General features: G+C 42.4%; 1 protein-coding gene across 2 annotated transcripts; it reads left to right on the forward strand.

Annotated features, from left to right (window-relative positions):
* The first annotated feature begins 310 nt into the window (after window positions 1-310).
* HSPH1 (heat shock protein family H (Hsp110) member 1) lies at window positions 311-24064 on the forward strand. Of its 2 annotated transcripts, XM_061457561.1 has the most exons (18): window positions 311-456; window positions 1184-1241; window positions 6391-6531; window positions 8292-8414; window positions 9340-9439; window positions 11281-11414; window positions 11906-12150; window positions 13068-13296; window positions 14198-14304; window positions 15629-15762; window positions 17856-18061; window positions 18988-19119; window positions 19854-19991; window positions 20417-20542; window positions 21084-21191; window positions 21297-21416; window positions 22572-22733; window positions 23200-24064. In XM_061457561.1, exons 1-18 carry the CDS (start codon window positions 350-352, stop codon window positions 23398-23400), a joined length of 2571 nt encoding a protein of 856 aa, XP_061313545.1. In that variant the 5' UTR covers window positions 311-349; the 3' UTR covers window positions 23401-24064. The 2 variants fall into 2 exon arrangements, with proteins under 2 accessions (XP_061313545.1, XP_061313546.1); XM_061457562.1 differs by lacking the exon at window positions 18988-19119.
* Window positions 24065-72089: the final 48025 nt, after the last annotated feature.

Consider the following 72089-nt stretch of genomic DNA (forward strand, 5'->3'; position numbering starts at 1 on the left):
CTGGAGCCGGCGCCGCTCCGCCCCGCCTCCTCCCCTAGTGGCGTCGGTGGCGTCCGTGGTCGCCAGGACAACGGCGCGCGTTACGAGGAAGCGGCGGCGCCGATTGGCGGGAATTGTTCGAGAACGCGGCCGAAGGCGGAAGCGGAAGCCGCACGTGGAGCCGGTGAGTGGTTGCCGCAGTTTCTGGAAACTTCGTCTCATTGTCATATTTAAAGCGGCGGCGCCGGCTCCCCTCCCGCCCGCGCGCGGAACTGGCAGTAGATCTCCGGCAGCGAGCTGAGCCGACCAGACCTGAGGCAAGGCGAGACAGGAACCTCTTCCCGCGCCCCTCCCCCCCCGCGGCGGGGCCATGGCCGTGGTGGGCTTTGACCTGGGCTGCCAGAGCTGCTACATCGCTGTGGCGCGGGCCGGCGGCATCGAGACTGTGGCCAACGAGTTCAGCGACCGCTGCACGCCGTGAGTGAGGAGCTCGGGGGGTGGGGAGGTGATCGGATGCGGCGGCGGGGTCCTTTCGCGGGTGGGGGGCAGCCCGTCCGTGGTCGGCGGAGGGCCCACGCTGGAAGGTGCTGGAAGCTTCCGGGGGGGGGGGGAGGGGGCGTTGGGGGGACCGGTCTTTCACGGCGGGAGCCCCGTCCCCCCGAGTCAGGACAGAAATGTGTCATGCGGGTACGGAGATGGATCTGAGAGTGGTCTGCGGCGGGAAGGCTTCTCCGGTAATGGTGCGGCAAAGCCGGCGTTTGCGAGGAGAATCCCCGCCGGGGCAGCCTGGTGTAAATGGGGCACGGGGACAGCACACACGCGGCTCTGTCTCTCCGCGCTCGGGTGGGCTCCAGCTGCCCTGGAGCAGTTCTGCAGTATGAGCTCGGGTAGAGAAAGCTTCTGGCTCAAAGCAGGAGTTGGTTATGAAGTTACGAGCAGCCAAGCACAGATGAGCAGGACGTAGTCGGGGTGCGAGCTCTGAGTTGTTATTTTCATGTTTAACTCTTATCAAAAATCTTCCTGAGGAGTCTTGGATTCGAGCCAAGGCTTGCAGGTGGGTAAGATCCTTATTGTGCCGTTTTGGAGCAAGCTGGAAGAATGGCACTTAAGCGGAAAGACTTAGCAGTTGAGAAAATGTATCCGTAACATCCCTCAGCCACGTTCATTGTCAGCACTGAGTTAATTAGCCTGTTGTTCTTTTCAGATCGGTGGTTTCGTTTGGATCGAAAAACAGAGCTATTGGTGTCTCGGCTAAAAACCAGGTAGGTCGTTTTCTGCTAGTTGTTTGTAGCAGTGAATTGGCCAGTGCAAACAGTTGAAGTGCCAGTGGGTGTAAAGAGAGTTGGCTCGCTAGTTAAAACAAAATACTTAGTTTTCCTTGTCAAGCCTTTTATTTGAGAAATGCTGTATTATGCTGCCATGCTTCCTCCAGAGGGATGCAGGATGATTTTACTAGACCATTACTGCACTCTTTCATTTATGATAGTATTTTCCAGTTGAACGCATTCTTTTTCTGACAGCTTCAGGTCATCAGGTTTCTTTTCCTAGTAGTTGTATGTAGGATTTTCCTTGCACTTGAAGGAAGAAATTTTAAATGCTGTGTATAATTTGTTAAAATTAAATGCAGAGGGAGAGTCTTGGCTCAGATTGTTAAAGCTGCTTGGGTACTTTACAGCCTTCGGTTTCAGTGGAAGGTAAATGTGGAAGGTTTTGAAGGTGTAAGTCCTTAGTTCTGCTTTTTGTGGTGGGTTTAGGTTGTTTTTTTCTCCTCTGATGAAAGTGTTATGAAAGATTGAATCTTTTCTTCATGAAAAGGACGGCTTACTTCTGATAAATCTTGGAATAACTAAGTTTAATGGTTAAATAAACCCGGAGGTATTGTGTGATAGATTGTTACATAACTGCTGCCGGTGGAGGCCGAGTGTGCAGCCCCCGCTGGCCTGTGCGGATCTCTGTAGTAAAAGGACTGCAGTGGGTTTCCATGGAGAGAGTACTAAAAGACTTCCCTCCCCACTGTAATAGCTCCCCTCTTAATTTTAATCAGACAAGGCAATGCGAATAGGTTACGTCTTCACAAGCACACGTATACTTGATCACAGGTTAACATTTGGAGTAATAAAGTCAATGCATGTGTTTATATTTTTTCCTGAAATTTAAGTTTAGCATTGCTTTTGTTTATTAGACTGCTTCCAGTTTCAAGTTGGAAACTAGTATGATTCATCAGTGTGCAGAAATGAGTTGTTACTCAAAACAGCAAGTGATCTGAATCCTGTGTACTCTTGGGTGTGTTCCAGTGATGTTAGATTATTCTAGTAAGTGCCATTGAAAATACAAAGTAAACTGAAAGTGGAGTTTCTCTTGAATTGCATTTAAAAGCATGCAATGATGAACACCTGTGACTCCACTTCTTCAGACTAACCTTTATGTGTTACTATATTGTCTCTTTCATGCTTGGTTGTGTTAGCCATTGAAACCAAATATTTTTACTAGAGGGTATGTGGTACTTAAAATTATAAAAGACATCAGAACATTTATTACTCTTGCTGCACTTGGTCTGGTTTGGCTGATCATTTGAGATGTAAATCCTGTTTCTTTGATTTCTAAAGGTAGAAATTTCTTGACATGGACAACTGTGAGTTGTATTTTCAGTGTCCTAGGGTGTAATAGCTACTAAAATCAAGGAGTAAAATGATCACAGGTTTTATTTGAGCAAATTTCTTGGTTAGTAAAAGGCAAAAGCCCCAACAAACAAAACTAATAATAATGAAAAACCAAACCCCAGCACACCACCTCCCCATAACAAAAGAAAAAAGCAAAAATATTTTGACTGGTGACTTCAACAGTGTGATTGTGTGAGAGCTTATTGATGCTCAGAGGTGCTCTCTTGCTTTATCACTTGAGGAGCTGCTATTGCAGTGAATTTCCAGAGAATTTGTTTCCTTTAGGTAAGTCTGTATCACTGGAGTTAAGAACAGTGTGTTAGTTAACAGAATGTAATTGTCAGCTTTTTTAATTGTGGCTAAGTAGGAAGATCCCAAAGCATGCTACAGACCTAATGACATACAGTTAAGCTAAAAATATCTGAGGATTGTTCCCTTAGAAAAGGCTCTGAGGTTAATTCTAAATTAGGCTATAAAAGGTACTAGAGTGTTTGTGATTCTTTGACCACTGTGTGGTAATAACTTTTGTTTCTATGTTCTTTAGCAATACAGCTGTGAATTACGTAGCATTGAAGTACTCTGAAGTTGTGGATATAAAAATAAATGAAACCATGTTGGGAAATGATCTTGGACACAGGAACCTAAATGCTCTATTGCATTGAAGTACTGGAATGGCTCCTGGCATGATTTTTGGCCTGTACTAACTCATGCTCTTAGTAGTAATTGCTGAATTCCTAGTAGTGAATTTGGGTGGGACATCTTCCTCTCCACACACAGACCTTTCTGAAAGTATGATGAATAGCATGGGTATGGTCTGCTTCTTTGCCAGGGAGCTTTTTTATTGGAGAACTGTCATACTTACATAGTTTTCTAATATCAGATACAGTTTTTCAATTCCGTGATGGAAAATTGTCTGCAATAAGAAACTGATGCTTTCCTTTGAGAGTAGTGAATGCTAGAAATCTTCCTCTGGATGGATGATCATGATTTAAGTTATCATGCATTCTCTTGGTGCCTACCTATTCTGGAGAGATCAATGCACTTTAGTTTCTCTCCAGTAGAATAGGATTCATTCTGCTCTGAGATACTGGCAGTATCTCTTTAGGCCAGGCTAGTTGTCTAATTTCTGTTTGGCATTGTACTCCTGATGAAGAATGCTTCTTTAGGTCAGCTGGTTTTGTAGGTATACTTCAAATATATACTTTAAGCTGACATTGTTGCCAAAAGAGTCTCATGTTTCTTGCTGTTTGTGCGCTGAATCCTTCAGTCTGGTGCAAGAATTTGAGTAGCTGCTAGGTGAACATGAACAGAGGAATGACATGGTTTAAAAGTAGCTCCAGGGGAAAAAAGTACACAGTGGAATGTATGGGGAGATTTAGTTAGGAACTTGATAACTGTGAAAGCAGCTGTTTGCTGTTAATGTAGTGGGGTGAGGTGGCTGGGCTTGGAGTGCCAGTTTACAAGCATTGCAACTACTTGGAAGCTGGTTGTTGTCTTTAACTGTTTGAATTCTGTCTAAATTCTGCTGTGCAGCTGCTGAGTTGAGCAGCTCTGGTGCCAGTACAGTTGGCAGCAGAGGACTCCGGTGAGGTGCATGGGGACTTCCTGAACAAGGGGATCTCTGGGGATCTGGGAGAGACACCAGGAGCCTGTGGCTCACTCAGGCTAGAGCAGCTGATGGGATCAGTCCTAGCGCAAACATGGCCAAGCTCTGCTGTCCCCTGTGTCTGTCCCCCTGCTCCCTCAAGGAAAAAGCTGTTGGGGAGTGCTGGTGACCAGAATGAGTGAAAAGGCTGTGATGCGGCAGTAATAATTACTATTAATAGTGATACCAGTTGTTCCCTGAGTACCCAGCTGCTGAGCTGGAGGACAGGGACAGGGAGCAGAATGAAGCCCACATTTCCAAAGGGAAATGGTCAGTGACCTGCTACACCACTTTGGCACACACAAGTCTGTTAGGGCCAGATGGGATCCACCCATGGGTACTGAGGGAGCTGGCAGAAGTGCTCACTGAGCCACTTCCTATCATTGGTCAGCAGTCCTAGGTAACCAGGGAGGACCCAGTGGACTGGAGGTAGCAAATGTTATGCCCATCCACAAGAAGGGGTGGAAGGGGGATCTGGGGAACGACAGGGCTGTCAGCCTGACCTCAGTGCTGGGGGATGTTATGGAGCAGATCATCTTGAGTGCCATCACATGGCACATAAGGTGATCAGGCCCAGTCAGCATGGATTTATGAAAGGCAGGTTCTGCTTGGTGAAGGTCTTCTTCTATGAGAAGGTGACCCATTTGGTGCATGAGGGAGACTGTGGATGCTGTCTACCTCAACTTAAGGGTAAAGCCTTTCATATAATTTCCCAGAGCATTCTTCTGGAGAAACTGGCTGGGTATAGTCTTTGCTGGGTGAAAAACTGGCTGAATGGACAAGCCTGAAGAGTTGTGGTGAAAGGAGGTAAATCCAGTTGGCAGCCTGTCACAGTGGTGTTCCCCAGGGCTCAATACTGGGGCCAGTTCTGTTTAGTATCTGTCAATGATGTGAACAAGGAGACTAAGTGCACACACAATAAGTTTGCAGACATCGGGTTGGCTGGGAGTGTTGATCTGCTGGAGGGTAGGAAGGCTCTGCTGAGGGATCTGTACAGGTTGGCCAGCTGTGTGAGGTTTAACAAGGCTCAGTCCTGGGTCCTGCACTTGGGTTACACAACCCCATGCAACACTCCAGGCTTGGGGAAGAGTGACTGGGAAGCTGCTCTGTGAAAAAGCACCTGGGGGTGCTGATTGACAGCTTCTGAACATGAACCAGCTTGTGCCCAGGTGGCCAGGAAAGCCAATGGCATCCTGGCCTGTATCAAGCAGTGTATCAAGCAGTGTGTCCAGCAGGGCCAGGGCAGTGATACCCCCTGTACTCGGCATTGGTGAGGCTGCACCTCAAATCCTGTGTTTGGTTCTGGGCCCTCACTACAAGACAGACATTGAGGTGCCTGAGCGAGTTCAGAGATGGGCAATGAAGGTAGTGATGGGTCTAGGGAACAAGTCCTGTGAGCAGCAGCTGAGGGAGCTGAGGTTGTTTCCCTGTAGAAAAGAAGGTTCAGGGAGACCTTCTGGCTCTCTGCCTTACAGGAGGTTGTATGGAGGTGGGTGTCTGTCTCTTCTCCCAACTAATGAGTGATAGGACAAGAGGAAGTTGCCTCAAGTTGCTCCAGGGGAGGTTTAGATTGGATATTAGTAAAAAAATTCTTCACCAGAAGGGTTGTCAAGCATTGGAACAGGCTGCCCAGAGCAGTGGTGGCATTGCCATCCCTGGTGTATTTAAGAGGCATGTAGATGTGGTGCTTAGGGACATGGTTTAGTGGTGGACTTGGGAGTGCTATGTTAACGATTGGACTTTATCATAAAAGTCTTTTCCAGCCTTAACAATTCTATGATTTTAAATTAAGTGACTACAGTACTAGATAAAGATCCTCTTGATTGCTCTCCTGATTGCTTCAAGGTTTTAGAGATACTTCTGTAATCCTTATAATCATTAATATATAATGGTCTGTAAGCATCTGTGTTTCTGACTTGTGTAATCTTCTGTAGTAATAAGCTCATATAAAGAGCCAGATAGTAATTGCAGGTGTTACATAAATATATGACAAGTAAACGAGCAGTTGGCTTAAAACTTGACTGATGCTTGGGGTCCTGCAGACCAGCACTGAACTCTGGAGGCTGATTAACAGTGGATTTCTAAATTTCCTGTTTTTCTTTACAGCAAATTACTCATGCGCATAACACAGTTTCTAACTTCAAGAGATTCCATGGCCGTGCATTTAATGATCCTTTTGTTCAAAAGGAAAAAGAGAAGTTGAGCTATGATTTGGTTCCGATGAAGAATGGTGGAGTTGGAGTAAAGGTAAATTTGCAGTATATATTTTGGGGTTTTGCAGCTAAGTTTAAAAGCTTACACTTCAGCACCTAGTCATGAAAATACAGGTTTCCTTTAATTACCCTAAAGGTTTTCTTTAACCTTTCTGGTAAAGAAGAGCTTTTGTATGAATAGACAGCTTCCTCTTGAAATAGCCTATGTTAACTATCAAATTAAGGTTCATTTGCAAGTAATGGCTGAAATGTGAGCTTCCTTGTTGGCAAATTGCACATCCATCTCAAAACATCCCAGAAAAACCACTGCTAACATAATTATGAGGTCCTATGGTTTTACTTCAGACTATTAACCTTTCTGTCACTCTTGTGTGTACTGCATTGCAACAATCTAATTACATGGTTACAAATTCCTTGTAAAGTAGCAGGAACTCTTCAGAATAATTGCTATAAATGGGTGACATGTCTGTCTTTAGTGTAAGTTACTTGCAACAGATGTTCAAAACCAGTTTGTACCACATTACAGGTACAAATTGCTTGCATTTCAGGGAGTTTGCTGATACAATGTCAGCTTTTCTTGGAATAGGTACAGTTAAATAACAGCATATTCATTTACAGAAGTATACAAAAATATTGATAATGAGGCCTTGCTGGCATAACAGGCAGTGCTGCTTCATTAATGAAGACCCTAACTTAGGGCTGTGAATTCAGTTTGCTGCTTTTTTCCATACCTTGAACTGATGCCCCAAAACTTCAGTATAGATCAGGCCTAGGTAATAAATAGATTACAGAGGAGATGATACAGTTGATGACGTACAGATGATACATTGACTGAAGAGTAGTCAAGCTTTACAAAGGAGGAGATACTTTCTCTTATGCTGTCTGTACTCTTGTGAAATTAACAGGTAAATTCAGACAGAAATGAATGTTTTAATTATGGTGTGTGTAGGAGTCTTACTATATGAGAGTCTAATATTGGGAGGTAGTGCTACTTGTTATTTCTTTGCTCTCTAATTGGAGAACAAATGAGTTTTTTTCTATTTAACTGGTAAAAACTTAAGCCACATCTAGTAATACTGGGATATTTAGAGTGCAATTTTTTCTATTAAAATTAAATGCTTGGGTTTTGGTTGGTTGGTTGTTTTTTTTCCCAAGTTGGACTGTTGAAAATCAAAGGCAAGAGCTATTTTCAAGAATCAGTTGTAACATTCCTTCACTTCATCATTGCCTATTTATTTTGTTACACACTAAAATGGTGATCCAAATAATTTCTTGGTAAGGGAGCAACAAATGACCTTTTTGCTGAGCTTCACCTTAAGCTTTTAGTTGTTTTACATGCATAAGTGAACTGTTGTGTATTTCTTCTTTTCAGAGATTCTTCACAGGTTTGAGCAGAAGCATTAGCATGTCAGGAGAATAGCAAGAAATTCTTGACTTTCCTGCAGCTGGCAACAGTTTGAAAATTGATAGCTGTTTTTACTTCTTTGGAATAATGCTGTGTAACCATGTCTAGCTTTAGTCGCAATTTAGACTTGTGCTACCTTTTACATTACTTCCTAGCAGTTTGCTTTGTCCGTAGATTTGATACAGTTATTAATGCTGTAAGTCTGAACGTGGAATTTCTGCTTCTGAAGACACTCAACTGGGAAATCAGATTGGAAAGTGAAGTTCTATAATGAAATAATTAAGCATGTCATGGTTAACAGTATTAGCAGTGTATCAAACAACATTAAACACATGTAATTTTTTTCCAGTTGAAATAATGTAGTTATTTTACCTATTTCTTCTATCCAGGTCATGTACATGGATGAAGAGCATATCTTTAGCGTGGAACAGATTTCAGCTATGTTATTGACTAAATTAAAGGAGACAGCAGAGAGTAATCTGAAAAAGCCAGTAACAGACTGTGTTATTTCTGTAAGTAATTGTAGTGCACAGGGACATTGTCTTTTAACTTCAGCTATTGAGCACATTTTGTTTCTGTTCATGTAGAGTGAAAAAAGAACACTGCATAAGCACTTAGAAAGGGATTAATCCTAACTAGCCTTAGAGCTTTTGGCTTAAAGAAATCCCAGGGCCACTTCTGTATTCCAGACACTGACCCACTTCATTAACTTACTCTCTTGGAGACTTTTGCACTTTCAGACCCAGAGCATTCCTGGGATCCAGGTATATACCCTTCTGCTGCAGTTTGTTTCCATGACTAAGCATACTAATTACTCATTTTAATGAGTAATTCAAAATATAGACACCTAAATATAGATACCTTTGTTTATTGAAGTTTGCCCTGTAGCAGCTGAAAACCTTTGTTTCTGTCCTGCTTATGTTCATCCTCTCAGTAAGTTAATTTGTTTTTCAATTTATGACTGCACAGAAGATTACCTCAGATACAGAACAGTCATTCCATTGGAAAGGCTGAGTATGAAATAACATCTGTCTCTGGATTCCCAATGGGATTTTGAATAAGACTGTCAGGTGTTACATCTAATAATGTTTAGATCTGTTATTAGAAGAGATTGTTTTCCAGTCAGTACCTGACAAGTGTCCTCTAATGATGTAGATTCTGTCCCTGAGGGCGTCAAAGGTCACTTTCCAATGCTAATAGTAGAGTTCTGTAGCAAATTTTCAACAATGTATTCCTCTTGTTTAATTCCAACTCGGCTTGTTTGAATAGAATATTTAAAGTCTTGATTCAGTACAGTAGTAGTTGCATGTCAGAAGACTTGCAGTGATCAAGTGTCCTCTTGAAGAGGAGAGATAAATGTGATTTTTAAATGCATACTTTCAAATAAACAGTGTGTCTCATTTTCTGGAAATAACTTCCCATTCTTTCTTTCTTCAGGTTCCATCATTTTTCACAGATGCTGAAAGGAGGTCCCTTCTAGATGCAGCTCAGATTGTTGGATTGAATTGTCTTAGATTAATGAATGACATGACAGCAGGTAAGTAGGGTAAAATGGCAGTTTTCTGCAAATGAAAGGTGTGATGGAGGGTGCATTTATCTACTTTAAGAAACAGGACTGACTTGAAAGATTAGACTTGAGATAAACATTCTAAAAGCTTGTTGGTCTTCTGTTAATTTACAGGGGGGGAAAAAAAAAGGTGTTTATGACTTCAGCAGTCACCAAAGAGTACCTTTCCAACCTCTTTCTCTGCTGAACTGGAAGTAACCCTTCACACCCAATTCAGAGATGACCTCTCACAATACAAGCCAATTAAAGGCCTAGGCCTTTCAAAAAAGCATTTTTCACTTCCTTTTTGTCAGAAGGTATCAGGCCATCAGAAAAGCATACAGCTCTTTCCCATCCTTAGCACCAGCAGCCTTTTTTTACTGTGTAGCCTGTAGCATTTCTGATTTTTTCTTTACCATGCAAGGCTAATGGGTGCCATCCAAGTTTCTCTGATATTTTAAATGTAAGAGTCTTTGATTTTATCTCTGGGGAAGGGGTTCTAAAATACAGTAGGACATAAAAGAAAAATATTTAGTTGTTCATTTGTTTTTAATGAAAGGCAAATTCTGCTGAGACTTGCCAAATTCATGAATTTATTTTTTAGCTTGGAAACAAAGGCAGTGTGTTCAGTTTGCTCAGAGATAAAAATGTTATGTGAAACAGACCAATACACAATTTCAGTTAAATCTAGATCTCAAGGATATAACAGATATATTTTGTGAAATAGTTTCTGGTTTTAATTAACCACCATTTAATGACTACTTGTGGTAGGGATTAATGTGTGCTGGTACTGGGGTTTTACAGACCCCAAAGCATCCACACAGAATGAGTGCACCAACTGCAGGGGAACTTTATGTTAGACACCAGAATCCATAAATCCTAAGTGTCTGATAAGTGGGAAACTTGGCTGTCCTTTGTTCCACATGGTCTGGAACTAGTGCATTTGATGTGAGAGGGGGAGTTGGTGTTGCCATCTCCTGAAGTGAGAGAATGTCAATGTTGACTGTAAAATGTTGCTTTTCAGAGCATGTATTCCCAGCCTTCCTTTTGACTGTAAGACTCTGGTTCTCTTGCCTGATAAACTTGGTATCCTGGCTATTATCTTCATCTTGGGATTCTTTTGGTCATACACAAATGTACATTCTTGTACATTCTATCTCATGCCAAAATCTCAGCCTTTCCTACTTAACCATGTAGCCAAGATTCTCTAGGGTTTTATCTGTCTTCAGTTACTGCATCAGCTTGTTGCTTAGCTTTGACACCGCTAACCGTTCGGAATGAATGCTGCTACAAAGCTGTGTTCAGTCTTAGGACTTCTTCATCCCATGTTTTCATGTCCCACTGGCTTCTGTTTTACAATTCTGATGTACTTCATGAACTGTCTGCCCCTGCTAATTCTGTATAGGCTGAGGTTCTTGCCTTTTGTAACCTCTGCTGACCATTTATACCATTCACAGACAAAACTTTCATGCCTGGGAGGTACTCCTTATAAATACAAAACTGAGTTTGGGTTTTGTTGTAAAGATGCTTTGGTTTTGATTACTATGCAAAGCAAAAAAAAAAATCAGTTGTTAATAGATCAAGTTTGTTGCTTATTTTTGTGTGCTTAAACACTTGGAGAGTATGTATGTGACTGAGGAAGGATGTTATGCTTCTCAGATCCTAAAACATATTAATGGAATAAAGGTTCCATGTAGGTAAGACCTTATGTAGGTGTATGTCTGGATATGTCTCATTGCTCTTGATTCTGTAGCTTAATATTCACAGGGTTGTGATGGCATGCAATTGGAGACTCGCTAGAGATTGTATGGATAATGACATTTTTCTTGCAGTGGCTCTGAATTATGGAATTTATAAGCAAGACCTGCCAGCTCCTGAAGAGAAGCCACGGATAGTTGTGTTTGTTGATATGGGGCATTCTGCATTTCAAGTATCAGCCTGTGCATTCAACAAGAGTAAACTAAAGGTAGTAAGATTAAATGAAAATGAAAGGGTTTATCAGACATTATAATAAAATAGCCTGTAAAACTGCCTTGGTTGTAAAATTTGGAAAGTATTTAATGCATGGGGAGTGGTAACAAGTCAAAAGGTGAAGATTTTTATCGGTATCCTTCATTTCATTAAGATGGTTTCAAATAGAGGCTGTAAATTCTTTGCAATACACCAATGTAAGATCTACAATATAACTGCTGTAATTTAGTTTTACCTAAATGAATGTGTGTATGGATTAAAATTGGGTGGTTAGGATTGTCTCCCAGTTACTTAGCCTTACTTCCACTGTAAAAGTGAAGAGCAATTATTGGCTGCTATGGTTGATTGAAGTGCTTAAGCCTGTGCACTGGAAGATAGGCTAACTTGCCCCCAACCTTTTGTGAAGCAAAGACTTGCTGATTTTTGGAAGACTGCATTTGATTTTTACTGAGTATAAGGCTAAATAATTGTGTTCTTTCAAACCAGGTGCTTGGCACAGCATTTGACCCTTTCCTAGGTGGAAGAAACTTTGATGGAAAGCTGGTAGATTATTTCTGTGCAGAAATAAAATCAAAGTACAAACTGGATCCAAAAACAAAAGTTCGAGCTCTTCTTCGTCTGTATCAGGAATGTGAGAAGCTGAAGAAACTAATGAGTTCAAATAGCACAGACATTCCCCTAAATATTGAGTGTTTCATGAATGATACTGATGTATCTGGAAAAATGAACAGGTGAGTTCTGTACAAGATGGGCAGTTGCTTTGGTGGCTTTATTTCTTAAACAAGTGTTTCTTTCCATGTTTGAAAGAAACTTACTGTGCTAAAAAAACAAAGTGCAAGTGCTGAATAGCTGTGGCATTTCTGTAATGCTAGAATAACTAAGGCTGTGAAATGTAGTGTTCAGCTACCTGAGCAATGTTTCAGTGTAATAATGCATGTATAAGAAGCTTGGATTCTTTCTATAGGTTGACACATTCTCAAAACCATGGATAGATGCATACAAACCAGACCCCGGGGGGCTGGCTGCATATTTAGGCCTCCTGCATGTTTTAAGTAACCTAAATCCCATAGTGCTCTTAAGATAGGAAAAATTGAAGCTTTGTTCCTTTTTTCTGATCTTACTGTACTGCAGATACTGTCAGAGAAATGGAGGACAGTGGGGCTGACTTGATTATAGTCTGAGTGTAAATGAAGTCTATGTGTGCATATGTGTCTCTCTCTATTGCATGCACTTACAGGCACAACTTAATTTGTAGTTACTGTTAACCCTTTAACTACTGCCAGGAGAGTAGTGAAGGTTTTTTTTTTTTCTTCTGGGATTTAGGGAACAGTCCTTTTATTGTAAAGGAAGTATCAGTGTTTCCTCATTTCTTAACCTGTAACCTCTGCTGAGAGGCAAATATATAGCACCTTTTAAAAAAATACCTTTGTCTTGCATAACTACATTGATAGCAGTGTAGGAATATTTGTAAGCAGCTGTTCATGTACCGCCTTGTGGATGGTTGTCACTTAAGTCTACTCATAGGGGTTTAGCTTCAAGTCTCTATGCAGTGTAGTTAATAAATCTGGTCAGCATCAGTTTGGCAACATACTAAGAAATCTTAGTGGTGGGACAGGCATTCTTTGGTTAACTCAGATTCTTTCTTAAGGTCACAGTTTGAAGAATTGTGTGCTGACCTGCTACAGAGGATAGAGGTACCTCTGCTTTCATTAATGGAACAAACACAACTGAAAGTGGAAGATGTAACTGCTGTAGAGATTGTGGGAGGAGCGACCCGCATTCCTGCTGTCAAGGAGAGGATTGCTAAATTCTTTGGCAAGGATATCAGCACAACACTGAATGCAGATGAGGCCATAGCTAGGGGCTGTGCTCTGCAGGTATAGTACCAGCAACACTTGTTAATAGTTAGATTTATTGAGAACACTTCTGTGAAGACTTAGCCAAGCAGTTAGGAGAAATGGCAGAAGTGGTCCGTTCTAAAGTACTTAAGGGAACAGACACGTGCTGCGTCTTTTTTGGGACTATGCTGATTAAAAAGTTCAGAGTACTCCTCTGTGGTGCAGTACTTTACTGAAAGTGCTGATCCTGGGTGTATTCTGTAAAGAGTCCACTCTTCAAAATAGGGATCTTTAATGAGAAAAAATTTAAGTTGCTGTTAAGCTGAGGGAAGATACTTTAATCGACAAACTGTATGAGAATTATCTATGGGGAGCCCAAGACACTGCAAGTTTGCATTTTCTGGTATCCAACTTTCCATCTGTGTGAAATGGACTTTTATTCTATCTCCCCCTCATTTTTACAGTTTCCAGCTGGTGAGCTATATTTTACAAGCAAACCACTCATTCTGCCTTCTTCCTTTTCTCCTTTACTTGCTTACTTCCTGCTCTTCTTTGACTTGTTTCTTTACTCTGTCACTGGTTGCTTTCTATCACTATCAGCTAGTTGTCTCTAGGGAAAGAAGCAGGAGTTGTAAGGTAAACACCACTTCTTTAGCACTAATGCAGCACTTCCATTCTTTCTAGTCCTGGTATTCATTTAGACTGCTACCTTTTTTCACACATTAAGAATAAGGCCAAAAGTCCCACTAACCCAAAGAGTATCAACACTCTTGCATGAGATTTCTGTTTTCTTGTCAGACTTCATTGAAATCAAGCAATTTGCTCAGCTCTGTTCTAGTAAAGTCAGCAGAATTCTCGTGTTTAAAGATACCTAGCTATCTTGGGGGTGGGTGGTGTAAATCAGTTAACCAACTTTAATGCATGTCTGTTTTTTGTTTAGTGTGCAATTCTTTCTCCAGCTTTTAAAGTGAGAGAATTCTCAGTGACAGATGCTACGCCATTCCCAATATCTTTGTTGTGGAACACGGAAGCAGAGGACACTGAAGGGTATGTAGCTCAAACTGCAGTTCTGTGAAGCTTTTGGCTTTCATAATTCAAGGATAAAGTTCTTGGTTGCATGTAAATTAGGATCTTGGCATTCTGATGATACAAGTCCATAGACCGTGTACTAGAGATTGCTGACAGTCCAGAGGCATGCGTAAAGGCATGCTCTGAAATTTTAACCATAACTTTTCATATGTTAAAAAATAAAGATTAAAAAACAAGTGATTAAATTCACTGCCAACCAGTATTTTCTCTTGCATTGCTCATACCTGGTTATCAGGTTTTGAAATGTGAAATGAGCTGGATCAGCTACTGGTTCCTGATCCCACTTTACTTTCTAGCTTTTTTACTCAAGGTGTTCCTAACACCTATCTGGATTCTTGTTTCAGTAGGAACATATAGTACACAGTGGAAGTATTGTGAGCTTGCATGAATGCTATTTATCTGGCTGAAAACAGACTCAAGGATGTAACTCTTAAGGTTTCCTAAGAGAAATTTCTTGCAAATGCAGTGTCTTAAGACTCAGGCCTCTCTGCTATTAACTATGCCATGCCTGTAGGAAATGAAGCTACTGTCGAGGTTGTAAGGAGGTCTGAATTCTAGAGGTCATCAGTCCTAGAGGGACCTGTTCATACCTGTCCCATTCTTGTAATAGGCCCTTTTATCTGTCTTCTGTATAGATGTAGAACCTAATTGTTCTGTCACATGCTTCTGAGACTAACCTGAGAGATCACATTCTAGGTGAACCTCTTATTTTGTCACATTTAGATGATTAGACAATATCTTTCCATAGTTAAGAGACAAAACTTACTTGCAAATTAGAATCAGACTGGTATAGTAATGGACAGATCCTAGAGGAAGAACACAAAGTTGGTTGTCTTTCTGTCAAATCAAGGAATGAATAATAAGCTGGTGTCAGGGTTCTTACTTGAGCCACTGAAAGTAAACGAGTATGGAATTAACAGTGCTATAATTAGCCTTTTGAGATGAACTGAGGAAGGGTGCAAATTATGATTTCAATTATGCTATTCCAAGCTCAGAATAGTGTATTTGAAGGAAGCAGGTTTTGGAGATCTCCTGATAGTCTGTCACTGAATGGCCATCTACATCTAAACTTGCTTGCGAGACTCAAAATGAGTGGAATAGGACAATTCTCCAGTACAGTACACAACAGTATTTTTTTCCTTCCAGTACAGCAGTGAAGTATCCTTGGAATTGTTCAGACAGCTAAATATGCCAAATCATGTTTCTCTGAAGAGTTGTGACCCTAGAGCAAAGTTTTTCAGCTCAAATATTCTGCTAAAAGTGGTATTTCTCTTAATTATAGGGTTCATGAGGTCTTCAGCAGAAATCATGCAGCACCTTTCTCCAAGGTTCTTACGTTTTATAGAAAAGGTCCATTTGAGTTAGAGGCTTTTTATTCTGATCCTAATGGAGTGCCATATCCTGAGTCAAAAATTGGTAAGTAATTGTCCTGGAAATAGTGTTGTCTCACATTGTTTGGTCTTAAATCAGTCCTGTAATTGTTGTGTGTTACAGTATGTTTATATGATTTATGTATTTATTGTGTCTTAAGGACTAGATTTTCAACTTTCCCACTCAATAGTTAACTGAATTTGGCCTTCATATGTTGCTTCAGTCCATTGAAGAAATGAGGGGGAGCTACAGCTGAAGGCACAGTGCTAGAATGGAGCTGTCACTATAAAAGATAACTTTTAAACTTTTCTGCTTATCACTAAAGCAAGCTTGGAATGCTTGAAAAATCTCCTGCATGTAAAAATTTGAACATGTCTGGAGTAACTATTGGATGTTGTTCTCTTACACTTTCTGGGTTTGACTTAATGCTGAGTAAGTCTTAATCAAGACAGCCTAAATAGTGGCTGCTGCAAGGCTGCAGTATTGATTTGAATTGTATAGGTAACATTTATAAGCAGTTCTTTCATCTTTTTTTGACAAATTACAATATTGACCATATTACAAAGAGTTTACATTGTGGTTAGTTAGAAAAAGATTGTGATTGTAAAGACAGGCCAATTAAATAACTGCTGTGAAGTTCCAAGCATGCAATTAAATGTTGTATGTTTGCATGTAAAATTAAGATAAAGCTATTATTAATTGTTAAGTAATTATTAGGTTCTGTTAGGAAGCTCAGCAATCGGAACGCTCAAATTTTTCTTCAGAGTTGTAGAAGTAATAACAAATCTGAGGTTAAGTATTTGACAATATGGCTGTCCTGTTGGTTAGCAATGCACTTAAAATACGGCATCAGCAGTGTTGTGATGTTAAGCTTTATAAGTATTCTTAAAATACATGGGAGAAAAAAAAATCTCTCCATCTGATTTACCAGTATTTCAGCAAATGCCTAATGCACTGCAAAGTTAACAAAAGCTATTATCCTAACAGGGGGGAGCAGTTACTTTCTCTGTTTCAAAACAAATGATGTGGTTGTCTTGCTGAGAGTCACAAAGTGCAAAAATCGTGTCTTCAGAAACCACCTGAGTATTTTGTAGGTGTAGAAAAAGGCTTCCTCTCATGTTAACTCTTGCCATGAAGACTGATGGTGGGATATGTGAGTGTTCAATTTATATGGCTTTAACAAACAAAAATGTTCTGCAAACTGGTAAGAGCAGAACTAGAAATCAGACTGGTTTTGGCTTCCTTGCCCATTAACTTTTTGCACAGATCAGAACTGTTAGTAGTCCTAATGAGTGAGTCAGTAGTTCTGATGTGAATGCCAAAAAGGAGGACAGGTCATAACTCCAGTATTGTTGGACTTAAAAAGAAGGGGGAGATGATATTCTTCAGCCTATAAAGTAAGCAGGTAAAAGCTTGTCTACTTGTGGTTTAGACTTATTGAAGGAATGTGTGTGAGCCTGTGTAATTCCAGCCTCTGATGAGATCAGTGGGCGTGGACACAAGCATTGTAATCTCCAGGTCATTGTTCTGGGTTTTGGCATGTAACCATGTAGCAGGCAGGAAAAATGTCTGTTTTTAATGTCAAGAAGATCTGATTCTTCTTTTACTGTTAATTTAGCTGTCAGTCTTAGTCTCATAATACTTTCAAGTGTTACAAGAGTTACGAAACAATTTCATTCTGCCCTAGAGTAAAAAGTAATGGCAAACTTGCATGGATATTAGAAGCTGCAAAGACCACTTTCAGAAATACTGTTGGGCAGTCACTCATAGTAATAAGACTTACCACTTAACCTTGACATTGGACTAAATCTTTGTGTAGTTTTCTTTCATCCTGCTATAGCATCATAGGCAACGCAAGTAAGGGGGAGTGAGTTTTTTTATTTATTCTGTATTGCTAGTGTTGGGAGAAACTGCCCTATAATAAAATAAACCTTCTCCCTTTTGTAAGGTAAAGTTGGATGAAAAGTAGTATAGTTTTAGTTGCCCTTCCCTGCTGCCCTCCTTTTGGGGGCCATGAGATTGACACAGAGACTTCATCAAATATTTAGAAAGTGTCCCCTATGAAAAAGGGATGTATTTTCCTGGCTCTGTAATATTACGTAATTCCACTGTGTGAGTATTAATTCGTTTGTATTTAGGTAAGTACGTTATCCAGAATGTGGCAGCCCAGAAAGATGGAGAAAAGTCTAAAGTCAAAGTGAAAGTCCGTGTCAATACTCATGGCATTTTCAGTGTGTCCACTGCATCCATGGTAGAACCAGTTAAAAGTGAAGACAGTGAAGATGTCAGTGTTGAAACTGAAGTGGAATCTCAGGACCAGAGGCCTATTGAAAGCCTGAGTGATGTAAGTTGACTTGGCTTGTGTGTGAATGTCCTTACTGATGAAAGCGTGTTCTGCTGTTACGTAGTTTGGAAGAAAAATACCTTCTTCTAAGGAGAAGTTAGCCTCTAAGTTGGGTTAACTTTCAGCTGTGCATAGTTTTCAGGAAATAGTGTCTTTATAAGAACAGCAGAAAACTTGTGCTATCTTAAGCGTGGATTTTAAAATCAGCTATTGGGCAAAGTGCTAAAAAGCAGAAGATGGGTTCCTTGAGGGTGGGGTTGCTTATAGCTGCTGTAGTTACCAGGCTGCTCCAAATAGGGGAGATTGGTTTGGATTATTAGTCATCCATGTTCTGTGTTAAAAGGATTTGTGTGCAATCCTTAAGTTTTTTGAAACTTTTTGTGAAAGAGAGAGCTGAATTGCCCTAACATTGGACACTTTCAAGGTTCAGGTGGACAGGGTGCTGGGGCATCTAGTCTGGGTCACGCTTTGCCTAGAAAGGTTGGACCAGACTATTCTTGAGGTCCTTTCTAAGCTGGTATTTTATGATAGTTCTCTACAGCATTAAAGGGGAGGGGAACACTGGGGAATAATGCAGCATTTTTGTGTACTTGATGTTTTTAATAGTTTTCTGAGGGGGGAAACTTAAAAAAGCTATGACTCAATAAACTAGAAGCTACTTCTTGTAAGAAGTGGTAGCATGCGCACACACGCACAGAGGTATTATGCTGCCAAGCCTGGCATTCATAGCATTTTTAATAAGTCCTTTTGAACTTGCACCTAGTCCTTATCTCCATCAGTTAAAGCGTGTGTGTTACTACGTGTGCACAGAATGCTTTGTAGGGCACTTCGTACAGTATGTGCATCAGAAGTGAAGTGCCCTATAATTTTATTAAATACAAGTGCACATGCCTTCTACATCCTTTGTGCCTGGGCTTTCATTTCAGAAAAATATCCAGCAAGAGAACAGTGAGGCTGGAACACAGTCCCAGGTACAAACTGATGGTCAGCAAACGTCACAGTCTCCCCCTTCATCAGAACTTCCCTCTGAAGAAAACAAAATCCCAGATGTCAAGAAAGTGAGTGACCCTTTAACTCTGTTGAAAATGTTATGCTCTATAATGGTGGCTTTTGAAATAGTAACATATTCCAGGAAAAAGTAACCAAGTTGGTGCTTGGAACTTTTTTCATTTCTATACCTTTTCTATTGTGAAAAATAATACATACATATCAATGATTTTTGTACAGAGTTTGCAAAAGAATTCCTGCAAGAAGTCTTTCTCTCCCACTTCCCTGTCTTTATGCAACTAATCTGTTTGGGTTGCAAACATTTCAATTTGTTTAATAGCTGTTAAAGACCAGGGTTATTAGGCCTGCTGAAGGAAGTTGGGATCAGGAATTCATGAGCCTAAGAGGAAATGATATATGTGCAAACCCAAAACCTGCATGATATTGTTAGTAGTTTGCTCTTTTCATCTGAGAAGATGAAAAACGTTTTAGGTTAAAATTTTAACCACTGTTGGCATCACTGGCATAGTGCTAAGCTGTTGAATCACACTTCTGGAAAACCTGCAAGTACACTGTATAGCTGAGAAACATCCTTCCTGTAGCTCAGTATTTACTGCCTATGAAATAGACTGTAAGGAGAGTAGGACAGGAAGTGGAATTCTTTGGAAGTGCCTTGCAAGTGTGTTTTGAAGATTCTGAAGGAACAGAGAAAGTCTCTGCATGTTCTTCCTGTGAATGTTTCTTCCATCAGTGCTGCTACATCAGAAAGTCAGGGAAATTCTTATTTTTCTTCTCTCCAACTCAGACAAATGAGAAGAAAGCTGATCAGCCCCCAGAAGCTAAAAAACCCAAGATAAAAGTGAAGAATGTGGAACTGCCTATTGAAGCTAACTTGGTTTGGCAGTTAGGAAAAGATCTCCTCAATATGTATATTGAAACAGAGGTGAGTTAGAGTGCGGTTTAGACTGCTTTCTTGCTTGCAGCTACTAACCATTCATCTGTTTCTGAAGGCAAGCTCTGATCTTTTACTGTAACCCTGAAGAGTGAACACAAATTTACAGTGAGCTTAGTACACAGTCTAACGCAAAACTGATATGTTAATCAAAAGGTTGAAGTGTGGTTTATAGCAATGGTATCAGGGCACTCACTGATCCATGGCATGACATCACAGATTGGTTCAAACTGTTGTGATCCAGAGAAGTGCAACCTATTTCTTAAGATGAGTCCACGGCGTAGTAATGAGAATTCCAATAGTTCTGTCAGCCAAGGCCTTTGGGAGATTACTGTGTTTACAGGAGCTGTGCACTGAAGAATGCTGTTTGCACATAATGTTTATTTTTAATTAAGTTATTTTCTGTGGTTATACAGGGAAAGATGATTATGCAAGATAAGCTGGAGAAAGAAAGAAATGATGCAAAGAATGCAGTGGAGGAATATGTATATGAGTTCAGGGACAAGTTGTCTGGACTGTATGAAAAGTTTGTTTGTGAAAAGGTACGTTATGATTTCAGGAGCTTCTCTGAAAATACTGATACCAAATATCTGTTTTGTGTTCCTTGGGCCAGCTTTCTTATAACCACCCTGGAAATAGCTGAAAGCCACAACTCATTTGAGTGATGGCTGGGACTGATCCAGAGTTAGTTTCAGGCTTAGCAAGTATTACACAGCCCTGAAAATAAATCTTGTCACAAATAGAGTAAAATTTTTTTCTAAATAAAGTTGGTTACTAGAAGGGGATACATGCTGTGTTGCTGTATCCATAACCAAAAACCATGAATTAGAGCTGTACCCAGAGCACTGGTGTAATAAGCACTAAAGGTGGTAAATGCTACCTGTGTTGTAGATGTGTTTCTCGGTTCAGGAGCTGGTGTGATTGAAGTGACTTAATTATGCAAAAGCTGCAGTCAAAATGTAGGTTTTTGTGTAAGAGGTTAAGAATAAATGTGTACTTACCAATGTCCTGTCACTGCAGGACAAACACAGTCAATTGGTGCATATTTTGATGCTTGACTTGTTAAATTATATTGATGCATAGGATCTGCAGGGATTCTCTGCACTCCTAACAGAGACAGAAGGCTGGCTGTATGAAGAGGGCGAGGATGAAGCTAAGCAGGTGTACGTGGACAAATTAGAAGATTTAAAGGTAGGTTGTTAGTATGTCAAAAATGCAAGATTTCCAAAACATTGCCCAGAACAACATTAGTGGTTGTTAATGAATCATATAACACACAGGAATTGCCTTTTCTAGAAATTAGGTACTCCAATTGAAATGCGCTATCAAGAAGCAGAAGAACGACCGAAGCTGTTAGAAGAATTGGGACACAGGCTCCAGTATTATGCTACAATAGCTGGGGAATTCAGGAAAAAAGTAAGTGGCCTTAAACTATCTTTCTTTTTACCACGTAGTTTCACTGAGGCTAACCAACTGGCAGAAGCTTCAAGTACACATCTCAGATGAGCTGCAATCTACTGTTATATAGGTCACAAATTCAATATGGTAAATGTTTCCCAGTACTAAAAAATCTTGCAGTGTGTCATATCTTCAGTTGCTTTGTACTTCTGGATGTTTTCAGGTTAGAAAGGACATTCTTATAAAGAGCAAGGGTTAGACTGTGATTCTTGACCTATTAAAAGCTAATTGACTTTTTTATAAGTGTGCTTCTCTTCCCACTTCTTTCGGGAGCAAGATTTGTGCCATGTTGAGAAGCATTAGTATAACAGCTACTCAGAATAAACTAAAATATCCAACTTTATTATGTATGGGTTTTGTCTGGTTTTGTTTTGGGGTTGTTTTTTGTTTGGGGGTTTGTTGTGGGGTTTTTTTCCAATTGGTGTTTGAAGATTATTTTCTGGATAGCATTCCTGCCTTTAAAAATTAATCCCATGGGTTTCAATTTAATGAATTCTAACAAGGCAGCTCACAAAACTCAAGGCAATTCAGTTCAAGATTGAGACTTCCATCAGAAACAAGTATGTCTTCACAGCTATAGGTTACAAAATTAAGTGAAGGCATTCAGTATTGAAGTCCTGACATTCACTATTACGTAATCTTTAAATAACTAGCATCGTGGAAAATAGTATATTTAAGACTTGAATCCATATTTAGAATTTTAAACTAAAATCATTGTGTTGCTGGGTAGGTTCTTCTGATACCAGCTAATTATGTAACTGGAATTGTAGGGAATGCTCCTACAGATGAGCAACTGTTTCCCTTCTGTATACAGCAGACTATCCTCGGCCCATGTAGGACTCTAGGAGGGAAGGGATGTTTTTGTATTAGCTCTAAGAATTTTATGTTCAGTTCCCTCTGTCTAGGTTTCTTGTTTGATTATTGGGCAAAGGAAGCTTTATTTTGACATCTGTATTTCTTGTGGGCTGTAACAGATCCAGCTTGTTGACAACTTCTGTTTATTTTGAAAATAAGTAAAGATTATAAGTTGTAAGTAACTGGGATAGTCTTGTTGGTATAACTGAATGACAGAAAATTTGACTTAACTAATACAGAACATTTGTATTTGGGCAGGATGAGAAATACATCCATATTGATGAAACGGAAATGATGAAAGTAGAAAAGTGTGTTAGTGAAGTGGTAGAGTGGATGAATAATGCTGTGAGTGCGCAGGCTAAGAAGAGCTTAGATCAGGATCCAGCTGTGCATTCAAGTGAAATTAAGGCAAAGCTACAGGTAAGTGTACTGTAAGAGACCAATTTCAGAGGCTAGTGCGAAAGCTAGACTAATGAATGTACCTGTCCCCCAATTTCATCTTAACTGCTCCAATGTTCTTAAAAGGTGGTTAGTGAGAAAGCAGAGGAGCTGCACTGCAAAGTACACAAATCTGGAGCTTTATTGATGTGTTGCGTCTTTCAGTCACCTTAAAAACTTGGGTTGTTTTCAGTGTTACTGGTAGGCACAAATAGTCTTGAAAAAACCCCATGTGAAATCCAGAATAGTGGGTTGAAGAACTTTGCCCACAGATCTTCAGAAAGTAGACCAGTTGATTTATTTCAGGGTACAATAAGTACTTGACAGTTTAGACTTGGGAAACATACAGAAGCAAATTTCAAAGTTTTGGGCACAGGACTCTTCACAGTAGTGAAGCTGATGAGTCCTTTAACATACATTCTGACTACATCTTTTCCCTTTCTTTTAGGAGTTAAACAACGTCTGTGAGCCTATTGTGACACAACCAAAACCAAAAGTTGACTCCCCTAAGGAAGAAAACCCCTTAAATGACCGGGGTGATAATAAAACTGAAGACATGGGAGAAGATGACAAAAGTTCTGAAATGCCTCAACAAAATGGTGAATGTCACCCGAGTGATCAAAACACCATTAGCATGGACTTGGACTAAACCACTGCACTTGCAGCAAGTTATTTCATCCCATGACAGAAGATATTTTTGCTGTCGTATGTGATGGGGGGGTGGGAATGCATCATTTTGGGAACTATTTATATTTTTTTTCCTGAAGATTGTCTGGGATATGTTGTGTTAAGGGAGGCATAATAGTAATAGTGTTGGTCATGACTATCCTAAAAGGAAAATTGCCTTGGTAACTTTCAGATTCCTGTGGAATTGTGAGTTCATACTAAGCTTCTGTGCAGTATTTAACCATTTGCATCACTAAAGATGAAAAGAAGCCCTTGCTCTGACATACACTGCTCCTTCAAAAGGTCGTAATCAAAACCTTCGTAGGCATTTGTAGATGCCAAGGTAGTTTTCTTTTGTCTGGACATCTAATTGGGTACGTCAGTAAAAAGCCAGTGTCTGTCCCATTCCTAAGGACTTTACAGAAGAAATCCTGTGTTCTGAGGTTTTTGATCATTGCAGTTCAAAGCACTTATCAGATAATAAGATGGTGAAATGTGTTAGTAGCATGCAGAAACGCTTACGTTTCGTCTCTTGCTAAAAAATACATTTTTCATGTGGGGTGCATAACATGAAGGAAATGCTAATTCTGTTAGTGTTATTGTGAAGCTTTTTAATGAGCTTTAAAATAAAGTTCATTTTACTGGTATCTCCTGACTTGCTGGGGTGATAATTTTCAAACTTTTGGTGGAAGTGTTGCCCTTTTCGCAGCTTTCTATGAGGGGTTTGTTCTATGCGTGAGAGTTACAAAAAGGCTTAAAACTATCCCACTTAGCACAAAACAGTTGTGCAGCAATTTGAAAGTTAAATCAGCTGTTTCAACAAGTTATGCCTCTTTCTTTGCCCCAAGGGTTGTACAAACCTGAAAGAATCTGGAAGCTTCACAGATGTTAAGGCATAGGATGAAATTTGTAACACAACCCTTTATCTTGGAGACAATAACCTGCAGTTCAGAATAAAATGTTAAAACCTGATTGAATACTTAGGCCATGCTCTGCTGCCCTTTGTTATAGGCTGAACTGAAATGGTGAATGTGATTTCAGCCCATTCTTCTGAGCAAGTGGCTCTGGTTAGACCTTAGTGAAAGTTTTAAAAATCAAGAATTCCTTCCAATTAAATCTGTCTGTGAAAGAAGCTTATTTTTAGGTACTTGGAGTAGGGGAGGATGCTAACAGAGATTGCTTGTATCCTGTGCTTTAGATATCAAATTACACTAGGGGATTGGACATGTGAAGTACTAAGGGAGAGGATTTTTCTTGGGAAGCATATTCCAAAGGGTGTACTGATAATGTTGGAGCATAGACCCCATGTATTAATAAGCATGTGACACCAGATGGTGGAAGATCAGTGTCACTAAAGGCAAAGGTATATGGTTGTTTGGTTTGTTTTTAAACTGTTAGTGTGGCACCAGCAGTATTTTGTTTGCAACAACAAAACCATAAGGAGAAAAGAGAAATTAGCCTTACTCAAGCTATCGAAGAGGGGAGTACAGGTGGGAGGGCTGGTGCTTTCCAGGGACAGCTAATCTTACTTGTAACAAGTATTTTTCTTCTAATTGGTGCTTTTAGCAGTATGTTAAGTCTTCTCACACCCAGGGCAGGAGCAGTACTACTACAGTGTGTGCAGCTTCCCATGGTAGCCCACAGTAGTGCCCAATTTTCTATATTGAGTATAAACAGCTGGATTATCAAAATGTAGATCCTGCTACTGCTGCCTGTTCTTTACTGCTGCTGATCTGTCACACAGTTGTGTACAGTCAGCAACACCAAGAATACTTTGATTATTTCCCGTCCTTTTCCTAGAGCTAAAGCGTAGGAAGTCAAACCAGACTTCAAAACTGTGTTTGGAGTGTAGAAGAGTACTTCTGGTTTAGTACTGATAGAGTGGCAGCATCAAAGATTAAGTTTTTTAACAAGCTACTGCTTGCTTAGATTATTGCTGAAATGGGAATTACGGTTCTAGCACCATAAAAGATCTGAACTTGCATTGCAAAATCAGTAGAATGCCATAGCAGGAAGCTTTGCCTGATCAGAGGGAAACTTTGTGCAGACATTTAAAGTAGGACTCTGTCAGAACATCTAGTTCTGGATCTACAAAAGGAAGCTTTGCTGGCCCTGGAGTGATGGATTGTTGTGTTCAGTTACCTCCCTAGAAGGTACTGCTCTAATTTTCCTCTAATGAACCTGTATAAAAGAAATCTGTACTGAGAACAGACAGTTTTTGGTGGTTTTTTTTTTTTGAACATTAACTATTTTCATGGCAGCTAATGGTGTGGTAAATGATTGATCCCTTATGATTAAGTGGCTTACTTAAATTCTTACAGTGCTTGTATCTGGGGGGGGAGGGAATGAAAGCAGAAATCAGGGATTCAGCTTTTCCTCCTCTGTCCTCCCACAGTGTAATGAATTTTTGGCTTTCTAATTTACCTATTACCCCACAGGTAAAAATCACATGTGTTTTCATTTTGATCGCAGCATCAGCACAGGGAGGTGAGTACGTTCAGGGTGGCAAATTCCTTCATCCTGCCCCAGACCAGAAGAACACTCCGTGCAAGGCATAGATTGCTGGCCTGTTTTTAATCTTACTGGCATGGGTGTGTAGCGACCTTACTCTGCTACTGACTGAATGTTGTACAAAGGTTTGAATCTTCACTTTCAAACAACCTTTTGAAATTATTCTGGTGGAGTCTTTTGGGTAGTGTTTTCTAAGTCGTTGCATTTACTTACAATGCATTTCTCTTTAATTCCCAATTTTACTTAAGTCTTTACAACTCAATTTCTATAGTGACATTACTGATTGGGAGACTCTCATCAGTATTCAGTGTATTTTTGGTTTTGAGGTATGGCTTTCTTGAGCTGTGTTTCAAAGTTCTTTGGTTCTTTCAAAGATCCCCCAAAAGTGTCTGATAAATATAAATATTTCTTATGCAGATGCAAGGAGGTCAGATCCCTACTGAAAATGTTTACAATCATGTGAGAAGAAAAGGCTCAAAAGGCACTTACTCAGACTGCCTTGTTGGGTCATTATTAATCATAGTTGCATATATAAGTATTCCTTAACTGCCATTATCTTCCCAACATAAGACTTATGAATTAACTCTGGCTTTAAAATAAAGCTTATAAGCTCACAACACATAGAAGATTGCCTGAAATCCAATTTATTATTTTTTTTCCCTGTAATTCTGAATCTTGGATAATTTTAAGTTACATAGAATATGTAAGACTTGCCAGGACTTTTGTACATAACTTTGCCATTATGGGCTTTTTTTTAAAGGTTCAGTGGAACTAAGCATTGAAGTGATACACTGTCTGAGAAATTACTTTTTAAATCAAATTTTTAAGTATTTTTAAACTGTTGAATGCTTAGAGCTACAAAAGGATAAGGACAAAATAACCTAAAAGGTCGTATCTTAAATTTACTTTTATCTACTGTATAACCTCTCATAAAGACTTGATATAAATCATTTTAATGGCCTATCAGTGCATAAACGGACTACCGTTGAAGTTCAGATTATGCATTTTAACACTTGGGGATCTTGCCTCTCAGTGAAATTTTACTTTAAGTATTTACTGCTTCTCCCATTTAGGTTTTACCTTCATCAATGTATGTGATGAAAATGCTGGAGCCAAAATAAGACAATCACTCTGGAATACCAGATATACTTGCTGTATGTAATATGCTACTCTAGTAGTATATTATATACACTCTAGTAGTCTCACTAGAGTGAGGAGTCCCTGCCCATGGCAGGGGATTGAAACTAGATGATCTTAAGGTCCTTTCCAACCCAAACCGTTCTATGATAATGTATCTCATGCTAAATTTCATCCTTTGCTCCTCAGTCTGTTGTAGGAAAGGCAAAGACTTGCCCGAAGCACACAGTCTTGTTTCCATCACTTGTTTCGGTGGAGAAGGCAAAGCCGGAGGCACAGGAGGCCTTGCACATTGCACAAAGAAAAGCTGCTGTGTGCAGACCTCAAGCATGGGCTTCCTGCAAGCTTTGGGTTGCTTGAGTTTGTGGCCTTCAGGGCAGAAGTCCCTTCTCCTAGCACTAGGTGAATGGGCAGGCTCTGTGGGTCTGTCAGCTCCTAGGGAGCCCAGAAGTGTTTCCAGAAGGCACAAGGGGAAACATTCCAAGGCTCAGCCTGGCCAAAGGTCTTGAGGGAAGGTGACTGTGTGAAGAGGTGCACAAGGGGGATTTGCCTCAAAGCTCAGGGTAAAGCTGGTAGGATGTCTTCAGTTAGCTGCTAGGTTGAGGAGGAGCAGAAAGTGGGATTACAATATACACATAATGGAAAGCTCAAGGTATGAAAAGCATTGCCTTTTTAAACAAGCTGTAGAGGAAAGAGGGACTTCTGAAGCATTGCTGTGAGTGCTCTTTGGCTCCTGGTTCTTCATTCATGTGGATGAAGAGAACCAGTAGCCCTCATTCTGCAGATGAGGATACTAGACTGCCAGTGATCCCTCTATGGATCCTTCTTGAGAGAATGGGAAGGAGAGGGATCCACCAAAGATTTAGAAAAGGAATTGAGGGATCAGACTACAGAGGGGGCAGAGGTACTGGTATTCTCTGAACAAGGAGCTCTGACCGCATGTATGGTACCTGTGCCCACTGCTGATGCTTGTTTTGAGGAACCTGAGGCTGCAGGAAGGATCAAACGCATCCAAGGAATGCTGAAGTAGAAATGGCACCATAGAACAGCACTTCATGTGGTATGAGAAGGGATCACTGCTAGTGACCTCTGGACCACGTGGAGGGCAGAGCTGAGGTTTCCTGTGCTGCCAGGGGATGGTAATTTAGTAGCCTGATCACGTTGTTTTTCGCATAATGAAAAGCAGGTAGTTGTAGGCCTGTGTACGTTGTGGATATTTCCACAGCCCAAACTGAGCAAAGTAAGGTCATACTTAGGCTCCAACTGTGTTTATGTGTTATTTGTACGTGTCTGCAGCAAAATAAAGAATGAGTCTGTAACATCCCATAACATTCACAATAATACACAGATAGAGGTCCATAGGGATGAACATGTCACTGAATCACATTGGAAAGAGGCTATACTTTGTTCAGGGCCAAGCAGACAGCAGAACAAATGAAAACTAAATTCCTCAGGAATGCTGTTTCAATGCAACAAAATGTTAAAATAGTTCTCATGCAGAGCATGAAACAGACCCATGTGGGTAAATGGCTCCTACAAAACTGCAAGGATGTGAGTGTTGCAGGATGCTATACCAAAGTCCTTGCTGAGATTTTGCTCAGCCATTACCTCCTACTGAATTCAAAGTAGGTTTGTTAGTGTTTAGCCAATGGGCCATTAAATTGCTTTACTTGAAATGCTACCCAGGGGCAAACTTAGCGGTGTTGAAAACAAGCTGCTGCAATACCAAGGACAGATTTATGAGAACTTGCAAGAAGAGAAAAGAGCTTAACAGGGGAGGAGAGGGTATTTTGTTTGTTTTGGCTTTTTATTTTAATATAGCTACAACTCACAGGCAGGAGCTTGCTTGTTTAAATCCTTACTTTCTCTTATCGTGTTTGCTCAGACGCATGCATGCATACATACAACCTCTCAAGCAGTTTATCTAGATAGGAACAATCCATATCACACTGGTGGGTCCTGGTCTCTATTCCCTTGGTGCTGTCAGCATGCTCACATCCATCACCATTGGCTTGTTGGGAGTGAGGGCTGGGCTGAGCTGTCATTGTGCTCCAGACTGAAATGGATATCCAGGCTGTGTGACTAACCAGCAATTTACTGTCTGTGGTAACAGTGTGGGCTGTTTTAATGGACACACACTATGTCATGCGGGGGTCTAGCAAACCCAGAGAGGGGATGCAGCAGCTCATCAGGGAGAACATGCTTTATCTCCTTCCTTCTACACACAGTTTGTCTGGAGCTGCACAAATGATGCTGAGCTCGACTCTGCATGATGTGCACATGCTGGTGGGCAAGCTTATAGGTGTGAAGCCAACAGGCTCTAGGAGTAGAAGGAACCTGCAGAAAAATGGTGGTGGCAAAACCATTTTTCAGTAACAGTGGAGTGTGAGTCAGTTGGGAGAAGAACATGCATGGGATGACATTAGGGTTAGAAGCAGCAGTCCCAAGCCTTCCTCCACTGATCATTGCACTTACAAGGTGTTTATTTACTAGGGCTCCATAACATGCTGGCTTTGTCATTTTTGTCATTCAGCTCCAGTATTCTCTGGGTATTTGTTTTCTGAGCAAAGGTTTACTTTCGTTCAAAACTTTAACGCAAAGGGAGGGATCAATAAAATATCCACATTTAATGAAAAAAAGCCAACCCCAAAACAGTTAAAAAGGATTAGAGCAAGTCCTGTTATGAGGGAAACTCAGAGCTTTCCCACAGGACGGATCACTGTCACGTCAGGACCAGAGGTCCTGCAGATTTCACCCCATAGGAGAGGTGTGCTGTACCATCACCAATGTGATGGGTTTGTTTTAAGGTGCTGAAAAATCAGTAATCTGCATCTACATGGCTTTAATCTGACAGAAGGGAGATTTAGATTAGACAATAGGCAGAAGTTCTTCCCTGTGAGGGTGTTGAGGCACTGGCACAGGGTGCCCAGAGAAGCTGCGGCTGCCCCATCCCTGGCAGTGTTTAAGGCCAGGCTGGACAGGGCTTGGAGCAACCTGGTCTGGTGTGAGGTGTCTGCCTGTGGCAGGGGCATTAGAACTGGATGATCTTTAAGGTCCCTTCCAACCCAAACCAGTCTATGATTCTGTGATTCTCTGTGGTGCTGCCTCTCCGTGAGCATTTGTGAATTCATGTGTTTTCCTGTTTCAAAATCCTACATTTTGGCTGCCTTTAAAACAAAACAAAACAAACAAACAAAACCGACAACCAACAACAACAAACCAACCAAACACCAAAACCACAAACAAATAAAAAAAAAAAACCAAAACTAAACCAACAACAAAAAGACAAAGTCTGGACTCTGAAAAGTAGCTCTAAATTTTCACTTAAATTCCCACCGCTCATCCCCACCTTTGTGCCCCAACTTCCTTTTCTGTTTAACAGCATGGAAAAGGCATGTCCTTACCTACCTTTACTGAGGCCTTGGGGATCTCACCAATACTACAGTGGGGACCAGAGGATGTTGGGGTGGGTTTTAGTAGTTAAAGTCCCTTTGAATGAACTTGGATCAGGGTGTCTATAGGCTGCATTTAAGCTGCCTCTGCTGGGTGGACAGACAATTACCTGGTCCAGTCTGCCTCACTCTGTGCTAGTGGGAGTCACAGGAGAGGACAAGCATCACCATCTCATTCCCAGGACCTGCCTGTGCTCAGAGCACATCCCACCCCCGTCAGATGAGGGGTGGTGACAGTAATGTTGACAGCTATGTTATAACCCACTATGCAGTCCCTCCTAGAGAAGCTGCTCCTAGTTGTGAGATGCTCAGATGCTGAAATGCTCAGATGCTTCAGAGGAGGCCTGGAAGCCAAGTGGTCTCAGGGCAAGGGTCTGAGGCCACCCAGCAGGGACACGAGAGCCCAGTGACCAGCATTCCAAACCCCTGTAGCTGTCTGCCTCCCTGGCTGTCCTCCAGGGTTCTAGTGGAAACTGCTGTGGGAATATTCCACTGCAGTGTCTTACTGCCTCTTGAGTCACCCACCCAAGGGAGCACCCACCACAGGCTCTGGTCCCACACAGTGCAATGGAAGCGGGAGCAGCATACATAAGAGAGTCATGTTCCTGAGGGCAGTGCTGAGGAGACGACAGAGATGTGCAGCTACATACCCTGTAAAGAGCAGGGTGTTAAATATGCACAGCCCACATTCCTCATGCTCCCGAGGGAGGGGAGGACTGCGGCCACACTGAGCAAGCCCCAGGGAAGCCAGGAACATGTGGAGTTGCTCTGCATCAGCCACACAGGGGAAAGAGGGAAAGAAAGACTTAAGTGGCTCTGAAAACTGGGGTAAGGAGAATGAAGCTTTTAGTCGTACAAGCAATGTCCTCTTTATTTGCCCCAATTAGGGCACTGGCCATCCTTACTGAACTGTGCTCTCATGGGCCTTGCACCTGCCTGACCACTGGCTTCAGAAAGAAAATCACACTGCAAAACACCCTCTCTCACCCCTTCTCCCCAGCTGCCCTTCTCCTCAATTTTAGGTCAAGAAGAGCAAGTGTATCTACATGAGCTGGGTACATAGAGGTAAGCAGAGAGTTTGCTGTGGTTGTCCTTAGGCAAGTTGAAAACCAGCATCTCTGGTTCTCAGCATCCCTAATCCATGGGGAAAAGAGAAGGAAAGCTCAGTCTGACTAAGAAGTTGAGAAGGAAGTGCTCTGCTTTTTTTGGGGTGTTCCACTAAAGGTATCTGAGGTAGTTACAGAGATAGCTTCAACTCTGGCATTTCCCAGTTCCTGAGTATTTGACTTCAGATTTGTAAATGTTCTAATGCTGGCAGAAGGCATGTGTTTATTTTGCACGGATTATGTATGAGCTCCACATTAGGAAATGAGACAATTTCAGCAACTTTGCAAAGAGATAGTCAGGGTATTTTATCAGCAGCTTCTACAGACCTCAACAGGGACACTGAAAATATTTTAGCATCTTCTTCAAATATGTAAAATTAAAAGATTGGTGCTGTGTGGCTTCTGAGCATGTCTGTTCATTGACTGAAATTTGGATAAGAACAGCTTCATGTTAAGCATTTTCCATGTCTGAGTTTCCTATTATGCCAAGTCAAATGTAATGGGCCCAGATCTGTTAACACAAGTTTCCCCAGGAAGGTTTAGTCAGCAGTAGCAGCCCTTCACTGTGAGCTTTAGCCTGAAGGAAGCAGCTTCTCCTGCTGATTGTGTTCTCTGCACCTTCCTCCATGGCTTCATCTCTGCCTGCTGCCATGTGTCCTGCAGACTCCGGGTCCCGCTCTGAGATCCTGAGCAGTACCCTCTCTGGGTAGGTTTGGGAGCAGGTTTGGAAGCAGGTTTGAAGGAGCATTGTTAGCATACAGTGATGTGGCATGACCCTGTACAGAGCCCAAAGCCCTGCTCATGTGGGGGGTGTCTGGGAAAAACCACTGTGAGACTGAAAGTTTAGGGATGAGGAAGAGCTCCAGCCAAGATCCCCTTGGAAACTATTTCTGTTTCTACAAAGGATTTCTCTATAGAAGTGATCAGGGGGCTGGAGCACCTCTTCTGTGAAGAGAGACTGAGAGCTGGGCCTGTTCAGCCAGGAGAAGAGAAGGCTCTGGGGGGACCTTAGAGCAGCTCCAGTGCCTAAAGGGGGCTGACAAGACATCTGGAGAGGGACATTTTAGAAGTGCATGGAGTGACAGGACAATGGGGAATGGCTTTAAACTGACAGAGGGGAGATTTAGATTAGGCATTAGGAAGAAACTCTTCACTGTGAGGGTGGTGAGGCGCTGGCACAGATTGTCCAGAGAAGCTGTGGCTGCCCCATCCCTGGCAGTATTCAAGGCCAGGCTGGATGGGGCTTTGGGCAACCTGGTCTAGTGGAAGGTGTCCCTGCCCATGGCAGGGAGTTGGAACTGGATGATCTTTAAGGTCCCTTCCAACATAACCATTCTATGATTCAGCCATGATTCAATGGTGCACCCTGGAGAAACACCAAAACCTCCCTCAGCGCAGCAGGGCGGCTGTGGGGGTCCAAGCCCCTGAAGCACCAAATACCTTTTGTGATTCAGCATTATGATCCTGAGTCACTACATTTCCCTCCTTTTAATTTTAGAAGTAGCTAGTTCACCTCCTCTCCATCATCTCAATTTATTCCTCCTCCCATACCTGTAAAATTTCCTAACTCACAGTGAAAGCTACTGAGTTTCCCACTAACTGATGCAGAGCTCTTTTGCTCTTCCCTACTCTGTGACCACAACCCCAGCCCCCTGGCTATTATTTCACCTTTCCTTCTTCCAGTCTGTTAGCAATCCTTTTCCTAAGGAGCAAGCTGGACTCATTGCAACTTTGCTGGTGTGTCTGCATGTGCTGCTCATCCCATTGCACAGGCACAAACATTTCTTGTGCCGGCGCCCAGCAGCTGTGGGAAATGGGGAGAAAACATTGGAGGGACCAGAGGTTTCTAAGAAAAATGAGATATTAAGAGAAAATCAACAATTCTGTCATCTTGCTCCAAACCCAAAACTGTTTTCCTAATACAGAGGAAAAGGAACAAGAAAAGCTCAGAATAGACAGAAACTAGCACCACAGATGGAGCTGAGGTCCATCCTTCCTTGGCAGGTTAAACCAGGACAGCAGAAAATCTAGCCTGTGAGGCTGAAAAGCTATGTGTGTTTATAGTCAGATCATGAAGTAAGAGCACAGTTGCAATTGTGCCAGCGCCAGTGTTTTTAGGTAACTTTTTGTCTAGGTGAAAAGAAACCACAGACAACGTGATATCAGCCTTGTCTGCAGTTACCACATTTAGGTTCAAAAAACACCCAACCTTCTTGACATTTATTGGGTCTGCAGTGTAGATGGGCCATTATTCTTGTGCACATTCTTCATACTACACTGATAATACTTGACTACCTCACAGTGTTGCTGTTAAAGTAATGACTGTACTTTGTGTTGGGGTTACTGGAGGAAAGGTGATGTTCTTGTGTATTATTACAAGAAGTGATTTGGGCTGACGAAACAGCACTGTTTTTTTTCTTCTAGGTGCCTGGGGACAGAATGACTCAGGGGCCTGAGCTGGAAAGGGAAAGACTGAACTCCAGGGGTTTCAGGTTTTCGGTGTTCCTCACGAAAATGATGATTCTTAATAGGCGTTGCTCATGTGGCTGGGCAGCAGAGAGGATCTGTAAGTAACTGGTACAAAGGGACAGCAGCCTCATCATAACTGTTGTTCTAGATGACAGTAAAGGATAGCTTAAGGGAAAAAAATGTAAGAAATATTGCACCAGCAGTTAATTTGTGCTGCTTCCATCAATTCAGCTAAGCCTAAGGAAAACAAATATATGAGTTTAAAGATGGTTGCTATAGAAACCAGAAGAGATTTTATGCTTGCTTATGAGAGTAAAGGAGGTTCTGATTGATAAGACAATCACATTCAAATAGTCACTATGGAAACCCAAGGTGACCTGGAGGAGACGTGACTCCTCTTGCTCTGCTCCTGTGGGCAGACGAAGGCAGGCTGGGTGGGGGCAGGTGTGGGCTGGGTCATAAAGCACGCTGCAGCAAGGCAGCACAGTGCTCACTGTGATGCTAGAGATGCTCGGCATTTCACATCACAAAGCTGTGTGAGTGATGGTCTTTGTATTGGTGAAATACATGTATTTACTTGCCCTTGAAAGAGAGTTTCTCTTACTGAAATCAATAGGAGGTCTGCAATTGACTTCTTTAGGAGCAAAGCAGATTTTAGAGACCTTCCTGTGTCTTCAATCCATCAAAACAAGGAAGCACATTTGTATATTTCCCATTGAGCTCAGTGTCTGGCAGCTGCCTGTGCATGGCTGAAACGGGGCCACGGAGTTGCTGAGCACTTTTTGCCTTCACTACCAAGCCCTGTGCTTGCACCTTGGTCCCAGAAATAGGACAGAAAGTGAGCTCAGTGTGCAAGCCTTTTTCTTGTAGACTGGTTATTTGAGGACAAAGGTCCTCAACTGGTCAGCATGCACCTGATATAAACCAAGAATTAAGAAGCTGATAGTACCTCAGTAACCAGTTAGCATTTGTTTTCAGTGTCCATTTTTTAAGTTGTTAATAGAAAGTTAGGTTAGAGGGAATGTGCTCGAAACTCCTGAATGCAGTCAAAAGCAAAAAAGTTACTCCATATGTTTACTTTCATGTTATTATCTTGATTAATGCAGTGTTAATGCCATGGATGTCAGCTCCCAGTATCTGAAACACACCTGAAACAAGGATTCAGACTGGGCCAGACCCCACCTGGTTCCTCTGCCCAAGCCCAGACACATGCCTCTCCCATATAATTTAGAAAATCTTTGATTCACACTACCCACATATGATCAAATGATACAGGTATCAATCATCAGGGATTTTTCTCTTGCATTATTTTTGGTAAGATACAAAGAACTAGCCGGCAGCCTCAGGAAAACACTAACATTCCTGAGATCTCACCAAGTTTCCAGTGTAAATATACAGAGAGGAGGAAAAAAGTGTTGTTTGGAGAAAACCTGAGGATGCAGGTCCAGGCTGCAGGAGTAGGGTACCAAGCAGCACAGGCTCCTTCACAATCTTTCTCTCCTGTGTCAGCTGTCAAAGCTGTTAAGTGTGGCCAGGAAATTAGTCCAACTCAGCTGCAAGGCTATGCCTTTTCTAACCAGCCTTGGTGGGTTTAGAAATTGCCCTCCCATGTAGGAAACCTAGCTGTGCTTCTGCAGCAGGTAATCCATAAAACCCAAACCTAAACAGACAAGCAAAACCCAAAACCAAAATAAGAACCCCGAAAGAGAATACTGCTTCTGCTTCCATCATCAAAGGACATGTTTAACCCTCAGGCTACTCCTAGCAATGCAGGTAGCACTGACACTGTGGTGGGGAAGCAGGGAGAGCTGGTTGGACACACATTATCCTGAAAGAAATTCCTACTGCTTTGAAAGATAAGCAAAATTATTACATATTACTAAAGCAGTCAACCCGTGGCTGGAGGGAGAAATCACTCCTTTAATGGGGTCATAATAATTCAGTTACGAACAGCAAGGGAAAGAGAATAATACTGAATAAAAGATGTGCTCACAGGGAGGTGCAGTCTGCCAGGTGAGTTTCTGTTCTGGTTTTGAGTCTGTAGAAAGGAAATACATAGGCAAATAAATAAGAACAAGTTAAGCTCTTTGCACAGGAATGAATGGTGTAAATGTATAGCTGAGACTTCTATCCTCAGCACACTGCTGCTCACTCTCCACCACCAAATGCTAATCACCGGCATTGTAACTCGGTCTCTGTGCACCCCCCCAGCACAGGAAAATCTCGCTGGGAGAAAGAACAGCTGTAGCTGTTCAAAGTGTAAAGGTATTCTGAAGCACATGTGGGAACCCAACAGCTTTTTCTCCTTAGCAGTAAGGATCGACAGCACTACTTTTCCAGTGCTGGGAATGGATTGAGAAGATGCTTTTCTGAGGACTTAGCATCCTTTTTCTCCAGGCTGCAGTGGTTTCAGAGCATCCCTCCTGGAAGCACATGCTACTCAGTATTCCCTGCAAATCATCCTGACTCAAACAGGCTCCCTGGGCCTCAGAAACCCTGTGCCAGAGGCATAAGCTGCTTCTTACAGCCTGCGTCTGCAATCTCCACTTTGAAACCTGTCCCAGGAGATGGTACAACTTGCTCTTCTCCTCCCATCTTCCAGTTTTAAAGACAACCCCCCCTAATTATTCTGATGGCAGCAAAGCAGCATTTTGAGAAAACAGTCCATGAAAACAACCATACTCGTAGGGGTTTGAAACCCTAAAGCTCCCAACACTGTGGGTTATGTTTTGCTTTCAGAGCCCAATCCTTCAGCTCTCTGCAAAGCATTGAGTGGCTGTCAGCCTTAGAGCTGTTCCCTGGTAAATACTATGTATACACTAGTGGGTAGTGAAGGGTTTCTCCGAGAAGCAAAAGGCGGTAAGCACCATCTGCTGGCTTCAGCATGGAAATCAGGAATTTTTCACTTGATAGCATGCCTCTTTGGCTGTTCTGCCTCCTGTTTTAGGGTAAACTCAAAGAAACTGGTGCAACAACATAAAAATAGAGCAACCAGGATGGGTATTCCTAACCAGAGCTAGACTGCCTGGGCAACATCACTTGTCCCTCAGACAGACCAAGATAACATAGGAAAAAAAAGAAGGAAGTTAAATGCAATGGCAGTTTACAATAAATCTGTCAGTGTTCAAACTGGGCATCATTAAAGACCTTAATTTCTCACCTGGTTTGCATTATATCTGAAACATAAATGCTTCCCTGAGCCAAATATTGACACAGCCTTAAAAAAAATGAAACAGCCAAGAAATGTTTTGCAAGAGAATTATACGCACAGGCTCATTTTCTTCCCTTGTCCCTGATCTCGAATAAGGATGTGGGGATTTGGCACAAAGAGCAGAGCAGCATTTTGCAGATGGCTAATTCATGTTGTAGATATTGGTTACCAAAGGACCAGTCATTAAGCCAGTGAGAGCTGAAGGCACACATTGGCTTTGCAAAGCTGCTCAGCAATTTGCCATAATTGAACCCAGAGCACCAATAAAAGTTACAGATATGTGAGAACTGCCAGTTTCCAAATAACCAGCAGAGCCAGCGCCAGCCTTCTGCATTCGGAGTGAGACAGAAAATGCCACATTCACAGTTAATTCATGGGAAGGCCTCATCTTGCAGCACTCGGCCCAAGACTGTCATGTCTCTGATGGTGGTGGTCTGGAGATCCCAGCCCTTCCTTGCCTTGACCCAAGCGGCAGTGATGCCTCCCTGGGGAAAAGTGTCTTGTCCCCATGCCATGGGGTCTGCATGGACCGGCCAGGCCAGCATGCAGCAGCTTGGGAGAGACAAAGGGTGTCTGTATGATCAGAGGGGCATTTCCTACGTGATTGCTCCATAGGGAGCAGTGGGGTTTGTGCTGGGAAGGGAGGCTTGTTCAGGTGCACCAGATGGGGCTTCTTCCTCCCTTGCTCAGCCTGAGCACTGTGCACCTTGCTCGTTCAGTCAGGCAGCCATAAAAGGGGCAAGATGTCCATTTTGCTATCTTTCACCAATGGATAATTCTTCCTCAGAAGATGCTTCAGTAACCATTTGGAGTTATGTCCTCAGACTGTGTTTAGAATATGAAAATGTTGATGCTTAGCTGTTTGAAGCCTACTCTTGCTTTTGATTGCAGGATGAGTAACCTCATCCTGACTAGGTTTGTCCTGCCAGACATCCATGGGAAATGGTCGCAGAGGCTGTTCTATGCTTCCACAGCAGAAACAAACAGGAGGTGGCTTAACACTCTGCCTGCTGTGATTAAGTCAATGAACTAAGAACACAGCATCTCTGCTCTCTGGTTAGATTAGAACAAATTTCTAAGAGTTCCTTACATCCACAACCTCTGGCTTGTTCTCAAGATGAATGGCAGGTATTACAGGTTTCACTTCAACACAGTCCTCTCCAATGTCTTCTTTTTGTCTCTAATTTGCAAAATAGACAGCTTAATATTAAGTGCTGATATGTTCATGTGGCCATAATCCACTGAGAATGCCTTATTTGGAACATAAGCCATTATTCCAATGCTAATGCCGGCACTCAGGTCATCTAATGCATCATTAAGTACAGCTTGACACTACCAGTATCTTTAAACATCATCTGTCAGCAAAATCCAGCTTCATTAAAGTCCCTGCTAAAACATCCTTATTAATCCATTACGGTAGCTCCACAATAACATGTTCATGCATTGCAAGGCTTAATGCTTTACCATCCCACTAACCCAACCTTTCTTTGGCAAAGGTCCTACCCTTTTACGTGTTTACAAACAAATAACACTTAACTTTGCAGGAGCTTAATTGCTTTTGTTTGCAATACTGCACCTTAATAAGAATGGTTATTTGTAAGTACTTATTATGCATCCTTGTAGAACCTAGTAATAAACTGTGAAACATCATGTGCAAAATTAACTGGAACATGGCTTGTTAATTATAAAAGGCTCTGTAAAGTACATGTTTCATTTAACAAAATGATTAGTTATAAATATTTTATTGCAGGCTGATTGGTACACCACACGGTCGTTAACAGGGACATTCCGTTGTACAGGGTCCAGCCCTGCTTTTTCTCACTTTGTAGGAAGCAGGATTAAACCCCTTTACTCAGCACTCTCCTCAGGTGAATGGCCCCTAACTCCTGCATCAGAAGGCAAAATGCCTGGACAGGGCCTTGAGCAACCTGGTCTAGTGTGAGGAATCCCTGCCCACAGCATGGGGGTTGAAATTAGGTGATCTTAAGGTCCTTTCCAGCCCTAACCATTCAATGTATTCTATGCCTTCCTCTGGCAGATGTAATACATTGTCACCCATCCCCAGTGTAAAGCTAAAGGGAACAAGGAGGTTTTGGGGTCATTGGCTGAGCTGCACGACATTGTCAATTATGTCACCTCCCATTTGTACAGAATATTTCTTAGTGCCAAATATTTTGGAGGCAAGTCCTCAACAGGCATTAGCTGCATTTCATGTTCACTCACCATCAAGGGCAGGATGTTCCCATACATTACCTTTTATGTCTGACTTCAAGCTGAATAAACACCCAAGCACATAATGTGGGTAAAGTAGTAAAATTAAGATTATAATGAAGAGCGACAAAGTGACATATTTAATGATACAGCTTTGCACATCCAACAGGATATTGTGGAGAAACATCACATGAGACTAATTACTGTCAAGGCCAGAGGAATCCAATAGCACAAGCAGGAACCTCTTATGCTCTTCCCAGGAGGAGTTGGTTCTACTGTGTCATGATGGTAAAATTCATCACCTACTTAGGCTTCTCCTTGATGAATGCAAGGAGATGCCATTTTTCTCCTTGCAAAAAGCATGCAAGGATATTGCCATTCCCATGCTCCATGAGAAGATAAAGTGCTGCTGCCAGGTCTGGTCTGTCTTCATAGAACAGAATCATAGAATCATAGAATAGTTAGGATTGGAAAGGACCTTAAGATCATCCAGTTCCAGCCCCCTGCCACGGGCAGGGACACCTCACACTAAACCACAACACCCAAGGCTTCATCCAACCTGGTCTTGAGCACTGCCAGGGATGGAGCATTCACAGCCTCCCTGGACACCCCATTCCAGTGCCTCACCACCCTAACAGGAAAGAATTTCTTCATGGCTGCTCTTGATGCCTCTAAGGACCTAAGACACCTTGCAGAGATCAAGTATTATGTGACCTCCACCAGACTGAGTGTGATGTAGATTGCATCCTGTTAAATATAGTGAAGAATGAACCATCAAATCCCACCCAGGATAAGCCCCTTACTCATCACCTGTAGTGCTGACAACTCAATTATTCCACACCATCCTTCTCTGTTGGTGGGGCTGACCCTTGCCTCATGCCTTCGTAAAGTACATCCACATTTGGGAGTGCTGTCATGAGGCTTGGGTGGGTTTTGGAGGAGTGTCCAGCACATGCTTATTGCTGCACAGGGAAAGGAGCAGGGAGAGCAGTGTGGAGCCTGCCTTTGTGTCAGTTTGAGCAGGATTAGGATATCAGGATTGTTTCCACAACTTCTTGCTCAATTTGTGATAAAACCCAAGAAGGAAGCTTGGATCCTGTACCATGCAAAGCGTCACCTAAGACAGAACAATAAAGTACAATTTACAGAAGGATTTTAATTTGAAAATTTGAATCTCATGTAATACTTCCTCTCTTTAATGTACTGTAAACCATGACTTAAATCTGATTAATGAACTTCTGGGACTGCAGTTTTTACTCCTGGTTTTGGCTGAAAGACTTGTTCTCCAAGTGCGAGAAAACAAATGAAAAGCCCCAGAGCTGCCCCTATGCAACACGCACCCACCGAATTCTTCCGGTTGCAACAGAGACTTTTCCCATGAAAATTTTTCAACTTGCTCATGACTCTGTGAACTGTGTAAGGTACAACTCTGGGACAAACTTGTGATGTGAACAGTAACCAAATCAGAAGGCTTTATTTTCTCAACAGATTTTTACTCAGCTGGAAATAACAGGGTTTACAGTCTTGGTTTCCACACTGGTTTCTGGACAAGTATTAGAATTCCAGGAATATTTTTTTTCCAAATATGGATCAGATTAATTCATTACAGATACATTTTATGCAAAAATGCCAAATCTGTCATGACTGAGCAACAATTAATGTGACCCAAATACAGTTCAGTTCTGTTTGCAGAGTTATCCTACTCTCCTACTGGTTTTACTCCAGGCAAACAGCCCACCCTTTCTCTTTCCATAACCGTAAACAAGTAACCACTCTGGACATAGGGTCAAATTGTACATTTAGAACACAGCTTTTTCATATTTTTCAATTTCTAATACTATGGGTTTCAGAATATTCTGGGAAATTCAGTGGCTACAACAGCACAGAGGCTGTTGAAGGATCCCCTGTCTGCTGGATTAGGTCCATAGAGCCAAGCTACATGTCTTTAACAAAATGCACTCTTGCTTTTCAGGCTTTGTACTGTGTTATGTGGACTCACACACTTCCTCACTATCTGCTTGAACTTCTCTACATGCATTGATTTATAACCTGTCTTTTCCAACCCCTGGGAGTAGAAAAAGCAACATAACATTACTGAGAAAGGTTTTATTTGGTTTGCTTAAAGATCATTCATTACCAAGTGCGTTACTGTGAGCCCACACTTCTGGACAGTTTTGTATAGAAATACAATAAGTTTCTTAAATCCAGCACGAGTTCATTATTCCAGCAGTTGAGAAAATTTAGCTTTGAATTAGCTTAGCACCTGGAGGTGGATCCTGTCACCTGACTCCAGCAAATCACAACTGGGCTTAAATCTCTTGTGCTTTTTGCAGCCTGGCTGTATTATTTAATAAAATGAAAACCCATTTGGCTACTTTTTAGTCATCTGGATATAGTGATATAATTATTGTTAAATAATGAAGGAAAACAAAAGCCAGGAAATAAGCCCAGGGCTTTCTCTGCACTACAAAACAAATTACAGTAATTTCAGGCTCCTTAGAAACACACTGTTGAGGAAAGGGTGGTTTGCAGAGTGTGAAAAGGCTATGTAAGTTTGGAAAAATGTTTTTAAAATATTATGGATCAGGTTAAACTATGGGTCTTGTGTGCACCAAGTACAATGAAGGACAATTTTTCCTGGATATACAAAAGTGGTCCACTTGGCACCTCCAGAATGGAGACCTCCATCAATTCACTCCTTTCTTACAGGCCAGAGTGGATCTATCTGAGCAGCGCTTGGGCCTGGAGGATCAAGATTATTGCTATGAAGTTGGACTAAAACAACCTGATTGTCCATTCCCTGGTCTCAAGAAAGGTATAATGTGCTTGTGCGGCCTGCCTGAACAGCAGAGGATGGCAAAAGGAACCAGGACAGAGGTGGTTGATGCTGTTTCCTGCCTTCCTGGGCAGTGGGTGGGGTGGGAGACAGAAATTCCTGTGAAGCCTCTGCAGAGATGGATATCCCCTTTGGTCTCCTGGGGCTTGTGAGGTGAAGGTGGAGAGCAGCTTTCATGCAGTGGCTTCAGGTCAGCCGTGTCCCCAGGTATCTGGGAGTGCAAACCGGAGGTCCCCACTACAGCCCTGGCTCCACTGCGGTCCCCTCAACCCTCTGGCAATATGAATACATGCTTGTCAGGAGGCTCTAACCTTCAAGTGGTCATCACATTCGCATATTTCCTCTCTTCTGCTATCTTTGAACCTTGATGCCTGACTTGAGCTGATTTTCTTGCCTATCTTCCCCTGCTTCTGACACTTCCTTCCCCCATCTGTCTGGCTTGCTCCTTTCCCTGATCCCTCTGTTCTGCCTTTTCCTCGTTCAGGTACTCACTTCCCTTCTCCTCTCCTTCCCAAGACTCATCCTGTTGCAGAGTCCATCCCAAAGAGCAATTCCCATGGGAAAAGTAGGGAAGCCAGGTGAGCGCTGTTCCGTCCCCTTCCCTCAGCTGTGCCCCCTGCCCGAGCCGTGCCGCATTCTCGCAGTCATGGTCTCGTTTCTTTGCTGCCCCTGCTGGCTATCAGGGCACCCTGAGCCATGACTCAGTGGGGCAGTTCTGGGAGGAGTGATCACACCAGGTCATGCAGGAACCAGGGCGGTACATTTATCATTTAAAGGGTCACAGCACTATTCCCAGGACTTGAACCCAGCCAGCCAAGATGTTTTGTACTGCTGGCAGAGTGCTTTGTCTGCGAAGTCCACCTCCTTCTGCAGCTGGACCCCTGACTCCACCGCCAGCAATCCGCTAAGCTGAAACCCTGCTCTTTTCAATACTGCCAAAATTCCCATGCTGGAGCAGCATCCTGAGCTGGAGCGCAGGTGGGAACACAGGCAGAGACCTCAATCACCCCTGCTCCCACCATTCATGGCCATGCTGAGCACCTCCCAGCACGACTCCAGCCTTTCATGTCATGAGCAACAACAGGAGAAGGGATGTATTTAGCTGCCTGGTTACAAACATTTTGGAGCGTGAGTAAAGGAACAGTGCTGCCTTTCATTTTGTGTAGGCTGCCCAACCCACAGCTGCCTTTCTAAGTGGGTGGCAGGTCTCTTCCTCTAGCAGAATAGATCTTTCCCTTCTGACAGCTCCTGGCTCCTTCCCTGCTACAAGGTCCCAAAAGGAGCTGGAGGCTAATCCTGGAGCACAGCTCCCATTTCCCTTCCTCTTCCGGAGCTGCTTCCTCCTCCAGAGCCAGACAGCAGGAAATGAGGCTGAAGGAGAGCAAATTTATCCCCAGCAAAGCACACATGCTGCCAGCAACCACAGGCTGAAAAACTGCTCTGTACGTGGAAGCCTTTTCTTCCTCCACCTAAACCTTTGTGCCAGTTAAGGAGATCCCTCCAGCCAAGGGATTGCATCTCTCACCACCACTTGGCTCCATCCTGATGGCCTCAGTGTATCCAGTCACTGGGAACATCGCTCTTGGCCCACACTGGGCATTTGTTTGCATGCTTGTGTAGAGAGAACAATTTTGCTGGCAAACCCATACCTGAAATACAGAATTCAGCCTCCAGAGTTCTTCAAGAATAATTTGTTGTTCAATGTCGCAAATGAACAAAAGAAAGCAGGTATTAAGAAGTCACCCACAGTGCTGTTAGTCACACTCGCAGTAACGCTGTGCAGTGAATTGCCTCGGAGCCTGGAGTGTGTGCTTCCAGAAGGGACAGGGCTGAATTAATTAGCAGACACTTCATTCCCTCTCACATTGCTTTCTTGTACCTATGCAAACAAGATCCCACTAATATATATTCCCAAAATAAAAATCTTCCCTGTGCCTACTGAAGACAATGGGGATTCAACACTACCTTTGAGGGCATCATCCTATTTTTAATCCATGGCTGTTTCCTCATTGCAAGCTAAGTGTGATAGCTGCTAGGAGCTCACTGCACTCCTTAACCTGTGCATAGTTCCCAGTAAAATCAAACATGTTATGGACAACCAAAATATTTGCAGCTCTTCAAGGAAAGTGGTTTTGTCTGTTTTCCCCCTCCCTTTCTTCAGATCAGGGAGGCACAGTGTTTGCTGCAAGCCCTCCACATATTATTTATTATTCATTCAGCAGAATGACAGGCAACAGTTTCAGATTTTCACAGAGCTGCCTTCATCAATAATTTACTGCTTGAGCAGAAGTAATAAGAAGATCCTGAGATGGTAAGTGATGGGACAGAGCAGCACTTTGCTTCATTACCAGTACATGTACTCCTGATGGCATCATCCAGGGATTGATCCAGAGCCATGTTGTCATACTGTTGACCCTGTACAGCCTAGAGCCAGGGTTCAATGCAGAGAGAGGCACTGGGCAGGTCCTACAACAGAGGTGGTAGTGTGAAAGCAGCGAATGGACCAGCCACAGCAGACATGTTCCAAAGCACAGGAAAACTTTGTAAAGGGAGTTGAGGACAGGTAAGAGGGGCAATACTGGAAGTGATGCAAGTCTGCTCAGCAACCCCACCTTCCAGAGGCAATCCCACAGGCTTGAACAGATATCTCCAAGTGACCAGAGAGCCCAGTCCCCCTACTCCTGTTAGGGGGCATCTCTATCTGGCTTCCCCAGCAACTTGTCCTTTTTGTTCCCACTGCCATGTGGGAGGGGAGAGGAAGGGGGCGAGCCCTGGCTTCATGTTTTCCAGAGCAGAAGAAGCAGAAGAAGCTCTCCTACATTGGCAGATCTCATCCAGACACGACTTTAGTTCTATTTTAACCCCATCCCAGCCTTGGCTCCTCCTCTTGATAAACCTTTCATGTGGAGTCTGTGGCTGGCTTCCTTACAGCTCTTTTTTACGCTCCCATACTGTGTCAAAGCCAAAGGACGACCAGACAGACTCCCCATGCCAGCAGCAACAATGCATATTCATGCAGCCATCATAATAAAAGCGTGCAACACTTAGCATTTATATTGAGAATTTTGCCTCCTGAGTAGCAGACATAGATTAAAATTCTAATTCTGCTCCTGAATACCAGTATCTGCTGCTGGCCTCCCTCCCACCCCCTTCTGCTTTCCTGAAAGTCAAAAAATAATTGGCTGATGTGAGAGATGGTATTTCTTTATTCAAGGTGATGGGGCTGGTGGAAATCTGTTATTCATGCCGTGCACGTTTGCGTCCTGCACACAGCCTAAGCTCTGTCATTCCCCAATAAGCAGTACATGCTGCTGTGTACTCTCAAAGACCCAGCCCTACTCAGAAGACAATTCAGCCAACACTCAGGGACAGAAATTTCCTCTGATTAATTGTTTACCCTACGCCTGTCTATCTGCATCTGCTGCAGAGGCTTTGTATCCCATTAGCTTTTCTTCAGGCAGTCCTGTAGGCTTCAGCATCCCAGCATCTCTTCACCAGTGTTACCTCCTACCCACACATTCTTGTAGTTTCTCCTTCATCGCTTGGAGGCTCAGCTCAGTCATTGAAAACAGAGCTTTACCTCAGCTCCACACTTGGCGGGGTTCACTGCTGGCTTGTGCTGATGCAGGCAAGTGTCTGGGAACAGCTTGCCTGAACAGCAAACTTCAGTTTGGGCAGCTCATGATATGAAGATGAGGCTTGATTTCTCTGTCATATCAGAGCTGCCGGCTGTAGAGCCAGCAGCTAGCACTATTTGGAGTTTGAATTGCCACTTGGATATGTTTTTGGCTGGCTCTACCATCAACCTGAACAGCTTCCCATGTAATTCAGCATGCCATAAACAGTGTTTTTTTCCTTGTTACTGGGTAATTAGGTTCTCCCAAACCACCAGTGACAGTTCTGCATCTGGCTGCCTGTCTCCTTTTTGCCAAATCCTATTCACAGCAGAAACATTTAGGAGTTGAGGGATGCACACTGTAGGGTTCATCACACCCTTCCTTCCCAGAGGTTCTTCACAGGGTTGAAGTGATGCTGAGCACTTGCACTCTGTTATCGTTACCATGAACCCAAGGGAGTTACCCTTTTGCTGCACTTCCCATGCCTCCTTCACCAGACATTTGGGGACAGGAGAGCCGTCCTCCTGGGGTACTCCCCTGAAGCTGTGGGCAGGAGGTGCAGCTCACAGCTTGAGGACTCCCAGACAAGCTGAGACACTCGAGATACAGGGAGTCCTGGCACTGGTGGGCTGTGGAGCTTGTTCAGCACCCTGCCAGAATCAGCTGCAGGAAATCATGATGGGCAGTGGGTGGCAAAGGTGGCTGCTGCCTACCTTCATTTATTTAGCAGTAGCAGATAATGGGAGAGAAGAGATAGAACACCTGAACCTTTGGGAAGGGATGATGAGGTAGATCACACCTTACATGAACAGTAGATGCTGCTGTATACTGGTTATGCTTTGTCATCAAAGTTATGTTGGAGTGCTGGATGCAAGCAGAACACAGCTGCACTTGTTCTAGACATACTGGCTGGAAGGGACCTTTGGAGGACTCTGGTCCAAGGTCCCGCTCAGAGCAGAGCTGTCATCAAAGCTGGATCAGGCCTTGTATCATCAACAAATTCTTGAGAATCTCCAGTGAGGGAAGAAATGGACTATGCCTGATCCAATGTGAATCCAACATAAGACCCTTTATTGTGACAAGCGCATATCATTCTACTTCCTTTACACGCGATCACGCATTCTTTGATTGGTCACCTCGCATCCCTTTTATAGTCTACTAAGTGCTAAGCAGTAACTTTCCACTCTTTTACTCCCTTACCATCCCAATTTAGCAACACTACTAAGGGTTACAAATATTCATACTGTTTGGTCTGTCTTTGAGATGCACAACCTGCTTTATCTTGCAAACTGCCTGCTCTGTTTTGCTAACTGATCTTTACCCTTCATAGTTCTCTTTACAGCCCGAGCAGGGCTTTAACACCTGGTGTTTTCTTCACAGTTCCCAAGGCTTGAGCCCGTCCAGGGCAACAGCACCTGGTATTTTCTTTACCGTTCCCAAGGCTTAAGCCGGGCCAGGACGATAATGCCTGGATCTATTTCATTAACTATTTCTATCCATCACCCACACTCCAGGGATGTCTATTCCCCTTTCTGGATAACTGCTCCTGCAAAACTATTATGTCCTACCTAAAACTCCCAGGCCACAACTCATGGCTGTTGCCTCTGCTTTCATTGTCTGGCATTACTAAGGAAGAACTTGACTGCAGGCTCTTAACAGTAGCCCTCTGGGCAGTTGTAGGCAGTATTAGGTAGCTGTTAAATCAGCCTCTTGTACTCCAGAGTAAACCAGCTCGGGTCCTTCAACCTCTTCTCCTGGGCTGTGTGCTTTAGATCCTGACCATCCTGGTAACCTTACGCTGGACCTTCTCCAGTTGTTCCATAGCTCTTTTGAACTGGGAAGCCCTCAAACTAGATAATATTGAATATTATCCCACAGCTATTACTCAGATTCCAGCTCTCTTCACCCACCTACCTCCTCTTTGCTGCCATTCCCATGGGATTAAAGCTCCCTGTTTCCACCTGTGAGCTACTTCCATGCTCTTCTTTCCACTTGTTAGCCACTGTGGGTGCACAACACAGGCAGAAAAAAAGGTCAGTATGTCCAAAGAGCTCACATCTTTTTGCTTTTTGCACAGCTTTACAAATCAATATTGCCTTCCCGCTACAACCTTGAACCACTTAAAATGCTTGACCAAAAATGTTAGGCTGCTCATGTGCCAAGAACACTCTGCCATGTTCACTAAGCTTGTCTTCCTCCTTTATCATGTTACATAGACTTCCTTGTACCCATGTACTTCATATAGACCTATTACATACACTTCAGCCACAAACTCCCATAGCGTAGCTCATCACTTTCTGGGTTTGTGTGGCTACAAACTCTATAGAAACCTATTCCAGAGTCAGAGTTCCTGCCTGTCACAGCAGCTGCAGTTAACAGGAACTTGCTTAATACTGAAAGCAGCAGAATGTTGCCCTGGTTGGTGCTTTCCAGCATGTGCTCTAGCTGCATCTGTGAAAAACACAGATGAAAGCTAATTTAAGGGAAGAAGAAATCCATGGTATAAAACACAATCTTGAAAAAGTCATTTTCAAGTAGCAACAATGCTCATGCTTTGAGACTGCAGAAAAGAATCTGTTTTGCCAGAAGAACAGTGTGGGATTTCCAAAATGTTAGTAATCATACCCACTGAGTAACTGAGAACAATATCCATGCAGCTCAGATCCCTGTAAACAGCAAACAGCCTGTTTCTTCCAGGCTCCAGCATGCAGGAGAAACCCCAAACATCATTGACACACACTTGAGCAGGTATTGCAACTGGCAGCACACTAACAATCCATGCCTCCTGTAAATCATGCCTGTGAACATCCTGATGAAATTGTGTGATGGAGCAGTGGTCCATACAGGAGGTGGTGTTCCAGGTCACCCATGAGACCATCCTGCAGCACAATGTCATGGCTTGTCAGCACAACTGAGCTTGAAACAGTGACAGGGTGCCTGGTTTGTGCATTACTGAGACTTTCTGTTATCTTTTGAAGCCAGAGTGAGAATTATTTCTCCTAACACAGCAGCAATGGGAAGGAGGGGAAGGAAACCTGTACGTGACTGCCACATTGAGCTGTTAGTATGAAATGCATACAGAAAGCTACAGGCAAGCCAGAAATTCTCAAGTCCTAATCTCTTTTCACATCAGGCTGTAATTTGTGTCATGTCTGCACAGAACCCAGTTACCAAAGACTGCTGTAACCACGGCTGAGTGGTACCAGGTATTTGTATTTTATCTTTACAGTCTGTATTAATTCCAATGCCTTTAGTGCTACAAAGAGTTTACAAGATGAAAATAGAGCAACAGAGTAGGGACAAGTGCCCTTCTGTGGGTGGGAAAGATAAAAACAAAAAGGAGAACAGGGAGAATGACTGCTGGCAGCGACAAGGACATTATTATTACTGTGGCTTGGTAATTCTGTCAAGCCACAGAAACAGTTGGAAAGGGACAAATTCAGCTACAGATCTGGACAGCTTGGTTTCGTGGATACACAATACAAGCTTGATGTGTGACCTCCTCCTACAGACTAGTCAATGCACCCATGCACCTGGCGCACCACTCCACTGTCTGTAGGGCTTATTGTGTGCCCAGCTACAAGTTCCCACTGCCACCTGAGATCCCCTGGGGTATCCCAGATGTTTGTTTGGGATGGTAGGTACAACAGCAGACTTGAGTCAAGCCCCCATCAACACAGGCAGGAATCCAATGAACGATTCAATTTGCCCCAAAGTGCCAAGAACTATTTTCTTTGTTAATAAAATAACTACAAAAATCTTCAAAACAGATTCACTGCCTTTTACTTAACATTTATTCTACTATATACTGTCATCAGTATACAACTCCATCATCCAAACCTAAGCCTTCCTCTTGCTTGCAGGAGAGCTTTTGGCTGCCTTAGTCACATTACCCCATGTGAGACCCAAGTACAGTGCAGATAATTTCCTTATAATCCTTAATGATGACGGCTTGTTTAATGTTTGATTGAAACATGCACAGGATAGTATCCCTTGCCAGATGTTTCAGCAAATAATACAAGTTATGAGTAGAGAAACTTTGATGAGCTGCCAAAAAACCCAGTTAACTTGGTGTAGTTGATGAACAAACCTATTTCCTGAATTCCTACACTCTTTATAAGGAGCTTTCTTCATAGGAGCCATCCTGCATCATGGTGGACATTAAATGCTCGTTCACAGAAGTCTTTGCAGGATCAGGCCTGGGATTCATGTTTCACCTGGAAGAAACCTGACTACTGACAAAGAAAAGGTTACTGGGAAAAGAGCTGGAAATGGGGTCCAAGAGTGATCACAGGTTAAGCAGTACTTGCAAAGAGGCTAGCCTCAAACTGTCTGGAACTGTTTTTTACAAGAAATCACCAAATATTCAGTTTTTGCTAAAATTCAGATTATAACAAAACCACATGAATTACTATAGTAGGAAGTGAAGGAGAAAAGAGATTTCAGTACAATTAGACATTGCTTTGTATAGCCAAATAACTGCATGTCATCATATGTACTGTGAAAAAATTGATGAGAGAAAATGACACCATCATGACCAAACACTGAAATACATGTCTGAGGCAGCTTACCTGGCAGGGACATTATCCCCTGGCCCTGAAACATCCACAGGCATTGCCCTATCCCCCCACGTCCAGTGAGCACCCCTGAGGCCGCTCTGTACGGGGAGATAAGCACCCTGTTGCAGGCAAAGACAGGGGTGAGCACTGCCATGAGAGCACTCTGTTCCCAGGCAGCAATGGAACTTGCAGAATCAATCATAGAGTCATAGAATGGTTTGGGTTGGAAAGGAACTTGAAGACCATCTAGTTCCAACACCTGCAGGGAGACCTTGGAGCAGTCCTCTCTCTTCTCCAAGCTGAGCAAGCCCAACGCTCAGTCTCTCTTCATAGAAGAGGTGCTCCAGCCCTCTGTAACAATAGCTGCTCACACACTTCTCAGTTCATCATAAACTCTTTCCCCTCTTCTGAAACTGCAGTGTTCTGAAGGAAATGAGAGGAGACTTGCTTTACAAAATGGTAGCCAATAGAAAGCTATTGTAGTGATAACAAAGTTTGTACTTGTAATTTGTTCCTTGCTTTGTAAGCTGAAATTCAAAGTGTCACAATTTGTAACAGCATTCTGACTTCTGATTTATGTTACAGATCATGTAATCAGATCTTCTATATGTAAAGCATGTAATCAGATCAGTGACTACACGTGCTGAGGGACCTACCTGGTTCCAGCTAGACACAGTAGCTTATTTCTTCAAAGCTGATGCTTCTTCAATGTCTTTATGATGTCATGGCCAACTGTTACATTTCTGCTTACATTTCTGGACAAGAAGAATAATCCTTATCACAAGGTTTATCTGCAGATCTGAAGTCCATGTATCTTGCTAAAAACCAATATACCTGCTAGCTGAATTTTGGTATTAAACTATAATCCCTGCTTCAGAATAGGTGGATTAAGTTCAAGGGCAAGAAATTACATCATTTCTTAATGGCACATTAAAAAAATATGCAACTCTGATCTTGGAGCTGAAGTGTCATCTCAGTTACTAGATTGAAATATCTATATGTGTACCAAAGTACACATGAAATTGCTTCAATCTAATATCCAAGTAAGAGAGCAGAAAGCTGGTCCAATATTAAACTTCTTAGTGTCATAAAGTTCATCAAATAGCATAAAATCCCAGAAGCATCTGCTATAAACTGTATTTGTCTGTTGCAACAGTGCTTCGATGGAAGTAATGGCAGGCATGGCAGGGCCAGGAGAGTGCTCCCTGTCCACTAAAGCACCCGAAAGCAGTTTCTTCTCCTGTAGGCACCAAAGCCCTCACAGATTTGTGATTTTGAGGAATTAGAGAAAGCCACTTTTACACTTCCCTTCAGTCTCTGTTCACCACTCTTCCTTTCACAGCTCTTTAGTGCGATCATAGGCAGAATGTTTCCACCCGAATAATTTACAAGCTAAAAGCACTCAAGAAGGATATGACAACATTTACAAAGGTAGAGATACAAAGATGGTTTTCACTAGGCCATTGCAAGGTATTTTTTTGTGGAACCTTATTTCCATAGGAAAGTACATCCTCCACTGAATTGCTACTTCAAATATGGATCAGTTTGGTGAAATGTAAAATGTGTTTTTATGCTTTATTTGGATCTCAAAAACTGAGTTACTATTGGCTTAAATATTAAGAACATGGGGAAAATAGCTGGCAAAACGTGTGCAATATAACTTCAGGTCAAGCAATCAGTATTCACAACTACCAGCAAATGGCAGTTGCATTAGAGGGAAACACATTACCACAACCCAAATGATGAACACAACATTACTGGGACAGTGAGCACCAACTGAGCTCTTTAATTTTAATTGAAAGAGTTTTAAATACAAGGAGATAAAATGACAGCATAGGAAATACCCACTGTTTAAGGAGACATCTTTTATTTTGACATTTGTAAAGAATACTAATGGTCTGCTTAAGATAGTTTCTGTATAGACTTCACTCACCATGGGTAATGAGTATAAATTAGAGCCTTATTAAACAAAACATCACTAGTTGCTATCAGCTACTATTTTGGAAAAGAACTTTTTTTTTCTGGTTTTGAGTGTGCTTGTTAAACAAGGGGGACATATTTTATGAAAAGAAAACATATAATTGAGTTTCTGTTACCCAAGGCATCCCTCAGCTAAAGTCACACGGAAAAGGCCTAATGCATCATTCAAGGATACAGCACATTCTTTCCCGTTACCATTACAAGAGTGAGGTAGCTGAACAAAGGCATTTGATGAAGCTGGTTCCAGCTTTATCCACCAGCCTTTGAAAATCTGACAATACTGTTAATTTGTGTTCCCACCTCTCAGGATCTTATTGAGATGTAATGCATTAGTTATTTATCCTTCAGTCTCAAAAGAAAATGGAAAGCAAGTTCCTTGTCCTTGAACTTACGAGGAAAAACCTGAAAGCACAATCCAAATTACTTAAGAAGGAAATAAATAGATTTTCAGTTGAATGATTTGGAATAAATGATTTTTGATCCAATGTTATGACTTTTGGAAGCCAATTCATGTTGTAGAACAGCGGACACTTTCAGTACCAGATTTATTTTTAGCTACTCCCATCATTCTTTGCAAACAGGAAAATCAGCTGAAATGAGTAAAGCCCAAGAAAACTTTATTTTTCACCAACAAACAAGATGTAAAAAATGAGACAAGTAAGCAATGCTGTCACTGTAAAAGGTAACAGGGAGAAGAAAACACTTGATGACTGAGGCAATTTCATACTTGTTGCATTTTACTTGTAGCTCACAGTCCACTCTGAAAAAGCCTTGTAACAATTTCTCTCTATCGTGTCTGCACAGACTGGTATTAAATCCTAATGGAACAAAGCCACAGAGAAAGCTTGTAGAAAAATACCAGTTCTAAAATAATCTTCTGTATCATCACTTTGAAAAAAAACCCCAATATTGATAATTTAATGTCCTGTGTAATTTGCTTAACATTTTCCAGCCATGTACAAACTTTTAACGATGCATAGTGATCATTATAATGACGTGGTTCACACGAAAGTGGAGAAATAAATCTTCTAGCCTGTAAAATCAAGATGTGGTGCTACATCTGTACCTTTCATTGACAAACCTGTAAAAGTGGAACTGAAATAATGCACATTTCATGTGCAATCCTTTCAGATTGTCTCAATTTCAATAATTCCTCGTTGTATCTCTGTAAGACCAATTTTCAATTCAAGAAAATTTTTCAATGGCAAGACTAACCCCAAAATAACCTCGATTCTTGGAAAAATCAGCTTTGCCTATTGATCTGATTTAGGGAATGATAACCCTCTTAATGAGACACATATTTTCTTTTTCTTTTTAAATTACTTTTGAGTGATTGTAGAACATTGTCTCCTTTAAGAAGAAGAGTGTGTTAATGGGGCTACTCAACAGAGAAAGTGAACCTGCAAAAACTGCACTTATTGTAACTCACACTTCTTGACTACTTTACTGGGAAACTGTGGTTTTTCAGAATTAAAATATCAATTTATGCTGTAGCACTTTCAAGTGCAGATAATGGGTTGCATGTTTAGTCTGTTCAAAGGATGCTCTCAGCTGTGGGATCCAGGAGTGCTTTTCAGATCCAGGTGCCGATTGCAGTCATTCCCTGGCTCCATCCTGGCTGGAGCAAGTCCCGTTGCCTGTCAACAAGTCCTGGCCAAAGGCACCACAGCACCTGACCACAAGCCCCTGACTTTGCTGATGGGAGATCCAGAGCTCAGAGCGTTATTCCTCCCCACGGTATGACTCCCGGAAATGAAGTCCAGGTTAAAAGTTACCTAAAACTCATTGTTGTAGGTTACCTCTACAGGCCTGGTACCACTCTGTGTATCTGCTGAAGTAATAATGGCAGATTTAAAATGCAGCTTCCAGCCTTTACTGCTGCTAACAGGAGTCATTTTCTGGAACACGAAAGTGCCACTGCAGGATGTGGGGCAGAGAACAGAAAGCTGGGATGGGTGTTGAAGCAACAGTTGCACACACATCTGCATGAACTGAAAAGCTCTCTGAACATGTTATTGCTCTCCAGCTCTCAAAGATAGGATCCATCCCAGCAAAAGCAAGGAATTTTTTTCCTTCAAAAATTTATGACCCTTTTGCTTTCAAGGAGCTGCTGCTGTATTTGTACCATGCAAGACACAGATACACCATCTTTTTATCTAAACTTGCATACCACAGTGGCATCTTTGAGAAAGGCAGAGAGTCTGAAGAGCAAGCAAAAATACCAGTTACATATTGCATACGAAAGTGGTTAGATATTTCTTAACAGATTGAGGAAAATAAATCACACACCCCACACACGGCTCTGTCCCTTTAGCCAGGATCCCAATGTCAAACTGTGTGCTGAAGTACATTTTCAGGGGCCTGATTTTCGGAAGTGCTGAGAAGACACATATTTCATGAAGTCAAAGGTATGTAACAGCTCTGAAGATCAAGCTGCTAGAACTTAAGTGCTTTCATGGAGACTTAGCAATCTAACTTCATGAAACCAACTTTGAAGGTTTCATTTACAAACCAAGGGCAAACACTACCCCATTACTAGCAGAGACAAGCCCAGACAGGGAGATGCTGAAGATATTGCACATCCCCTGAGTTAGGTGGATGGGGTGGCCCATGCAGGGTCCTTGCCTGCTGCAGGCATGTAGATATATACACTTGCAAGTGTACAGCTGTGGGAAGCAAGGGGTCAGTCCAGACACTGACCGGGATTGGAGACAGGAAGTTAGCTCATCACCCTCAGAGAGAGGGATGCTCAAGATGCCAGTGACAGCCCTGCATCTCTGAGCCCTGCATCCCTGAGCAGGTTGCAGCCAAGGTGCTCTGTTTCCCTCTACTGGCAAAACTTCAGCGGTAAAATTCCCAGGGCCACCGTGTGCTGCTTTGCTTGGGAGCCCTACTTCGGACCTCCCCCCAAATCTCCTCCTCAGCTGAGTCCTCCTTTGCTGAGCATTGTCATATAGCAATGCCTGTTTAATGTTGTTGACTTCAGCAGGCTTGGGCAGGAATTTTAATTATTAAGAAATATTTCAAGGTGATTTATGGGTGTTTGGAAAGGCTTCATTGATTTCCCAGTGTGAAAGCAATACCAGGACACTGAAGTTATTCTAAGCAATTTAACAAGTCTTCTAATGAACTGCTGCTACTTGGTTGTGCTCAAAAGCCAGGACACAGGTTCTGTTGTTGGAAAGTCTCAAGATTATGAGCTGGTAAGAAGGTGCAGTAATTGTACACATCGCACTGAGTGCACTATCCAGGTATTTTAATTGCTCAGCTAGACCACATGAACCGCAGCCAGCTCCAGTAAGGCTTCATGCATGATCCTCTGTTTTCAGTTGCCAGAGAAAACATCAGTGCTCACATTCATTAGTGGCCTCTAGAAGTATGCAAAATTAATTTGAGAAGGAGCTTTCTGAGCTTTCACAGACAGCATCTGAAAGAGACATGGGTTTCCCAGCTCACAAACTTCTGCCCTCTTGGAGCCTTTCAGGTTTTTTCTCCCTCCAAGATGCCAGAGGTTTCCCATATTGTATCTAAGCAGTGAAATTCTGATCTGTGGTAGCAGTGGCAGAGCTGTTGTTTTAAACTCAGAATACATTTGAGGTTTTTCCATGTGTAATAAGAACGAATGGAGAGTTTTAACTCCAGGAGATCTATGTTAAGGCTGTATTTACTCAAATACAGAAGTGCCAGTGCTGTTCTTGAAACATCCAACTGTTCATGCTCAGATACTTCAATTTAATATGGCTGACAGATTAATTGAGTTACTGAACATGCCTTAGCACAAAGTCTGTTGTAATCACCTCCAGAAGAGCCTTTGGCAAACTGCAACGCACCTAGAGTACGACTGTAGCTAATGCCGTACAACCTGGTGGGTCCTACGATGAGTAGGAGTTGAAATGAAATTACAGTTAAAGAAAATTATGGGAGAAGAAGAGGAAATTTAGTGCTCTGGGGGCAAATTAGTCTGCAAAAGCCTAAATACCCAATTACAGCTTTTTTGATCATTTATGAACATGTTTCTGCTACAGCAGCAGCTGGAGTTTTTCAAAGATACCTTTATACCCTTTGCATGCACGCTGAACTGTTAGGAGTGTATCACTCGTTTTAGGTTTTGCTGATCAGACTCCTTCTGTTTTAAAATCAATTTGTAGTTACTTTAGTTTTTAATTTAATTGGAATCTATATTCGAGGAGTGAAAATTACCTGTCCAGATGAAACAGCAGTTTAATCAAAAAAGGAAGAAGGAAACTGTTCCAGGACCTCTTCATTCTGATGGTAAGAGCTGCAATTTCTGGCCCTGTTCATGGTCAGTTTTGATGTTTGGAGATGTCTTAAGTTCACCATATCTAAACCCAATACAGTACTGCTAAGCTAGATGCAGATGAATTTTGTCTTGTATTACCCTCAACACCCCGCTTTTTGAATACACATGTACACTATAAATGTATAAATGCAGCCAAATCCAGGCTGTGTTGGAAAGTGGTTAATACTGTACATTAGCCCTGCAAATTCAGTAAATGGCAGAGGAGAAACTTGGTGGAAAATAACTGCTTAATTCAGCCTAATCTCTACTGTTGAAGATAATGGGATTCCAGTGACATTACTCAGATTAGCTGGAAGACCATGAGTGCCTGCAATAACCATGGGCATAATTTAGCTTTCTTCTGCACTTTTGTTAATGTGCAAGAAAGCATGAGCTCAGATGGATGAGCTGATTTCTGTTTGATTTGCAGGATAAGCCATTAGAAGGAAAAACAACCATTTCATAGTAAGCTGAGCACAATTAACAGGCATTTGGGGACAATAGACATTTTTCCAGAGATACTTCAGAAAGCAGAAAAGGAGCACAATGGCAAAATTGTACGATTTAGAAATTCTTTAGGGAGCACAGTGTGAGAAAGGATGGATCCTTTTGTAAACCCTCTGTAAATTACGTGAAACTGGGCAATTTCAAATCTCATTGCCATTTGGAAATGAGAAAACTGAGTGATGCTGGATCATATATCTCATTACTCCCAATTTCTCAATATTCTGCAGTACATTTGATTGGCTGGAAACCTCAATTTTTGTACTTTTACCCCACCATGATCTTAATGAAATGAATGCTTTAAGCATGGCAGAAGGACTGGTCTCTTCTTGCCTGATTCTGCTCCACTTGCGGGTCAACCATCCACACAGTGTGATCACTTTTCCATTACACATGTGAGTGAAGTGTCCAGAGCTGGAATTCCTGATGAGAAGTGAAAGACAGCAATGATACTTTGAATACATAAGCAGTAGGTTGAAACTTCTCCTTTTTCTCCACCTTTTTTTCTTTATTGCTTCTGGAGTTTGCTGCATAGACATTCAGTGCAGGTTTCTGTTAGATCAGCAAAAAGTTTAATTTGAAATTAGAATTTGTCACAGGTCAGGAAGGCTTATGGGGTGGATATGCTGAGAATCACGTGGACTTACTCTCAGTTTTGCACTGATTTCCCATGTATTTGGGAGCAAGACTTGTGTCTCTATTTCTGTGTCTGGAGAAAGGCAGGATTACTTATCCCTGTCTATAAAGTGCTTGGTGACAACAGGGAGAAAACATTTAATAGAAGTTAATATTTTCCATTTTTCAGTAACAGAAGAACCATAAAATGAACCCAGCGAAGGAAAGTTGTGCCCAAGACTTGCGTAGGAATGGCAGGATCAGCAGTACCAGACAGGCATCAAACAACTACAACTTGCCTTTTCTAGCAGGCAGGTTTTCTGGGTGAGTGCTCAGTGCTGCTGTCGGGTTACTAGCAATGGATTTCAGTTCAGGACAGGCAGTAGATGTACTCCAGTCAATATATCCTCTTGTTTGATAATTTCAGTCTGGTACAGGATCTAATTATTTTTGCCCCTTGTAGTCATAGTTTCATCTAGCCCGTGTTTCCCTGTTCTGCCAATGAAAACATCAAGCAAGACAGCAGCAAACTTGCTGAATTCCACATGTGTAACTTCTGTTTCTTTTCTCTTACTCACAAGAGAAGAATCCTATCACCCAGAACAGTTGTGGATTAATTTGACAGTTAGATACTCCTTGACAAATGTATTTTATCTGTTACTCATTTTCATGCTTCAAATTGTTTATTTGTTCAGATTTTTTTCCCCCAGAAATTGGATGGTTTTGTTTCCCTAATTTGAATGGATATTCTGTCCTTTACAATTTCCAGTGATTTGGGAAAAACTGCTCAAATTTCATTGCTAGGAATGTGAGGCCTTTGGGGGAAATCATCCATTTTCTCTGGTGGCTTTTACAGATGCATGCACAGCGGGTCCTTGGTGCAAGAAAGACCTCAGTGTGGCTGTCATCATAGTGGTGGGCAAAGCCCTGCTCCCTTCCAGAGGCTTCCCAATACTCTGCTTGAACAGAGCAGCCTTACAGGCATCCCTCACTGCGTATATAAACGCATAAAACACTGCAATCTCCATCTTGGCAGGGTCTATGAGGGAGATGTTTTCCGTGTTAATTTTTCATAAGGAAAGGCTAAGGAAGCAGCAATCCCCAGCTCTGGTAGCTCTCATGTGGGTGAGTCTGCAGCAGTTTGTGTTAACATGTCCCTCCTGGAGAGCTTTCACTACATAAGAGCATGCTGATAATCCTTTGCAGGTGTACCTAAGAGAGGACGGTTTTGTTGCACATGCAGGAAGATTCTGTTTATACTGTCTATTAAAAACCATGCTTTTACATGTTTATCATTGTAAACTCAGCTTTGGGGGAAAAGAAACTCCTCCCAAAATTAAAATGTTAGGATATGGAGAAAATATTGTCACTTTTTTCCAGACCACAGGAGTTTGTCACCATGGAGACCCTCCTGTTTTCTTCAAGAATGACTCAGATCTTACAGATGGAGCATATGTGATAGAAGCAAAACATTATAACCGGGAATTCACATTAAACGTTTCAGAAAGAGGTTTTTGAGCACCAACCAATTTTCACAGACTGCTCATGCAGCAAAAATATGCTTCCCCTTTTGTCCTTAAGCTTTATTCTTTCTAATGCAAAATAATGACAGGCTTTATTTCTAAAGCTAGCTGGATTTTAAGGAACTTGTGGTACATGAGGCTGAAGGCTGGAGGGCTACACTGTTGTGGTTTTATACAAAAAAGTACTCTAAGAGCTAAAGTATCTAGGGTTTAAGGACATACTGAAGCTAACACTTGAAAAGCTTTTTTCATTATTACTTATGTAAGTACAGTTTTCAACTGAAGACAACCAAATTGTGCATGAGATGGAGCCAAGAGCAGTACAATGTGGTATGTCAACAAGCCCCCAGCTGCAGTCCAGCCCCTGGAGGCACCAAGCACGGGGAAGTTTAGAAGCACCAGCACCTCTGGAGTCATGTCCTGGCAGCCAACTGAAAACTGTGACTACAGGAGCCCCTCTGGGAAGGGCAAGCCATGGCATTGATGTGGCCTATTGTACAGGGGGGTTGTACAAGGGGGTATTGCTTAAGTTACATAGCTTGCTCAACAGATATATCGCTCAGCAAATACCTATCGTGCTTTACCAGGCAGTACCAGAACATAACCTCCTAATAAGGAAAACAGTTACTTAAATTTCAGCAAAACCCATTTGGACATAGACCAGACTCATCCAGGCTTCTAAAGAGCATGCGTGAGGACCAAGGGTGAAAAGTTCAGGTCTGAGGAAGACTCGTTTACTTCATCTGAAGACCAGAAGGTGAGCTCCAAATTAGAAGAGGGAAATGAGCTGGCGGACAGAGAGGCAAAAGAAGTGGCAAAAGGTGAGATACCAACTGAAGGAGCACTAGTCCCTGATGGGAAGGTTTCCCTAGAAGGTAAGCCAAATTATAATAAGGAGGATCAAAAAGTGATTGCAGATCAAAATGGAATATTCAATGAAGAAGGGTGGGCTAGCACACCACAAGGAAGAATAATTTTTCCCTCATCAGTGTTATGGTACTCAGTAAAGAATGAACATCAAAAAACACACTGGGGAGCAGACACCTTACATAAATATTTAATAAGCAAGATTATGGCCAGAAAATTATATGCCGCTATTCAACAGGTAACTTGCCAGTGTGATCTTTGCCTTCAGACAAATCCCAAAATTACTCCCAAGCTCAAAATGGGTCAAACTGGAAAGGGTAATGGACCAGGACAACAATGGCAGATTGATTTCACAGAGCTGCCAAGAAAAGGGGGGTATAGACATTTGCTAGTATTGACAGACACCTTTTCAGGTTGGCCAGAAGCTGCACTCCAACTAGGAGTGCAAAGGCACAAGAAGTGACCAAAGCACTATTACAAGAAATAATCCCATGCTTTGGAGTTCCAGCCACTATATCTTCAAACAGAGGACCACATTTTATTTCAAATGTGGTACAACAAATTAACAAACATTTAGGTATTGATTGGCAACTTCATACTCCCTACCACCCTCAGTCAAGTGGTCAGGTGGAGAAAACGAATCATCTAATCGAACAACAAATTGTGAAATTGGGCCAAGAAGCCAGGCTACCTTGGCCCCAGGCACTTCCATTGGCCCTATTGAGAATTCGAACTAAACCAAGAGCACGAGACGGATTGAGTCCCTTCAAAATTCTATATGGAAGACCATATGGGGTTCAGCAGGGAATGTCTCCCCAAGTGGGAGAAGAGACTATGAACACCTATATAACAGAGTTAGGGAAGAAGCTCGGGAGAACTGAAAAGCATGTGGCTGGAACTCGAAGCAGGGGAGTGGATAGCCCAGTACATAATATACAGCCTGGAGATTATGTGTATATAAAATCTTTCAAACCTATAGGAAAAGAGGATCTTGAACCAAGGTGGAAAGGACCATTCCAAGTATTACTCACTACCTTCACAGCTGTCAAGATTAAGGAGCAGAACGCCTGGATTCATCACACTCGAGTCAAAAAGGCTCCAAAGGCTCCTTGGAAAGCTACACCGAGCGGTAATGAACTGAAATTAAAATTCATCTGTTCAAGATAAATGTATTGAGAAAAATGTTCATCAATCTAACTTGCAGAATTTTTGTCAAAGTTTTATGTGTGATCATGTTATATCAAAAGGGGGAGGGAGCTACAAGTTGGGCTATACATGATCCAATTTGGGACTTGGGTCTCCCTGGATACGAAGGATACATGGGATCAGAATCGGAGGTAAAACATCTAACCTTATCCGTAATAGTTTTCCGCGGTAATCAAACAATATACCCCTCTCCTTATGCGCCTCGGGAACAGAGAATAATTCAAGGAACAATGGGAGAATCAGTCAGTATAGGGTGCTAATTGTATTGTGACAGAGACAATATGACGTGTAACACACTAAAACGTAGAAAAATAACTACCCACAAGAAACCAACTAAAATTAGTGTCCGGACTTCCCCAACTGACAAACAGAGACAGGAAACAATCAGTGAAAAATTAACTGAACCAGATTGCTGGCACAATTTCACATTAACGCAGAATGTTGAGGTGGTTTGTCTATGGGCTCGGGACACGAGAGGAATATCAAGTTTCTTCAAAGTAAATGTTGGGCCTACTACCACCCCTGCCATCTCAACTACCTCTGCCAGCATTCAGGCTCCTACTAAAACCACTCAGACTTTAGGGGCTAGTGCCCCAGAACCCAAAATCTATGAAACTGGCCCATATATAATAAGGAACACAGGTCAACAACAAGTGATATTCAACCCAGAATGGTCTCTTAAATGGGTTGAATTACTGATGCAAACTAATATTTCTGAAATCCAACCAACCTGTTCTCCTTTCCTGAAAATGTCCTTCGAGAGATGGACAAAATGGACACAAAAACAGACACCCTTGAAGAGCAGGAAATGGAGGGATTTGACTGGAATATTGGGAACAGGACTAGGGGTCCTAAATGGGATCCATTCGGAAATATTAATGAATAAACTAGCCGCTGCAACCAGTGATTTGACAAAGCTTCAACAACCCTTACAGTCTTCTCTATTAGCATTAGGATCTAGCCAAAGGGAGATTTCAAAAGTATTAACAAAATGGAAAACAATTGAGGAACAGGACCAAAACCTAATAATAGATGCACTTGGTGTGGCCCAAGATAACATATCCCTGGCTCTTAGCTGTATACAAGCGCAATTGTGGGTACAGTCGGTAACGGCCTTAATTATAAAAGAGGGAAGTGAAGGGGTTTTTCCTATGGAGTTTCAGAAGGTTGTTTGGGATAATACTAATGATTTGGAAAGACAGCTTCAATCTTGGTGGACCCTGGTAAATTTCACCTATGACTCTACTACGGACATAGCTACAGTCTTTGTGCTTACAATACATAATGCCACAGTTTACACTATTCATCCCATTATTGCGTTAGGATTAAATTATGAGGAAACAGTACTTTATCCTTCTGAACATAGGTTGTGGGCTTGAAAGGTAAATGAGAAATGGCAGACTATAAATTTAGAATCTTGTGTTACGCGAGAACAGCAAGGATTCATCTGTGAAGGCAATACCATTGAAGCTAGGGACATATGTCTGGATGTGGAACAGGGCATCTGCCATTTTGAAGTTCACCCAGATATAGCCCAAAAGACTATGCTTGTATATATTGGCCAGGGCTGTGTATGCCTACGAACTGCTTGTGTTTCTGTGAGAATAGACAATTACTGTGAAATTGTAACTGCTAAGAACCATTCTAATTTTTGTGTTTGTAACTTTGTTAAAATCATCAGATGTGACTTTACATATTTAGCACCAGTTGCATCCCACCAACTGATAAAATCCAATTACACAATGTACCACAAATTATCGCCTACCTCTATTGGAATGGACCTTACGTTGGTGAAACAATTACTCAAACATCCTGACCTGACAAACATAATAAAAGAGGTCCAGGAAAACGGAAAGAAAACTTTAATTACTGTTCATCATGACACTGAAGAAATACGCAGAGTTTTATTAAGAGTAGGACAAGATGCAAGCCACCTTGGTGGGATGCACTTTTCGGATGGTCACCAACTGCAACTGGTATTCTAAATACGTTGTGTCACCCCATTGTTGTTCTTTTAATATTAGTTAGTACTAGTTTTGTATTATCTATGGGACTGTTTATTTGGAACTGGTGAATGTTACAACATATAATAGTTCTGACCTCTTTATCAAATGCATACGTTAAGACGTTAAAGAATTGGTCAAAAGAAGAACTTGCCTGAAAAGTAAAAGAATTTACTTATTTTATAGAAAAAGGGGGCAATTGATGTGGACTGTTGTACAGGGGGGTTGTACAAGGGGGTTAGGTAAATTGTACAGGGGGGTTGTACAAGGGGGTATTGCCTAAGTTACATAGCTTGCTCAACAGATATATCGCTCAGCAAATACCTATCGTGCTTTACCAGGCAGTACCAGAACATAACCTCCTAATAAGGAAAACAGTTACTTAAATTTCAGCAAAACCCATTTGGACATAGACCAGACTCATCCAGGCTTCTAAAGAGCATGCGTGAGGACCAAGGGTGAAAAGTTCAGGTCTGAGGAAGACTCGTTTACTTCATCTGAAGACTCCTGCCCACGACCACCAGGAGGCACTGCGCATGAGCAGAAGACCTTTGAGCTCATTATAATACAAAGCGGGGATAGGACATAAATATGTATAGGCATATTGTGTAACCTAATGCATATGCAGTACTTTAGAGGATAAATGTAGAGGAAAACGACACTGAGGCATGCATGCCTTTGGAGGAGTATCCCCCATGCGCCTTCAGCTGAATAAATGCATACCTACTTTACAACTTTAACGAGTTGTGGAGTCTATTCCGATATCAGCATGCTGTTACTGTTGTACCTCATACGGCGTATCAGACTGCCCTGCTCCACTGCAGTCACTGCTTAGCCTGTGTAAATGTATTTTTAACTGAGCGTGGAAAGTATTGCAGTGACTGCCAAGGAGACCAGACTGAATTAGACTGAAAATGCATGACAGGCTTTCTCCAAGCCTGCCTTTCTGCTGTGCCACCCACCTGGCTTTCTGGTCTGCGACAGAGGTAGATCTGAGATCTCCCCTTCAATATTCTGCCACCAGTATTGCTGCAATGCTAGCCTGGGGCTTGCCTTTGTTACTGCCAGTAGTACCAGAGGCTAATGAGGTGAGGGCAGGGGAAGTGTTGCACAATTCAGGGCAGAAAAGAGCCTGCTCTGTCTTCCAGGTCCATTACTCCTTAATCAGACTCCTGAGAGAGAAGAACATCCTTCCTGTCAAACACCTTTGTGTGTTCGTGGAGAGGGAGAGAAAATGCAGCCCCACACGGTGTTCATTAGAGCAGCAGTGCACCTCTAAGAGATGTAAATCTGGTTTCAGATGGCCCAGTAATGAATCAAAACTCCTGCAGCCATATGACACAAGGTATAGAAGCAGTGACCATTTGAACGTACACACTTCACACACGATGGGGTTTGCTGTCAGCCATTGTAATTCCACAACAGAAAAGTCATTGCTTGTCCTTCCAAAACATGTCAGAAGAGCAGATGAAGCATGAAGCCAGAGTAAATACCCTGATGCACTCAGGCTAATCTAATAGAAGAGAAATTAGGTATTTGCTCTTAATCAGGATCAGATTTGTCCTGCTTGACCATGTGGTTCTAATCTGTGTGGAGCTGCATTTGGCAAGGATGGCAGCGAGATCTGCTGTCCCAGGCCCAGGAGAAGCTTGGGCAAGTCCATGGAGCATGGAGCTAGGCAGCCTCATGAGAACAGGAAAGTTTAGAAAGTGTTGGGCACTATTCAAGTGGCACGGGCTTTTCTGCAATGCCTTTACCCTAGGAATATCCAGGACACAGCCTAGGTGCTCAGATGGGGTACTGCTTGTGTTTTTAACTTCTTCCTTCCACAGTTATCCTGATAATAAGTAATGCAAAGGAAAGGTCCAAGCTATTTCCATTATCCATGAACAAAATAACTATTTGGAGAAATTCAATTACTTCAGCTTCACAGTGTTGCAAATATCCTGTTGAGGACAATGTAAGAAATGAGCTGAAAATTTAGCAACGTTTGTACTTAGCATTCATGGATCATGATAAAATACGAACTAAAAAGTCACTGTGGTTAAGAGCTGCACTATGAAATTCATTACACTAAAGCAATGATTTCCGTAGATTCAAGAGGTCACCTTTCTGGTAGTCAGTAATCAAGTTGTGCTGGGCAAAGTGAATGATCCCACTTACACCTCTTTCATGAATCCAAGATTTTTCTTGTGTTCTCCCCGCTGGATTGAAATACTTGAATAAAAATATTATCAACACAATAGTTCTATTTGACAAGCAGTGAACAAGTTTAAGAGAGAATATAATGCTTCTTTTATTGGAGCTAAACCTTCTTACAGTTTGTAAAAGTTTATTTGCACTGATGGTAACATTTGGTCTGTTGCAGCCAGTGCTCTGCACTTTCAGGCACCAGAAATATGCTGTCTATAGTGATATCATCTTCAGAAGTACTTTGAAAAGATTTGCAGGAGCCAGGCTCCAAGTGACTTAACCTGCTTGTTCTTACTACCTCTCCTGATAAACTATTACAGAGCCACTCTCTTTTATGATCTGGAAGCTACCCTCTGATTTCCAGCCAGCACTCATCTGCAGCCCTTTTCCTACTTAGAAGAGCTCCTCTCTCTCTTGTGTATTTACACTCTGTACTTGTTCCACTTCGGATGTTGCCTGAAGTTGATCTATGGGAATCATACACTGTGTTGCAAATAATTTTTCTGCACAGGCCTATGAAGGGGTGTAAATCTTGGGGGTTATACCTGGGTAATCTCTAATCTTTACCCTGTACTGACTGCAAGCTGCCCACTTTGCTCTCATTGCTTTTTGCTAGGTTTTTCTTCTTTTACTGCTTAGTTTCTAACTCAGGTGGATATTTGGCAATTCTTACTTTTTCCCAGTACTTCTTAACCAACAGGAAATGGCCTGCATGTCTTCCTTTCACTCTTAGTAGGCTCCTTCCTTGTTGATAATTGTTCACCCAGTTGACCATGGAGACCTTTCCCTTTTGGTTAGTGCACAATCTTAGCATAGTTAATGTATATAGTATTTACACCTTTACAGAAAAGATACCCTCAGCCTTTCTCACAGTCAACCCCTTTAGTTCTTAAAAGCATTAAATTACTCTCCCAGTTTTATCAGAACTTATCCTTTTGGAGTCAGCGAAACTTCTATTCCATAAGTAGAGTACTTGTGTTCGTACATCCCAAAAGATTCAGATTATTCCGTTCAAAGTTATTTTCCCTCCCCAGCTATCCTGAAAGGTTCCACCTACTTCCTCTGTCTGGTGGAAAAAAATCTGTTGAGTAGCAGCACATCTTGGAGCATATATAGCCGAGCACTGTTAGCATTTTACTCCAGACAATCACTAAGAACTTGGAGTTGAAGGAGACAGTGATTTCACCTGTCCTGTTGTGGCCTGGAGTAGAATAACAGTGCTTTGTAGTATCAAAAATTAATTAGCCATGATATCCTGTTCCCTTCTAAACCCTGGTGTTATTGCCTGTGTGAATATTTAAACTCTTCCTCAGAAACCTTAAGCAGTTTGAAGGCTATCACTTTGCTTGGCACCTTGCATCTCTGTTGCCATGCTGGTGCTGTTGAGGTTGAAGGCATTGCACTGACATCTATTGGCTTGTTTGCAGGGGTCCCCACCTCAGGCCAGTCAGAAATGACTGTACAAAGAGAGGGTCTGCTCTGAGGCTCTGGTGTGGCCTCTCCATGGCCTTCAGGCATATGGTCTCTGTCAGGGCTTTGCAGTCTTTAGCTCATCAGGTTGTGTTCTGCTCCGTGCTGCCTGCATGTGTTCCCAGGGCTGCCAGTATCCCCACACATCAGCTGTCAGTGCTGCTGTGTCTGCCTGATCATGACAGTCTCTCATCTCCCTCCATGCTTTCTGCAGAGATGAGTTTGGTGCCTTTGTTTTCATACCAGCAAGCTTTCTTCACCAGCACTGTAAGTAACCATAACTGCCCTCTGTGTAATCCATGCTGGCATTCCTGGCCTTTTCTGGTAAATCATACTTCCTTCTTGGAAACATCCTAATGGTGTCTGGAAGCTGTTCCAACTGACTTTGACAAGGGGAGCGCTTTTCTTGCTAACTTTTCCCTACCCTGCCTTCCTGTTTGTAGGGTACTATGATCCCCAGCACTTCCCTTGTGCTGTAGGCATGCCATTTCCCAATTTCCCATCTCTGTCTGGGGCTTACCAATACAAGCGCACAGCCTGGTGATCTATCTATCTATCTTCTCTGCTGAGCTTGATCTTAGGGATAAGAACACTGTACAAGCATTTAATTCCTTCCTGAAATATTTTGTTTCTGTAGAGTTCTTTAGGGCCTGAAGAATCTTCAATCTCTTCTGCTGGCTAATTTCTATTTAAATTCCTGTCACAGGTGATGTTCATTTATATGCTATAGCGTATGAACCACAGGAGCTGGAGCAGGAGCTTGGTGTACAAGCAGGATAAGTGATCAGAGTGCAGGCAGGAAGGGCTGGCTTGGGCTCAGAAGCAGTGAGGTCCACACATGGGCAGGCTGAGATGGAAACTTCAGCTGCTGGGGCAGAGGCAGCAGGGGTGAGAAATGCAGATTGGCAGTGAAGGAAGGCTGATTTCTGTGGATTGAGACTGCTTGATCATGGTTCCCACTAAAACCTTCCAAGCAAGAAGAGTGTGCAAGGTATCTAGATAGCCTTAGGATGGGGAAATGCAGGCACAGACACACTAGGGGTTGTATTCCTCTTCTCACACCATGCTCTCAGAGGTTCCAGCTCCCGCAGCTCAGCAGCACTCATCTGACTTGACAGACCAACAGTCTGAGGAGGTTTAATATTACTAGACAGGCAAACAGGGCTGAGAGAGGGGCAGCAGAACATGGGTTGCTTTAGGGTGAAGTGCCACGGGGTATAGAGCTCTGACAGCTAGGAGACCCTTGGCTGTTTGCAGGACCTGACCTGGTAGGTGGGTCTGGGGTAACAAGAAGGTGTGAGGCCCTATGTTTCTGTCCTTCAGCTGCTGGGAAGCCTGAGCTGGGTGTTTCCCAGCAGGGCATCTGTGAGCAGGGCAGCACTGGCTTGGGAAATACCTGCCTGGTTCCCTTCCTTTTCCAGATGCAGTCTCTGTGTCCAGCATCTCAACCCAGCGATGACAACACTGCCCCAAGCGTAGTGGCACTTACAGCTGAGGCTCATACATGGCCAGTCTCCCCATGGTGGTGGCTTTCTCTGTGAGCAGTGCCCTGATGACAAGCTGCAGGCTTGCTTTCCACTACCAGGGCTCTCTGTTCCTTGAGTAGGTGGCAGTGACAGTCATGCCATATGAGTCATTATCTGTGGGCATTAACAAGTCTCCTCAGGCCTGGTGGCATTTGCTAGCAGCAAAGCACTCTCAGAGCAGCAGTCCTGGTGAAGAAGACCCCAAGGATGAGGTTTTCAGACACATTAATGTGTCTGCAGAGCCTGCTGCCATCCTAAGATGTCAGGGGCATCCTGCAAGCAGAGCTGCTTGTGGCTAAGCTGTGTTCAGTGTGGCTGCTCTGGGGTAGGATGGATGCAGCTGAAGGTAATGTAGCTCAACAGGTACTGAGAAGTGGCTGTGTGCTAGGTGATGGGCAAGGCATAAAAAGTATGGACTGTTTTCACCATGTGGACTGCTTACAGCCAGGATTACAGATTCTTATGATCTGCTGATAATCAAGCTTGGGGGTAGCTGTTGAAGGAAAAATACAAGGTACCATTAGGAGAAAGCAGTGAATTAGTTCATCAGTGTGGGCAGAATGTCTCCCAGAGACTTATTGTCATAACATGCACAGTGTTAACATGCACTTTAAAAAAGCAGTGGAATTAAACCAGCATTTGAAGCTGCCCTCTTGAGATTCCATTTGAATGTAATATATTTCAGTTCCTGTGTATTCAAAATTCCCATGCTAATATACAGTCTGCAGAGGCTTATAACGTGTGCTGGTCAGAACCTGAGATAAATTAATATAATAGCTTCATGTTTTTAAAAAAAGAGAAATAATCTGCTTGGTTGAAAGTGCCTCAAGGAATATTGTGCAGAAAAGAGACAGAATTACTGGGGAGTGATTTTGAAAGCAGCTCTTACCAGCCAACTGCTCAAGCCAGTGCCAGGAAATAAGGGAAACCTTTTTTTTATTAAACATGATTGGTGTGACCTTCTCTTGTTAACCTACAGGAGAAAAAACGAGCTGTGCACTGTGTGATTTGTTGTTATTACAGCTGGGCTGCTCTGCAGTGAACCTGTAGAAGCTACAATGTTTATTTTGATTTATTTTTGCTTTGGCTTTGCTCAAAAGAGCAAAACCAAATGAAACATCGTCTAGGGCTATGCATGTGTACCCGTTTCTCTTAGAGTACTGTGACTGCAACCCCTGCTCTCACATCCTTAATCTCTGTGAACAGCACAGCCAAGCATGTCCCTGTCTCCCTCCTTTCATATGCAATGGGCATTGAGTGTTCTCCTCCTCTCAGTGCACAAACCCCAGCTGTATCTGACCCTTGAGTGAGGTCTGATAAGGTAAGCTTTCTCTTACCCATCTTCTTCTGAGGCAAGCACCACTAATGCTTCCCTGGGGATTGCGTAAATGAGACGGAGAGCAGCAATCTGATGTATTTATGCAGAGCAGAGTCAAGAGGGCCCCATTGTGCTTGGGAAATGCACAAGCAGAGCTCCAGAGAGCTCCTGCTATGGGGCACCAAAAACAAAACACAGACCAGCACCAAGACCAGAGGAACAAGGACAGTGCAGTTGTGTGGAGGTGTTTTGCCAGCCTTGGAGGTGTTTTGCAGAGGTACACTAACATATGCAGCCGATCGTGCATAAGAAAATCCCCACAGAATCCAGACTCGGTGAGCTAATTGTGGATTAGGTCATTTTCTATGTGCCTTCCAAGATGACTGCATACACCTAATTAAGATGCCTAATGTATTTTGTTTAGCACAACTGGTGATGGAGGAGGAAGGTTATTCATCTGGTATCTGGGGTATTGGCAGGGCAAGTTTTTATGTGGATTGGAATTCAGCAGGCTTCCAGTTTCCAAGGAATAAAGTTACCAGCTAGGCTTAGTCACACAATTACTTTAAGGAACAGTCAAGTCACTGAAAGACTTTCTAAAATGACAAGATTCCACTGATTCATCTTTCTTTGTCATTTCTTGGCCTCAGCTCTCACTTCATGAAAAATACACATTTGACTTATATTGAAAACAAGGTTATTTAAAAATTCAATGGTCACAGAATGATTGAGGTTTGAGGTTAGAAGGCACCTAGACATTATGAAGTCCAAATACCTGCTCAAGAAAGCTGGTTGCCCAGGACCATGTCTGTCTGGGTTTTAAATATCTCCAGGGATGGAGACTCTACAACACCTCTGAGCAACCTGTTCCAGTGTTCAATCACTCATAGAGTGAAAAAATGTATTTCTTGTGTTTAATTTCGTTTGTGTCCATTGCCTCCTGATTTTCCATTGGGCACCAATACGAAGAGTTTGGCTCTGTTGTCTTCACTGTCTCCCAATGTCAGGTACGTACAATATACATTGATAAGATCCCCCTGAGCCTTCCTTCCTCTGGGTTGAATAGTCCCAGCTCCCTCAGTATTTCCTCATATGTCAGATGCTTCAATCCCCTGATTATCTTAATGGTGTCTCCAGTATGTCCATGCCTTTTTTGTACTGGAGAGCCCAGACCTGAACACAGCATCCCAGATGTATCTCATCAGGGCTGAACAGGCAGGAATGATCACCACCCTTGACTTGCTGGAAACACCCTTCCTAATGCAGCCCAGGAGGTGCCTTGCCACCCTTACTGCAAAGCTACATTGTTGGCTTGGACGTCCACACAAAAATGAATTTTATACCACTGATACACATGGCCAACTTAACTGCACATTTAAAACAAAGAACGGATGTAAAATGTGAGTGCTGGCTGAAAAAGACGAGATGGAGTTTCAAGTGGTTTGTCAGAGGGAAAAGCCTGCGGCTGTTTGTGAATGGACGAATGCCTTTACAGGACAAGTGGCGAAGAGCCAGGAGAAGTGAGAAGTGCCTGTGGTGTTTGACCCAAAGCACCACCTACACTTGTGCTTTGTGCCAAGGGCTGTTTCACAAACAGGGTGAAGGCAGTGTGTGAATAAAACACAAAACTCGCAGAGTGCATACAAAAAAAACTGGTGACGCTGAATGCCATCTGCCACACAGCTCTTGGGGCTGCAGTGTTTGATGTCCCTGGTAGGACTCAGCCAAGCTTTCCGTGGCATTTGAAGTCTCACATAAGCCATCCTGTCCTGAGGAATGCAATGGAGAGTCCAGCCAGTGAAGGCTGTTTGTGTTTCACAGCTGCTTGCTCTGTTACAGGGACATTTCTGGTGCTATTCTGACCATAGGCTCATCAGTCAGGTCTGAAGCATCCCAGGGAACCCGGCAACCGCGTGCCTTGGTAAGAACAAAAATCCATCAGGAATAGGGTTGCTGCCATCTGTTGGTTGAAATACCATGGGGAGCTGAAAGGATCCTTGAATTGATGATGCCATTTAAGATGAAGATCTACTAAGAAAGGATATTTCGTTTTTAATG

The sequence above is a fragment of the Pezoporus flaviventris genome, unplaced genomic scaffold, assembly GCF_033815535.1.
Source record: "Pezoporus flaviventris isolate CSIRO_AGI_PZ_B2104156 unplaced genomic scaffold, CSIRO_AGI_Pfla_v1 ptg000025l, whole genome shotgun sequence".
NCBI classification, from domain to species: domain Eukaryota; kingdom Metazoa; phylum Chordata; class Aves; order Psittaciformes; family Psittacidae; genus Pezoporus; species Pezoporus flaviventris.

Bases quoted from the DNA above. Each gene is read 5' to 3' on its own strand.
- HSPH1 (XM_061457561.1), top strand. From the start codon at position 350: ATGGCCGTGGTGGGCTTTGACCTGGGCTGCCAGAGCTGCTACATCGCT. The intron at 19,120-19,853 runs GTGAGTGACCCT...TCTCCAACTCAG, and splicing joins AAATCCCAGATGTCAAGAAA to ACAAATGAGAAGAAAGCTGA. The intron at 20,543-21,083 runs GTACGTTATGAT...ATTGATGCATAG, and splicing joins AAAAGTTTGTTTGTGAAAAG to GATCTGCAGGGATTCTCTGC.